Here is a 52,071-nt window from a genome sequence, read left to right as displayed (position 1 = left end):
AAGTGCCAGGCAATGTCCAACTCCTACAAGAGAGGGTCTAACCACCACCCCTTGACATCCAATCAATCAATCCGCTGTTACCAGACTCCTAAACGATCCTCTTATGGACTGACCTTATTAACACTACACCCCTGACTGCTTCACATGATGCCAGTGTTATGCAGCTACATTGTGTACCTTTTGTTACCCTATTATGTAGTTTCTTTGCTTTTCTTTTCTTTTCATATACTTAATGATCTATTGAGCTGCTCACAGAAAAATACTTTTCACTGTACCTCGGTACACGTGAGTATGAACAAAATCCAAGTCCAATCAATCTTTATTAGTGTCATAAGTAGGCTTACACTAACACTGCAATGAGGTTACTGTGAGAATCCCCCAGTCACCATATTCCGGCGCCTGTTCGGATACACAGAGAGAGAATTTAGAATTCTAATTTACCTAACAAGCACGTCTTTTGAGACTTGTGGGAGGAAATTGAAGCGCCCGGAGGAATCCCACGCAAACATGGGGAGAACGTGCAGACTCCGCACAGTGACCCAAGCTGGGAATCAAACTCGGGTCCCTGGCGCTGGGAAGCAACAGTGCTAACCACTATGTTACCGTGCCATCCATTACCATTGCTGAATCCCCCACAATCAACATCCTGGGGGTTACCATTGATCAGAAAATGAACTGGACTAGCCATATTAATAGTGTAGTTCCGGGGCAGGTCAAAGGCTAGGAATCCTATGGCGAGTAACCCATTTCCTGACTCCCCAAAGCCTGTCCACCATCTACAAGGCACAAGTCAGGAGTGTAATGGAATACTCTCCACTTGCCAGGATGAGTCCAGCTCCAACAATACTCAAGAGGCTCAACACCATCCAAGACAAAGCAGCCCGCTTGATTGCTCCTCCTTCCACAAACATTAAAACCCTCCACCACTGACGAACAGTGGCAGCCGTGTGTACCATCCACAAGATGCACTGCAGTAACTCACAAGGTTCCTCAGAAAGCAGCATATACCTGGGAAACCCACTACCTGGAGGTTCCCCACCAAGTCACTCACCACCCTGACTTGGAAATATATCGCCGTTCCCCCACTGTCGCTGGGGCAAACTCCCTTCCACCAGCACAGTGGGTGTACCTACACCTCAGGGACTGCGGCGGTTCAAGAAGGCAACTCACCACCACCTTCTGAAGGACAACTAGGGATGGGCAATAAATGTTGGCCTAACCAGCGATGCCCATATCCCGTAAATGAATTTTTAAAAAACACACCCCTCAGGTGAGGGTCAAGGTTGAGACGTTGGGAGGGCAGGATGGTGGTGCAGTGGTTAGCACTGCTGCCTCACGGCGCCGAGGTCCCAGGTCCAGTCCCGGCTCTGGGTTACTGTCCGTGTGGAGTTTGCACATTCTCCCCGTGTTTGTGTGGGTTTCACCCCCACAACCCAAAGATGTGCAGGGTAAGTGGATTGGCCACTCTAAATTGCCCCTTAATTGGAAAAAATGAATTGGGCACTCTAAATTTATGTTTAAAAAGTTTGTGACAATGGATAAATTCAGTCAATGTGGTAATTGAACCCATGCTCCAAATCACGAACCAGAGGTCCAACCAACTGATCTAACTAAATAAAAGCAAATTACTGCGGATGCTGGAATCTGAAATGAAAGAGAAAATGCTGGAAAATCTCAGCAGGTCTGGCAGCATCTGCAGGGAGAGAAAAGAGCTAACGTTTCGAGTCCGATGACTCTTTGTCAGAGCTAACAGACAGAGAAAGTGGGAAATATTTATACTGTGGAGTGAGAATGAAAGATGAGTCATAGCCACAGAAACCCAGGGAAACCGGGTGCTAATGACCACAGATACCAAGGGGAAAGAGTGCTAATGGCAGTCCCCAGAGAGGACAAAAGATGTGAAAGGTCAAACAGCAGGAAAACTAACATCAGAGGATGAACTGTAGATGTGGGGGGAGGGGAAGGGGGAAGCAAGGAGGAGAAAGGTAAAGGAAAGGTGGATAAGATTGGGGGGGGGGGGAATTAAATATATATTAAGAAAGATAGAAATGGTTATTCCTATACTGCAATTTTCAATGATACGGTGATGTTTTTCTGTGAATGTGCCACATTAGAACACACTACCATGTCAAGAATAAATGGGCAGTAAGAGGTGGAGTGGGTCCCATTAGCGACAAAAGGGATCTTTTCATAAGTTCATAAGATATAGGAGCAGAAGTAGTCCATTCAGCCCATCAAGTCTGTTCTATCATTCTATCATGGCTGATATGTTTCTCATCTGTTACCTACAATGTCACCGACCAGGAGCTGGATTGCAAAATCAGTCAGAGCATCTCCTCCCTAGAATACATGACCTAGGAGCGGGAGTCAGCAATTTAGCCTCCCCAGCCTAAACACCTTCAGTATGAACATGACTGACCCCATCCTGGCCTCAACTCCACTGTACTACCCGTTCTCCATAACTCTTCAACCCATTACCAATTGAAAATCTGTCTAACTCCTCCTTAAATTTACTTACTGTCGCTGCATCCGCCACACTCTGGAGTAGCGAATTCCACAGATTCACAACCCTCTGGGAGAAGTAGTTTCCCCTCAACTCTGTTTTCAATTTACTACCTCTTATTCTAAGATTATGACCTCTCATTAGAGGTGCAGAGCATGGATAGAACATTTAATGAGTTATTTGTATCGATGTTTATTAGGGAAGAGGAATCAGACAAAATATCTGTGGAAGTGGAGATGGTGAAAGGGACAGAACAGCTTTGCTTAGGGTAGATAGATCATTTGTTTGAAATCCAAGTTTGCTAAAGGAAGTGAGGATACAGATAGAAGGGCTGCCCTTAATTTTTCAATCTTCCCTAGATTTCAACCTCATAACAGAGCATTTGCACCACAGCACGGCTGGTTGCACCATTTTCAATTAATGTTAAGTGAGTGGGAATAACGAGTGCAGAGTGTTTGCCCAGAGCGCCAGCTCCACTTCAGCCTTATGCTCCTGGGGGCGAGCAGCCTGACGCATGCGCAGGGCGGGCACGCTTGCCGGCGCATGCGCCGTGAGGTCTCAGACGTGATTCGCGTGATGCATGACGGGCTTGGAGCATCCCTCGACCGCTAGGATGGAGGGGGGGGTCGGAAGAGTAACTGGGACAGAAAACCCAAAAGATTTATTCCACTGTTGTCCAGCTCATTGTAATAAAACGAATATAAGCCAAAAAATTGGAATGAGGTGTCAGGAAGAATCAGCATATTCAATAGGGTGGGGTGAGCATGCCCCCCCCGGATCAATGGTACAGACTGATCAGGCGCATGCGCTGTTGGTTGTTGGGTGGGGGAAGGGAGCGCGACTGCGCTTGCGCAGTCTTTCTGGCACCAGGTGGCGGCGGTGGAGGAGCGAGTGAGTGAGAGAGTGAGGAGAGTAAGTAAGTAAGTATAGAGAGGGCAAAAAAACATCGCCAAACACCACGGAGAGGCCCAGACACACACATCTGCGGGGTTAGATTACGGTTGAGCCATTTAAATCAAGACTCTTGTGCGTGTGGGATGGGTGGGGGAGGGGAGTGACGCCCACGGGAGGTACCGGTGCTGAACTGCACCCTCACCTGCACACGTGGAGGACAGGAATCTCCCAGTGTAAAATGTCCTATAGGTGTATCTGCACTTGAGGGCCTCACGGTAGCATGGTGGTTAGCATCAATGCTTCACAGCTCCAGGGTCCCAGGTTCGATTCCCGGCTGGGTCACTGTCTGTCTGTGTGAGTCTGCACGTCCTCCCCGTGTGTGCGTGGGTTTCCTCCGGGTGCTCCGGTTTCCTCCCACAGTCCAAAGATGTGCGAGTTAGGTGGATTGGCCATGCTAAATTGCCCATAGTGTAAGGTTAATGGGGGGATTGTTGGGTTACGGGTATACGGGTTACGTGGGTTTAAGTAGGGTGATCATTGCTCGGCACAACATCGAGGGCCGAAGGGCCTGTGCTGTACTGTTCTATGTTCCTGTAGGTGTATCCGCACTGGGATTCAAATGCCCTGTAGGTGTATCCGCACTGAGATTCAAATGTCCTGTAGGTGTATCCGCACTGAGATTCAAATGTCCTGTAGGTGTATCCGCACTGAGATTCAAATGTCCTGTAGGTGTATCCGCACTGAGATTCAAATGCCCTGTATGTGTATCCGCACTGAGATTCAAATGTCCTGTAGGTGTATCCACACTGAGATTCAAATGTCCTGTAGGTGTATCCACACTGAGATTCAAATGTCCTGTAGGTGCATCCACACTGAGATTCAAATGCCCTGTAGGTGTATCCACACTGAGATTCAAATGTCCTGTAGGTGTATCCGCACTGAGATTCAAATGCCCTGTAGGTGTATCTCCGCTGAGATTCAAATGTCCTGTAGGTGTATCTGCACTGAGATTCAAATGTCCTGTAGGTGCCCCTGCGGTGAGATTCAAATGTCCTGTAGTGTATCTGCGCTGAGATTCAAATGTCCTGTAGGTGTATCCGCACTGAGATGCAAATGCCCTGTAGGTGTATCTGTGCTGAGATTCAAATGTCCTGTAGGTGCCCCTGCACTGAGATTCAAATGTCCTGTAGGTGTATCTGTGCTGAGATTCAAATGTCCTGTAGGTGCCCCTGCACTGAGATTCAAATGTCCTGTAGGTGTATCTGCGCTGAGATTCAAATGTCCTGTAGGTGTATCTGCGCTGAGATTCAAATGTCCTGTAGGTGTATCCGCACTGAGATTCAAATGTCCTGTAGGTGTATCCGCACTGAGATTCAAATGTCCTGTAGGTGTATCTGCACTGAGATTCAAATGTCCTGTAGGTGCCCCTGCGCTGAGATTCAAATGTCCTGTAGGTGCCCCTGCGCTGAGATTCAAATGTCTTGTAGTGTATCTGCGCTGAGATTCAAATGTCCTGTAGGTGTATCCACACTGAGATTCAAATGTCCTGTAGTGTATCTGCGCTGAGATTCAAATATCCTGTAGGTGCCCCTGCGCTGAGATTCAAATGTCCTGTAGGTGTATCCACGCTGAGATTCAAATGTCTTGTAGTGTATCTGCGCTGAGATTCAAATGCCCTGTAGGTGCCCCTGCGCTGAGATTCAAATGTCCTGTAGGTGTATCTGCGCTGAGATTCAAATGTCCTGTAGGTGTATCCACACTGAGATTCAAATATCCTGTAGGTACCCCTACACTGAGATTGACATTTTTTTTTTTACTGGGATAGGGGCAGTGAGGTGACCTGACTCAAGACAGAAGGAACCGCAGGTGCAGTGGCTAACTGCTGGGGTGGACGGGGGGAACGACACAGAAATAGGAAAGTAGGTTGTGAAGAGGATATAAGGAGTCTGTGAAGGGTTGTAGGTCGATTAAGTGGCAGGTGGAGGAGGAAAAGGTGAATTTAGCCACTGTGGCATGCAGAATAGAAAAGCAGGATATTATTTAAATGGGGAGGAACAGTAGACCACTGAGATGCAACGTGATCTAGTTGTTCGCGTACATGAGTCGCAAGAAGTTAGCATACAGAATCATAGAATCTACAGTGCAGAAGGAGGCCACCTGGCCCACCGAGTCTGCACCGGCTCCTGGAGAGAGCACTCCCCCCCCCCCCCCCCCCCCCCCCATCCCCAGTAACCCCACCTAACCCTTTGGATACTTAAGGGGAAATTTAGCATGGCCAATCCACCTAATCTGCACATGTTTGGATGGTGGGAGGAAACCGGAGCACCCGGAGGAGACCCAAGCAGACACGCGGAGGAAGTGCAAACTCCACACGTTCATCACCTGAGGCCAGAGGCTGAACCTGGGTTCCTGGAGCTATGAGGCAGCAGTGCCGCCTCACCGTTGTGGTTAAGTTGTACAGAGACATGATCAGATCCCATCTGGAGGATTCTGCCCTGATAAAAGATCCTAAGCCTTTTAACTTTTTCCCCTCTCCAGATGCTGTCAGACCTGCTGATTATTTCCAGTAATTTTATGTTTTGTTTTCGATTTGCAGTGTATTGTGCCTGCAGCGTGCTGTGCTGAGTCAGGTCATCTCATTGTCGCTTGTCCCAATCCATTGACCCTCTGCTGCAAGATCAGCACTTAAAGACCGTGACGGCTTTGAAGCTCTCAACCCACCCCAGTACACCAAATCAGTTTCTGATTTAAACTTTGCAACTGATAAGATTTTTGGCATTTGTTTAACTTATAAAATGGTCTTTAATTATTTTTCGGGAAGAGGATTGGAAATTCATCTGAAGGGAAAGCATTTACAGCGAAAAGGCAGGGTGCGGGATCAGCTGGGGTGCTCTGGGAGAGTCGACGTTGACTCGACAGGCCGATGGCTTCCTCATAGAGGCATTAAGGCACTCCGAGGCCGTTCAGCCCATGCCATTTCTCCAGAACACAAAGTTGGGCCCGTCCCCCCCACACTATCCCAGTAGCCCTGCAAGTTTATTTCCCTCAAGCGACCATCCGGTTTCCTGAGCGGTCTCCGCTTGTACCGCCATCCTAGGTAGCGAGTTCCAAGTTAATTGCCATGCCCGGTGGGGGGGAAATAAAAGGTCTTTCCTCCCCTGCATCTCTTGCCCATATTCTTAAATCTGTGTCTCCTAGTCCTTGTACCATTAACTAATAGGAACATCTTTCTGTAACCGTTCTATGAATCCAGGTTTGTAGGGATTATGGGGCTAAGACAGGCATATGGAGTTGGGTCACAGACTTAACGGTATGGTAGCACAGTGGTTAGCACTGTTGCTTCACAGCGCCAGGGTCCCAGGTTCGATTCCCGGCTTGGGTCACTGTCTGTGTCAAGTCTGCATGTTCTCTCTGTATCTGCGCGGATTTCCTCCCGCAGGTCCGGGCTGCTGAATGTGCTTTTCATTGTGCATTACATCTGTGGTAGTGACCATCTTTCACTTGGCATGCCCGGTATTGGTGACTGTATCATTCCCCTGCGGTTCTACTCCTATGTCTGCCCAGAGATGTGTTTGACACTGCCCAGGAAATGCTCTCCCAAGTGGGAGACTGGGCGAGTGGGTTATAAACGCTGGCATAGCTGCAGGGCTGAACGGCCTGTTCCTGTAATATACCTCCTATTTAATTCCCGGTTCAATGTTCCTGGAGTGCTGACTCCCTCCTGAAAACTTGGAGCCAGTATGGCCGCATATGCTAATAATCTTACTCAACGGCCCTGAGCCTGTTGTAAATGCTTCAGCTTACTTTACTTTTCGCCCCAGTTTGCACACAGACTGGGCTTGCTTCAAATGTGCGCTGGTTATTTATTTTTTGTTTATAGTGGGATATGAACCAGTGTTTGTTATCCAGACCCAGTTACCCCTGGAGAAGGTGGTGAACCATCGCCTTGAGCCACCAGGTGGTGCATGAACACCACAGTGCTGTTACAGAGAGAGTTCCAGGATTGGACCCATTTTTAATCTATTTCTGATTGCTGTGAGATTGTAGGGAAATTTTTAAAAGCCTGAAATCGTTGATCAGTTTGTGAGACTGAAATGTAAGTTGGAAAGAAGTGGCTCAATAACTGCATGTACTTCAGACCTGTTTTGGGTGGGGTTAAGTTAGCTCTAAATAATGCTGACAACGTCCTTGTTATGTTTCTGCTTCATCCTGGTTTGATTTATTAGTTTTATGCACGGTCATTAGTACGAGTGAAAACTCTTGTCATGGCCAAATTGCCATTTGAAGGGATGTTTTCTCAGCTCGGAACAGGTGCCGGGGGAGCTCGGGGTTTGTTTCGTGACCCTGAGGCGGGAAGGGGGAATTAGCCAGGGTTCATGCTCCCGGTTGCTGTCACCGTGGTGACCTTTACTGAGGAACCTGTGGACGTGAGATACATGGGGTGATTTTGTGATGCTTTCCGCAGTTGAATAGCTTGGCTATCACTCAGTCTCGTGAGAAAAATCAGCATAACCCCACCAGGAAGACAGAAATTGGTAAAGGGCAGTGGGGAAGGCTGGCTTCTATGTTTGATGCAAGGTTGATCTAACTGACATTTGAAGCTCCGTTGGTGACACATCAGGAATTGCAGGTCATTCTTGCCATTGCCTCTGCTATTGTTCAGTTTCTGTCTCTGTAAGAAAGGATACACTCACTCGCATTGGAGGCAGTTACAGCGAAGGCTCACCAGATTGGTCCCTGGGCTGAGGGGCTTTTCCTATGATGAGAGGCGGAGTCAATTGGGTTTATATTCCCTGGAGTTTGGAAGAATGAGAGGCGATCCCTTTGAAACATAGAAAATTGTGAAGGGGTTTGATCGGGTGGACACAGAGATTGTTTCTGCTGGTCGGGGAATCTAAAACACGGGGACTGAGTTTCAGGATAAGGAGCCAATCATTTAGGACTGAGATGAGGAGGAGTTTCTTCACTCCTCAGGGTTGTGAATCTCTGGAATTGTCTACCCCAGGGGTTCGTGGATGCTCCCATCGTTTAATATATTTAAGGCTGGGGTAGACAAATTTTTGGTCATTCAGGAAATCGAGGGAGATGCAGAGTGGGCAGGAAGGTGGAGTTGAAACCCAAGATCAGCCCTGATGGTACTGAATGGTAGGTCAGGCTTGAAGGGCCGAGTGGCTTCCTTGCTGTTTCTTGGGTTCAGAAGTGAGGGTGTCTCTTGTTGGCTGTTTATGACATTTGATTGTTCGGTTTGTGTTCAGGTTTCTCATACCCTCAACTCGGGGCACCTCTGACGTTCATCCACAAGCGGGCAGTGACTTTTGGATTCTGGTTGATTTCACAGGGTCGTCGTATGTAGGGGACACACATACGACTGTCTCACTCCTCCTCATCTCAGTCCTAAATGATTGGCTCCTTATCCTGAAACTCAGTCCCCGTGTTTTAGATTCCCCGACCAGCAGAAACAATCTCTGTGTCCACCCGATCAAACCCCTTCACAATTTTCTATGTTTCAAAGGGATCGCCTCTCATTCTTCCAAACTCCAGGGAATATAAACCCAATTGACTCCGCCTCTCATCATAGGACAAGCCCCTCAGCCCAGGGGCCAATCTGGTGAGCCTTCGCTGTAACTGCCTCCAATGCGAGTGTATCCTTTCTTACAGAGACAGAAACAGAAAATTAGCATAGGGGACACACATTTGCCTGAGTTTGCAGGGAGTGGCACGAGAAAATAGTAATTCAAGTACAGTTGCAGGCTTGGCACTGGGAGGGGGCACTGCCAGAGGATAATTGACAGCAATGGTACAATGGGTGTGTGTCTCCATCGATAGGCTGGAGGAGGGGTGGCATCAGAGTGTTCTTGCAAACTCAGAACTGTCCTATTGTTTGAATCCAGCACCCGTCATTGGTACCAGGAATCTGGGCATCACAGCTGCTGCTCCCAATGCAAACGGGTCACTGTGGACCAGTGTGTGTGCTTTTAGAATACTGTTGGTCATCGAACAAGAGGGTTGGGAAAAAGAAAGGCATGTTTTTGTACAGCACCATTCGTGATCACAGGGTCTGCCATTGTAAATGCTGCCCACTGCATCCCGGGTGCCTTGTACTCAGTGCTGGGGCTGCAGGGTGAGATGGGGGAAACCTGTATGCTTGTCACGGTCACTGCGGCCAGTGCCGTCTCTTGGTGACCTCGGAGTGGGTGGAACAAAATGAGGGCAGCAAATAGGTCTTTGCATTGCTGGGATTGTAATGGAGAAGATTTTCACCAGTATCCTGACCCCCGCTATCCGATCAGTCTGCATACAAGTGAACGTCACTGTTAGATTTTGGTGTGCCTCTGTGATTGAATTACTGACACACCCTCACTGCAAAATTGCTCGATATGAATGAACTACAGATAGCGGGTGAGAAATCACCGTGGTAAATGGAAGGTGCTGTGCTCTGCCCTTGGGATCAAGTAATTTGCTGATTGGATCCTGTACCCTGGGCAAGCTGTCTTGCCCTTCATTCCCTGCAGCCCACGGTAACTGCTTTATGATCATCGTGTAGGTGGTTAACAATATTGTTGTATGTTTGTGTTGTGCCACTGAACCACTTTAAATGTTATTCTCTCTCTTTCCCTCAATGCTGTCAGTTTTAGGATAAAGAGGTGAGTACCCATTAATACACGGTTTCTTTCGCCTCGCCCCATCTCCTCGAGTCTCTTCAGAAAGTGCAAGTGTTACAGGATTCACTTGCAAAACAGTGAAGCTCTGATCAGCCCCCGCATTGCCGTCCTCATGGTGCCTGTTTGTTTGACAAACATAACAACATAGGTTGTTACGGGGGATGGGGTGTAGTCCTGGCCCCTTCCCTCTGGCTGCCTGCCCCCACCCTCTTCCCGTTTGGCTGCCAGCACCCCCCCCCCCCCCCCCCCCCCCCCTGGCCGCCAGCCCCCCGGCCACCTGCCCCCTTCCTCTCTGGCATCCCCGCACCTGACCCCACCCCATCCCCACTCTTTCACCTGCCCCTCCCCTCTGGCCCCAGCCCTACTACATTTCAAACTACGATTTAGTGTAATTCAGTGTTTCTGTCTCAAAATGCCTTTAAATGATAATTGTTCCTGGTTGCAGTGACCACACTGCATAAATTGGGCCAAATAATCCTTTGTCTAAAATATGCCGCCTCTGTTTGTATATTTCCTTGTTCACTGTGTTGTTTCTTTCCCCTCTGCTGTGTTGTACTGGACGCTGCAGACGATGAGGATCCGGAAGCATCCCTACCTGCTGGAAACCATCTGGATGGACAAATACAAGTTCGACGAGGCAGAGAGGCTGTTTCATGAGGGCCAGCAGGCCTCAGCTGCCTCCGCCATGGCACAGGCTGCCCAGGAGACTGATTTGGCACAGCGAATCTGGCCTTTGGCCGGGGAGGAGGTGCGACAGGAGCGAGAGGTGGGGAAGAAGAGACGGCGGAAGCGGTCTCCACGTGCCCCACCCGAAGAGGTGGTACGTGCACATCGGCTAGAGATGGCAGGGCCGCCCGTGGCTCCTGGAACAGTGCTGGTGAAGGGCGCTGCTCGCCCAGCAGCTGGAACTAGGCCCCCCAGCAGGGGGGCCACACCCGGCTGTGTGACACGTCCCCTAGTCGCTTGTTGCCAGCTGGTGCACGGTGTCTGGCTCAACAAGAGCACTTTCGACGAGGCTGAAAGCCTGTTTATCGTGCGGTCGCAAGCACGCTGCGTCCCACACTCTCTCCCGATCCCAACTTCCGCGGGCACTGCTATTCCAAAGTTGTGGACCACTCCGGATGAAGGCTACATCAGTGCTACCCCTGTCACCCCCATAACCCCCGGTTTCCCCATTGGCGGAGACACCGGCCTGCCGGTCAATGGCATGTTCCCAAGTGCCAGCCAACGCCCATTGGCACTCAAGGTTTGGCTGGAAAAGCCACTGTATGATGATGCCGAGCGACTGTACCACGAGATATTGTATGGTGGCTCAGCCACTGACACACAACACACAGGCCCACCCCAGATCAAGCAACAGAGAACCCCTGCCGCCAGCCTCCCTCCTGCCCACCAAAGTGCCAAACCCCGTCTGTCGCTCGCAGTGGGTGAGGATCCTGCGGCAGCCGCTGCCCATCTTGTTGATGAGGGCAGTGAACCGGTGTGGTTCAGTAAACCCAAGTACGATGCTGCCGAGTTACGCTACCACCTGGCCAGAACCCAGAGAGCTGCCAATGAGACCCGGGAGCCAATGGTAGATTCTACACGGGCACCACCACTGAAGAGACCTGCATCTCACTGTCCAAGGCTTCAGGATAAGTAGGCTTGAATTATATCGAATACTCCTTGCCTTTTATTGTGCTCTTGTAGCATTCCCAACATTGCAGTGTCTTTTCATTTTGAGCCATCCTTCAGCATGCGTTGAATCTGATTTTGTTCTCGCTGTGCACCAAACCTTTGTGAAGCTGGTCTGCTCTATGAAGTCAACAGGTTAAAAATTTTACTCGGGTGGTGTCACTTCTGCTTTTGGTTAAAAGGCCTGCTCTACACTTCATGATCCAGTCAAATCCTGGAACCCCTTCGCCCAGTTGTGTGTGTGTGTGTGTGTGTGTGAGTGGTGGGATCCAGAAGCAGTTGCGTGCATTGGCGGTGAAGTGAAAGCTCTCTGTGGAAGGTGAGCTGACACCTTAATTAGTTTCCTATTTTTGTACGAAGAGCTGAGGTCGCCCAGAGTTCCAGTTGTTGGCTGCTGCTGCACTTTCTGTAGCCATTTCCTGGCCTGGATCCTGACAGTGCGGTGTGTTTACAAGGTGAGGATGAGGCGCAGTGGCCACCTATTGTGCCTGTCATGATTAATTGTGAAGAGAACAGTTTGATCTCTTGGGCTCGCATTGAATTGGAGGCAGTGAGAGTGAAGCATAGTTGTTGTACGTTTACCACTGGAAGGCAGTTTTATGATTCTGCAAGATTTATTTCTGTGCCATTTTGGGGGGTTCTTTGTAAGGCATTTACTCCCACTTGAGTTCTGTACGTTGATTTTATTTTCATTCTTGGTGTGTGGGGCTTATTGCCTGTCCCTGGTCGCATGGAGTGGGTTTTGATGGGTGTCTCGGGATGCCACAGTGGTTAGCACTGCTGCTTCACAGCACCATGGTCCCGGGTTCAATTCCTACCTTGGGTGACTGTGTGGAGTGTGTACGTTCTCCCCGTGTCTGCGTGGGTTTCCTCCGGGTGCTCCAGATTCCTCTCAGCCCAAAGGTGTGCAGGTTAGGTGGGGTGGATTGGCCATGATAAGTTGCACCGGAGTGTCCTGGGATGTGCAGCTTAGGTTACGGGGATGGGGTGGGCAGGGGAGTGGACCTGGGTAGGGTGCTCTTTTGGAAGGTTGGTGCAGACTTGATGGGTTGAATGGCCTTCTGCCCAAGAATTCTATGTTACCCAAGTCCCTGAATTGCTGCAGGTGGTGTGGGACCAGAGTCACATCGCAGCCATACGGAGTAAGGACGGTAGATCTCCTTCCCTAAATAAGTAAGAGCAAACCAGTTGCATTTTTACTATGACTTCAAATCTGAATTTAAAATTCTCAAACAGCCTTGGTTGGATTTGAAGTCCTGTCCTCTGGATGGTCAGTCTACATGTCTGCATTAGCGGCTCACACGACCTCTGTTGTATGTGGAATGATAGAATAATACAGCAAAGTTGGAGGCCATTCGGCCTATCCAGTCTGTGCTGGCTCCTTTGACAAGCAATCGATTTAATCTCATTCCCCAAGTCCCTCCAATTCACACATACTCTAGGCAAATCTGATTTATCTCAGTCAATTTTTTCATCACCCTATTGTGCACAGCCAAGGATTCTCAAAACCGTGACCTGCCCCTCTTGCTGTATATCCCTATTTCCTGTGGCTTCGACTTTTCCTCTTTTCTGAGCAGGCGATGCTTTTCAGCCACCCAGGCCCTTGTCTATGAATGGTATGCACACTTGTTGCTGCTCATCCCCCACCCCCAGATCACTGCTCCATGTTGACAGCCCCACTGGGCAACAGATAGTTCCATAGTTCAACCAGATAATATGCGTGTGTGGTACGAGGAGGAGAAAGGTGACATTGAAGGCAGGGGGGGAGCCCTCTGGTTCGATGTGGGCTTTCACCCCAAAATGTTACCCCAGCCCTTTTCTCTCTGACATGCCCAATCGTTTTCATCCCATTTACATTTAAACATAGAACATACAGTGCGGGGAGGCCATTCGGCCCATCGAGTCTGCACCAACCCTCTTAAGCCCTCACTTCCGCCCTATCCCCGTAACCCAATAACCCTACCTAACCTTTTCGGACACTAAGGGCAATTTAACATAGCCAGACAGTGACCCATGCCGGGAATCGAACCTGGGACCCTGGCACTGTGAAGCCACAGTACTAACCACTTGTGCTACCGTGCTGCCCCATTGTTTGAATCTTGTTTATGACACTCCTTACTATGTGTGCTACAGGAAATTTTACATGACCTCTTAGTCTTAGTATACAAACCTGTCTTGGCCTTTTCCCGCCAGTTACAACCTAGCTACTACAGCTGAAATATCTCGCTCCCAGTCGATTTAAAATGTTGATCTTGCTCTGAACGTTTACTATGTGAGTCCCACAGATAAATAGATGGATGCTGATGTCTCATTAACCGATGTAATGATACTGTAATCCAAGCAGTACTGTTAACATCACTGGCTAACTGTTCCTGCCATTCAGAGACAGAAAGGATCTTTTCATTCATCTGTCATTGTATTTGTGAGTCGGAGTAAGAGGGACGAGCAGCCGGGAGACATCAAATGGTTGGCTGCAGCTCCGTGCAGTTGCCGAGGCAAAGGAAAGTTAATCTGGTGTTTGGGGTTGGGGAGGTGAAGGGGACGGGGAGGTGAAGGGGACAGTGTGTGTGTGGGTTGACATGTTTCTGACTTCTAGATTTGATGTTTCAGGCTGTTGCGAATAGTCTAAGGGAGTTGACTGTGTGTGTCACTGGATTTGAACATCGATCATCACAGCGCGTGCACCAGCTGCATTTTGCATGACCCAGTGTTGCTTGTGGTAACAGTGATTTAGTTCTTTGCGCCTGCTTGCTGCTTTGCCAAGGGAGAGGTGGGTCCTTACTGCTCCAATCTTAATGGAGCACCCAAAGGGATGCATGGTGAGGTGCCCATTCCTGCAGAATCAGCTTGAGTTGGGAGGGTGGGTAGTGGGCATGGTGGAACCGAAGTAAAGTAACTCCCAGGTCCAAATAGGGGCTGGTTTAGCACTCTGGGCTAAATCGCTGGCTTTTAAAGCAGACCGAGCAGGCCAGCAGCACGGTTCGATTCCCGTACCAGCCTCCCCGAGCAGACGCCGGAATGTGGTGACTAGGGGCTTTTCACAGTAACTTCATCGAAGCCTACTCGTGACAATAAGCAATATTCAAATGGATTTTCCTGTACTTGGGGAGGGTTGGGTCACAGGAGGCCTTGTCAGCTATTGTTACAAGCCTCACTATGGGACGAGTGTCTGCTCCCATCTCCCCACCATTTATAATTATTTAATTCCTGCAGTGTTCCACTGCGTCGAGGAACAGTAAGTCTGTGTTAGAATGGGACAGAGTGCAAATCCCCCGATTTGTGGTGTTATTAGTGGGGTGTATTGGGCAAACGTTGCGAGTGGCATCTCTTTCTGTGAACAGCGTCTTACTGTGCCTCCCATTTATCTTCCCACCTTACAGGACCATGGCAGTTAACGTATTGACAGAGGAAAAAATCTGGTTCGATAAGTGCAAGTATGATGATGCAGAGACGCAATATTACATTCACCTCAACAACCCGGTCACTGCCAAAGAACAGAATCCACCAGCTATGCAGGTATATTACAGCGCACTGCTATTAACCCCTGTGTGTGTGACTGGTAGCATTGTTTTACATACCTAACCTGTTTAGTAAATGAGTGGAATTGTTGACCCTTCAAGTGACGAATGTCTCGGTTGCTGTCAGTAAAACACGGTTAGAATTTCTGACTTGACCGTGTGAGATCCTGATCGATGTGCCCTCTGATAGACGGTTGGAAAAACACGTGGCAGGCCGGTCAGTGACTGAAGGGAGACTTTGGCTTGTAACTCCCTTACGCAGTGTTACATTTTCTCTATCCGGTGTTGAATGCCCTGCAGTGCTTTCCCAGATTCATCATTTTGTCAAGTTTTGTTTTAATCGAAACTGTCTATTCACCCCCAGCGGGCCTGACTTTGTTAAAGTTACCCAAATGAAATCCAACAGCCTGAATGCTTTCAATGTAAAACACCAAGAAGGTGCATTCTTTTGGCACCTTTTGACCTAGTAAAGCTTTCTCCACAACTTGGATGTCAGGCAGCATTTGACACTGAGCCACATCAGGAGATATTAGGACAGGTGACCAAAAGTTTGGTCAGAGCTCGATTGTAACAGGCGAGAGAGAGAGAGGTTTAAATGGGGAAGCTAGCGTTTCTCGATCCTCCCCACCTGCAGCTGAAACCACGCCAGCCAGTGAGAGCTCCGAGGGTTGTCGGCCGATTTCTTCAGGATCAGGAATGTCTAAATCACAATCCTATCTTAGTTGCGCTTGAATTTCTCCATCACCTCATGTTGGTAACTTGAGAAACGTGGAAATGACTTTGAAAGTCAATTCAATCTTGATACATACTAATGTATTGCACAAAGATAAAGTTTGGATTCTCCATCCCCCTCCCCTTACCAGCCTTCGAGCTAATGCGGAGACAACATTGCCCTGTATAGCAAGGTGTGTTACACCCATGCCCTCAAAATTAACTTGTTCTGTTTAACCTCGCACTGCAGTGTTACATTCCTTATACATGATGAGGGCTGTCAATTTGGCTGTGCTAGCTTATTGTGCAAGAGATGGCTGACTCCTTGCCTGTACATTGTGCCCCGACTAACAATTAACACACGACTAACTCCCCGGATGCGAATGTTCACATGCGGGAGAGAAGCCTGGTTCTCTGTTCCAAACGGACTAGACCCGTACCGTTTAATATTACATGAAAATGGTTTCTAAGTACTCACTACGTGCCTGTCACTCGGGCCTAGTGAGAGTTTCAGTGCCATGCTTTTCAAACAAATGATTAGAGCTCGAATGTACTCCACAACCTTCCACAAACGGGAGGGTTCTGGTTTCCAGCCGTCAGGCTTTACTGTCCTTGGAAACCCGCTTAGCTGAAGACTCAATGTTAGGTTGACAATAAGGGAAATGAGTAGCGGACAGGATTTCCCCGTCCTGCACTCCCCTACCGTGACTTGTGGTTTGCCATGCGATTAGAGTTTTAATTTTCTTTAAACAGTGCTGGTAGGGAACAGGCATCATATCATAAGGAGTTTTGCAGCAGTGTGTGCCTGTTACTATTGATAGTGTTTGGTGTGTACCCACACTGTATAAGGGGAGGAGGTGGTTCACTGCTCGTGTGTGTGTGTGTTACCCAATGGCTTGTGCTGCCTGTCGTTCTGCCTTGAGGTAGTTCTGGTACTAGCTGCAGTTATCTAGTGGTGGTGGGGAGGAGAGGTGTTGCCGGGTCAAAGTGACTTCAAGATGGCCAGCCTCTGATGGAATACATGCAACCTGCTCAAACTCCATAGCGGCCTCTGGGATCTGGAACCTGAAGTGGTTGAGAGGGTGGTTCTGTATGAATTGTTACTGGGGCCTGGAAAGGAGACAGAGTCTGACCCCAAGAGCTGCAGATACAAGTAAAACTCAGTATAGGGTTGAGGGAGTCAGAATAAAATCTCTGACGTGGGAGTGAGTTGGAACCTGGGTCCCTGAAGTACGATTATTGCATCAAGCATTGATCTCAGTCTTCTGTTTTTGGATGTTGCTGTTTTATTCTGGTTCCTGCCCCCATCCTGGGACATTGCTCAGAGGGAGCTGACCTGCTCCCACTTAGCTGGCTGCATAACCAATCAATATGCGGTTCTACTGACAGGATATTCAACTCTGGGAGTAATCGCAGCTGATGGCAGCAAATTCACTTCCATCGGGCACCCTGGAATGAAGAGAGGGAGATCCTTGGCTGATTTATCTTCCTGTAAAAACTCTGAGCTGCTAACTCAGCACAGGTCTCTGGATGTTGAGCTTCAGACTTAACCAGCTGAGAGATTGGGCAGGGTGGGGTAGGCCTTGTTTTTAACCTTGTGCGTAAGTGTCCTTTATTCTTTTTGGGATTGCAGCATTAAGGAGAGATAGGGAGGGAGTGGGGATACACTCTTGATTAGAAATGCACCTAGATTCGGGTCAGCTTGTCCGAAGCTCATCTCTCGAAAGTCTGTGAGGGTCAGGAGATTTGTGAACAAGTTTGTGTTTACCTGGAGTTGGGGCACTCTGGCAGTGAAATTGCTGCCCTGTGGATCGGGCCTGGGTCTGTGTCCGTCCTTTTTGGTCGACTGGGTCCACCGTGTTTACCCCTTGGTTTTACTGGTTTGCGTTTTCCCCTGAGCCAGTGATTGTAACCCACGGACTTTTTTTATTTCTGCGATCGTTTGACCAGAGATCAAGCTTTTGACTAAATTCTTTCTGCACTACCTAGGAGAACGGAGCAAGTAACATCCTTCGAGACATTGCCAGAGCCAGGGAGAATATCCAGAAGTCACTGGCCGGAGTGAGTACCTGCTCCTCGTACCTGGCCGCAGACTTGAGATGCCCACTTAGTTGTACATAAAGACTTTCCAAAAATTACCCCAACTCCTTTAACTGTCAGGAAGCTAGGCAATGATTCAAATTGTGTTCACATCGTGTTTTGTTTTTAAAATGTCTGCATAAGTTGGTAACTCTTCACATCTGGCTAAGAGTGGAATTGGGTTTTCTAACAAATAAATTCCCTTCAAATAGGCGATGAGACAGAATCCTCTAAATAATAAAGAACATTAAATACCAACATCAACTGAAATGAGACTCTGGGTTTAACCTTGACTTTGTAGCCAATGTCACAGTCAACTTAACCCATTAATGGTTTCCTATTTTCCAATATACGAGTGTGAGAAACCCATATGTGTCCTCCAGCTTTGTGGCTATAGTAGCCACTCACTACTGCTGGAATGCACGCCATTGTATTATCATCCATGACTCCCAAAACAAACTGGGCAGCAGTATAAAACGGGCTCTATACTTGCGACTGTGTTCTCTGTAATGAGGATAATTCCTATTGCATCTGGGTGGAGGGAGGGAGGGGAGTGATGCACTTCTGTCAACATCACAACATAGGTCATTCTGTATCCAAACAGGAGGAGGCCATTTAACCCCCTGTACTACCATTTAATGAGTGCAGCCTAACTCCATTTACCCAATTTAACCGCATATCCCGTAGTATTTTATTAACCCAAGGTACTAATTTCAGTTTTAAACGGAGGATCTAGCATCAATTGCTGTTTGCAAGAGAGTGTTCCAAATATCTGGCACGCTTTGTGTAGAAGTGTTTCCTAATTTCACTCCTGGAAGGTCTGACTATAGGGAATCTAGGAATAAGAAACAAACAAACATTAGTTGTAATTTCTCTTGGAACTATCATCTGTTACCTTAATCCAGTAAGATCGCTGTTATCCAGCAAGCTTGGGGAATCAAAAATGCCGGTTAACGGGGAGTTAAATTGCCCTGTGCATGAGGCAGGGTTCTGCTCTGCCCTTGAGGGGAGTGGAGAAGCAGATGGGTAGGAAGGGTCCCAGCAGAGTTTCGCAGTAAAACTACCACAACCATCAGGCCAGCTTTTTACAGAAAGGGTCAGCTAAGCATTATATCTTTGTTCAGGTTCCGTAACCAATACTGACCCAGTAATTTTCATAATTTCAATGTAAAGCTTCGAAACAGCTTCAGATTTGTAATCTGTTATTAGTTTTTTATTTTGAAGAATGCATTATCCGAACACTTTATTTCAAAAAACAACGAATCGAACCATCAGAGATTCCAGTTACTAGACGATTCTGGTTGGTAGAGTGCTGGGTAACACAAACATTCACTGTTCTTGTAAACTATATGATTAAATTGCCCGTAATTTGTCTGATCGCTGCAAGGGTCCAAGTCACATTTTGGTAAATCTAAGCTACATAAGAGCATGAGCACGGTAAGAAGTCTTACAACACCAGGTTAAAGTGCAACAGGTTTGTTTCAAACACGAGCTTTCGGAGCACTGCTCCTTCCTCAGGTGAATGAAGAGGTATGTTCCAGAAACATATATATAGACAAAGTCAAAGATGCCAGACAATGCTTGGAATGCGAGCATTTGCGGGTAATCAAATCTTTACAGATCCAGAGATAGGGGCTGGTTTAGCACACTCGGCTAAATCGCTGGCTTTGAAAGCAGGCCAGCAGCACGGTTCGATTCCCGTACCAGCCTCCCCGGACAGGCGCCGGAATGTGGCGACGAGGGGCTTTTCACAGTAACTTAATTGAAGCCTACTCGTGACAATAAGCGATTTTCATTTTCATTTTTGTTCATAGGGGTAATCCCAGGTTAAAGAGGTGTGAATTGTCTCAAGCCAGGAGAGTTGGTAGGATTTTGCAAGTCCAGGCCAGATGGTGGGGGGCGAATGTAATGCGACATGAATCCAAGATCCCGGTTGAAACAAACCTGTTGCACTTTAACCTGGTGTTGTAAGACTTCTTACTGTGCTCACCCCAGTCCAACGCCGGCATCTCCACAACATAAGAGCACGAGGAAAGGGGTGGGAGTATGCCATTTGGCCCCTCGAGCCAGCTCTGCCATTCAATAAGTGATGTGATTGTGCCCTCAACTCCACAATCCTGCCTGCCCCACATAATATTGACTCCCTTCCAGATCAAAAATCCGTCCTAACTCAGCCTCGAATATATTCAGTGATCCAGGCTCCACTGCTGCCCAGGATAGAGAATTCAAACGGTATAACAACTCTGAGAAGTAATCTCGCCTCATCTTTGTGTGAAATGGGAGATCCCTTATTTGGACTTCAGCTGCCGCTATCATTTAGAAAGTGCCCGGCCAAAATGGATGACCTCGCATTTGCAACAAAGTCTCTTTGGAATTTTGTGCCTCTGTCAGCACGACCTTAGTGTTGCCTGTTTTTGTTGCGTCATGATAACCTAGCCTCACTCCAGGTCCACGTCAGTGTGGTTGGCTCTTAAATGCTCTCTGAAATGGCCTAACAAACCACTTAAGTTGTATGTAAATGCTAAGAAAAAGGCCTAAAGGGAATAAAACAAGATGGACCACCCGGCATTGAAGATGGCAAACTCAACCTGGTGAACCCTGCAGAGTCCTCTTTATTGACATCTGGTTCGATCCCGGTTCTGGGTCACTGTCTGTGTGGAGTTTGCACATTCTCCCCGTGTTTGCATGAGTTTCGCCCCCACAGCCCAAAGATGTGCAGGGTAGGTGGATTGGCCACGCTAAATTGCCCCTTAATTGGAAAAGGAAAAAATGAAAATTTTAAGTGTTAATGTTAAATGCTGGCATGGGCTGGTTGGGTTAAATGGTCTTTTTCTTATATGTCCCAAGTAAGGAGATCATCCCACCATCATTCTACCTTTTCATTTGATCTACAGTTAGAGCAGAATAAAAAAAAGTGTTCATCGTCCTGCTTTATTCCTGACCATTTTGTCAGAAGGGGATTAAAAACTGGCCAACACAACACGCAGAATTTTTTAATTATGGAAGCAATCCATTAGATGGCTTAAAATTTTCAGTCAGTGAGGAAACAATGTGAAGACATGGCTCATTAGCATCTTAAAGGATACATTGAGTGAAAAACATTGCATGTTTTCAAGAAGCAGTTAAATATAGCACTTGGGGCGAAGGGGATCAAAGGATCTGGGGGGAAAGCGGGGTTAGGCTATTGAGTTAGATGATCACCCATGATCACAATGAATTGGGGAGCAGATTCGAATGGCCTCCTATTTTTCGTTTCTTAATAACTTTCACCTCAGATACTCGCTCTTTTGTTATGCTTTTGGAATATGACATTTAAAAGTTTTTGGTAATAAAAGATTTTATCTCCCTCGGTCATCATTTCCCTGGAAATCTCTGAAAGGTGGCTGTCGATTGGGATTTTTGTGTTGGATTTTGTTTTGAGAGGGGATTTCACTCAATTGACTGCTGTGGGTTCATGCACATCGGAGGGATTCTACATATTCGGGATGAGTCCTTCCCCACCCTCCCCAGACAGATTTGCTGATGTTGACTGGGTCATTGTCTCTGTGCTGTAGTTGACCTCCACACCTCTGGGTTAGAAAGAGAGAAATTGTCCAATATTCTTCCATGGGAACCCTTTGGAGCGTATGTCCGCATGTAAGTGTGCGCCAACTGTGTAAAGAATGCTGCAGGAGAGCACCTTGAAGCCATGGGACTGTAAGCCTAGCACGAGCCAGTCTCTTCAGAGGGTAACAGAAGGGAGAATTAATAAGAAATGGATCATGTATTAAAGATTCACTGAGTGCTAATTGTTTTGCCTTGGCTTTGTATTGAGGTTTGAGGGATGCCATAATCAGCTGTGTCCATTGGGAATGAACAGACCTGACGTTCATCAGAATTCCAGGAGTTAAAACTGACTGGAAAACATTAATATACTTGGAATAGTTATCCTCTTTTAACTTTGTCCCCTTCTGCCACCTCATGATCTGACTTCTCTTCATTAATACGTTGTCCAATATGGACGCCACATTCTCAGTTGGTCAAACGGGGTTGGGGGGGGGGGGGGGGGGGGGGGGTTTGGCAGGGGGAGAACCTAATAGAGGTTTTGAAAATTAGGAAGAGCAGTTTGTATGAAGGGGATAGTCACGGGGGAAAGTATTCCACTTTTGGGAGTCCAAAACTCAGGTGATAAATACAAGATGATCAAAAATAAATCGAATAGGGGATTCAGGAGAAACCTCGTCACCTACACAGTGCTTAAAATATGCACCTTGCGGTGGCACAGTGGTTAGCACTGCTGCCTCACGGCACCGAGGACCTGGGTTCGATCTCAGCCACGGGTCACTGTCCGTGTGGGGTTTGCATATTTTCCCTGTGTCTGCGTGGGTTTCACCCCCACAGCCCAAAGATGTGCAGGGTAAGTGAATTGGCCACTCTAAATTGCCCCTTAATTGGATTTTTTTTTTAATGTGGACCTCACTTTTAAAACAGGTTAATGGGGCTGGTTTAGCGCACTGGGCTAAATAGCTGGCTTTTAAAGCGGACCAAGGCAGGCCAACAGCACGGTTCAATTCCTGTACCGGCCTCCCCGAACAGGCGCCGGAATGTGGCGACTAGGGGCTTTTCACAGTAACGTCATTGAAGCCTACTTGTGACAATAAGCAATTTTCATTTCATTTCGAGTCCAACAGGTTTGTTTCAAACACTAGCTTTCGGAGCACTGCTCCTTCCTCAGGTGAATGAAGAGGTATGTTTGAACAGAGGTATGTCAAACCTACCTCTTCATTCACCCGAGGAAGGAGCAGTGCTCCGAAAGCTAGTGTTTGAAACAAACCTGTTGGACTTTAACCTGGTGTTGTAAGACTTCTTACTGTGCTCACCCCAGTCCAACGCCGGCATCTCCACATCCTCACTTTTAAACGAATAGCATAAATGTATTTTGGGGAAAGTTAGGTTCCCAAGTTAGGTCATGAAAGAGAGAAAGGTTTATGCTGACTGGATAATGAGCGGCTCAAATGGCAGGTTCAGTACTGTTGGGCCAAGTGGCTTGTTCCCCTGCTGCATTTTAATAATTAAAAACACAAGTGCAGAATCCGTGACATTCAGACTCTCTGATTGTAGAAGTCGCTGAGAAGCTGCCAACAAGCCCACACAACTCCCACGTGCTTTATCCGTCACTCATTTTCCATTCAGACAACATTCAGGGCCGTTACTGTCCTTTTGAGAAAGAATTAAATCAGCAACGTGAAGGTGATCATTTTGAAAGGACCACCAGTTAATCAGAAAATATAGATTAAACCATGTGAAAATAACTGCTTCAACTTTGCGTCGCGTTTTAAAACATTTAAAGCGGCGGGAACAGCGTTGCCTAATTCCGATCCGGTAGAAACTCTGATGCCAGTTTGAGGAGGCTCTTCTTTTTTTTTCAAACAAAAAAATGACCAATCTTTTTAAAGCTAATAGGGAATCAACACCAATTTAAAAAGAGTAAATGAACCCCACCCCCAGGACTAGAGTTTTTAAAAAGTCACTGAATTGACACCACGGTTTATGTCGCAATTAACTGGGCATCACACTTTTAAGATGGGCTGTATCGTTTGAGCAAATCTGTGAAGACCGATTAAAGTAGCAGGCGATGAACAATGAAACTGACTCGGGTTCCTGGTCTCTGTGTTTAACATGCTGCTGCTTTGGTGTTGGTTGAATCGGTGCCTTTTAGTTTGATCTGGAGACAGTCGGTGCTTGTGTGAGTGTTGTGAGACTATCACAGTACAGTATGTGAATGTATTTCCACGATCAGATCCAATCCGTTTGGGAAGCCAACAGTAATCCCAAAGAAACGGTCCAGGATAACGTCGACCCCGTCTCGAGCCACGTGAGATTCCATGGCAATGCAAGCCGAAGAATTTAGGTGGCATGCTCCCCTCTCCCTGTCACCCAGCACATCACTAACCTCACCATTAACACTTACTGCTTGTATTGCCATTGTAGGCTATCAAAAATATATATGGTTGCATTTTGATGTGAATGGTGTTGACCTGTGCATTGTTTTCTTTTTCATTTTTGCATACCATGCCTCACCGTGAAGAAAGACTATTTGTCTGTCACCTCTCCAGTATTGTCAGTATCCATCCTCTTCGTATTTGTCCTTTATGGTGTTGATCTCTTCGACATTTGTCTTATAGTTAATGTTCGAGTGTTACTGTACTGACCACTGGATCATTGCACCCTTTTCATCTCCGTTAGCCTCCAAATTACCAACCCCATGGACCCTCATATTGTTACTCGGCAGAGAGGGTCATGAAAGTGTGATTGTCCCTGAGTTGTGCTTCTAGTTTCTGTAACCGCATGAGAATTGAAGCAAAGGGTTTTAAATCATGTCTGCTCACAAGGTACTAAAGCTCTGTTGTTTGTTTTTATTCCCTGAAAAGAATGTCTTGCTTGTAAATCATCAGACAGTAAGTACGTTGCTGCTGCAGCTTTTGTCCGCTTTCAGGGTTGGTTGGTTGTGAGATTCTCTTGCCTCCCATCTTCTACATGGTTCTTCACATTGTGCCTTTCCTTTACTAATATGAAATGTGGCTTCCTCACGCCGGCTGCTTGCAGAGCTGAGCCATCCATTCCTCATGTCAGCTGCATGCCCCCCGCTAAGGGGAAGCATTTAAATGCCCATCGCAGCCAGATCCAATTCTTTGCTCCCATTAGGCTCACGGGTAAAGATGCTGCCCGGTGTCATGGTATTGCCGTGGTAGAGCGACTGCCATCTGATTTGATCCGAGGCTGCTTTGCCATTGTTGCCCACCAGTTCCTGGCTGGAGAGTGGACAGCCTAGTGTCCAGAGTGGCACTGCCGACTCCTGCGAGACTGTATTCCATAAAGGGAAGTGGGAGGCGGGAGGGGGAAATCCATCATCTCCTGAACAGAGCACTGCGAACGTGTCTCAGTAACAGACTATTAGGGCACTGGCTGGGCAGCCAACTTGGAAGCATATTCCTCTATTCAGGTACAGCATTTTGTGATTTTAGTTTATATTCTCACCATTCCCATCACTTGTACCTCTTGTCGCCATGGGGTTTGGGGCTGTCCATGTTGTGCCCTATAACTGAGTGATACCAGCCAGGAACAGCCCGGCTCGCTCCTGAACCATCTCGGCTGAGACTGCGATGCTCTCGGGGCTGGTGGGGCAAGAAAAATCCTCACCCTTCTACTGGAAAGAAAGGAACTCCTCTGAGGGGTTACATTGGAAAGGCAAAGCAATCACTGCTGGATCTTTATATTCAAGGGAATGCAAGCCCACTTTTGTAATTTAACCCTTTTAGTTCTGAAGCATTCTGGTGAAGCAGTGCTGTGCCTGCTCAGAAGGCCAGTGCATCCTTTGTGAGGGTACGGTGCCCAGAACTGAATGTAGTTTCCCCAGATGGAGTCTGGCTAAGGTTCCGTACCATTCGCTCTTCTTTTATTACAGCCGACTTTAGATGGGGAGCTCTCACACGGGGGAATCACTGTCCTGCGACCCTGTCAGACATTGCGCTGGCTTAGATAGTCTCTGGCGGTGATCCTTTTTAAAGCTATTATTTCTCCCTTTGATTCCTCACCATGAGGCTTTTTTAAATTAAAGCAGAGTGTAAACTGGACACTCTGTCTACCGCCACGCCATGAGGTCATTTGGATGTCACAGAAACAGCTGGGTTGTAGGCGGTGCCAAGGCTGCATGGATCTCCACACTGAGGCTGTGCTCACCCCCTCCCCACTTTGGCAACTTTCCCAATCATTCCCCTCTCCCAGTAACAGGATAGCAGCTATACATGTCATCCACTGTTCCATCGTGCCATTGGGAGAACAGCCTGCACTAACCCAAACATTGGTGCAAAAGTCAGTTCGTCCGTTTTGTTTGTTATCAAAGGGCTCGAGGAGCCTTATAGACCTGTAAGGACAGAATGATGTTAAGAGGAGCATCAGGGCTCCTTCTGGAATCCTGCACATAACATCCAGCTGGCTTTCTGTTCTCTGTTGAAAAATGTTTACCAGCTGTCTCTTAGAAGAACTGTAATCATCACATGCAGCAATCAAATGTGCGTGCATTTCTGGGTTCCCTACCTTTGCCTGCCCTTTGTGTGTGAGTGCTTCCTGCTCGCTTCCAGGATATTCCCACCCTCTTTCTGTATCTGTTTCGCACCATTGATAAGAGTTCATTATTGCAGTTTAAATTGGCCTCGTTATCCAGAGGGGAAACAGATTCAACAATGTGCACCTACTGCCTCTTGAACTCTTACTAATGGGGAGGAGGGAGATTGGGGAAATGAGGGCTAACTCTCTGCCGTCTAGGGTCATTCTCTCTCTCTCTGTCTGCTTTCACTAAGGCTAATTCCTGCATGTTCTATTTTCAGAGCGCAGTGCAAGGTTCAGATGTTGAGCTGTGTACCCGGGTAACCAGTCTAGAGAAGGAGAATCAGAGTTTACATCAGGGTAAGTGGGAGTTTCTTTCACCACAGTCGCTTTGTCAATGTGTTGTGACTGAAAAGGAGGGAGTGGTGATGTGGAGGACTGGTAAATGGGAACAGGGTGATGTGGAGACTGGTAAATGGGAACAGGGTGATGTGGAGACTGGTAAATGGGAACAGGGTGATGTTGAAACTGGTAAAGGGGAACAGGGTGATGTTGAAACTGGTAAAGGGGAACAGGGTGATGTGGAGACTGGTAAAGGGGAACCGGGTGATGTGGAGACTCGTAAAGGGGAACAGGGTGATGTTGAAACTGGTAAAGGGGAACCGGGTGATGAGGTGACTGGTAAAGGGGAACAGGGTGAAGTGGAGACTGGTAAAGGGGAACAGGGTGATGTGGAGACTGGTAAAGGGGAACCGGGTGATGTGGAGACTGGTAAAGGGGAACAGGGTGATGTGGAGACTGGTAAAGGGGAACAGGGTGATGAGGTGACTGGTAAAGGGGAACTGGGTGATGAGGTGACTGGGTGATGTGGAGACTGGTAAAGGGGAACCGGGTGATGTGGAGACTGGTAAAGGGGAACAGGGTGATGTGGAGACTGGTAAAGGGGAACTGGGTGATGAGGTGACTGGTAAAGGGGAACAGGGTGAAGTGGAGACTGGTAAAGGGGAACAGGGTGAAGTGGAGACTGGTAAAGGGGAACAGGGTGATGTGGAGACTGGTAAAGGGGAACAGGGTGATGTGGAGACTGGTAAAGGGGAACCGGGTGATGTGGAGACTGGTAAAGGGGAACAGGGTGATGTGGAGACTGGTAAAGGGGAACAGGGTGATGTGGAGACTGGTAAAGGGGAACAGGGTGATGTGGAGACTGGTAAAGGGGGACCGGGTGATGTGGAGACTAGTAAAGGGGAACTGGGTGATGTGGAGACTGGTAAAGGGGAACAGGGTGATGTGGAGACTGGTAAAGGGGAACAGGGCGATGTGGAGACTGGTAAAGGGGAACAGGGCGATGTGGAGACTGGTAAAGGGGAACAGGGTGATGTGGAGACTGGTAAAGGGGAACAGGGCGATGTGGAGACTGGTAAAGGGGAACAGGGCGAAATGGAGACTGGTAAAGGGGAACAGGGTGATGTGGAGACTGGTAAAGGGGAACCGGGTGATGTGGAGACTGGTAAAGGGGAACAGGGTGATGAGGTGACTGGTAAAGGGGAACAGGGTGATGAGGTGACTGGTAAAGGGGAACTGGGTGATGAGGTGACTGGTAAAGGGGAACTGGGTGATGAGGTGACTGGTAAAGGGGAACAGGGTGATGTGGAGACTGGTAAAGGGGAACTGGGTGATGTGGAGACTGGTAAAGGGGAACAGGGTGATGTGGAGACTGGTAAAGGGGAACAGGGTGATGTGGAGACTGGTAAAGGGGAACAGGGTTATGTGGAGACTGGTAATGGGGAACAGGGTGATGTGGAGACTGGTAAAGGGGAACAGGGTGATGTGGAGACTGGTAAAGGGGAACAGGGTGAAGTGGAGACTGGTAAAGGGGAACAGGGTGATGTGGAGACTGGTAAAGGGGGACCGGGTGATGTGGAGACTGGTAAAGGGAAACAGGGTGATGAGAGACTAGTAAAGGGGAACTGGGTGATGAGGTGATTGGTAAAGGGGAACTGGGTGATGAGGTGACTGGTAAAGGGGAACTGGGTGATGATGTGACTGGTAAAGGGGAACTGGGTGATGAGGCGACTGGTAAAGGGGAACAGGGTGATGTGGAGACTGGTAAAGGGGAACTGGGTGATGTGGAGACTGGTAAAGGGGAACAGGGTGATGTGGAGACTGGTAAAGGGGAACCGGGTGATGTGGAGACTGGTAAAGGGGAACAGGGTGATGAGGTGACTGGTAAAGGGGAACAGGGTGATGAGGTGACTGGTAAAGGGGAACTGGGTGATGAGGTGACTGGGTGATGAGGTGACTGGTAAAGGGGAACAGGGTGATGTGGAGACTGGTAAAGGGGAACAGGGTGATGTGGAGACTGGTAAAGGGGAACAGGGTGATGTGGAGACTGGTAAAGGGGAACCGGGTGATGTGGAGACTGGTAAAGGGGAACCGGATGATGAGGTGACTGGTAAAGGGGAACAGGGTGATGAGGTGACTGGTAAAGGGGAACAGGGTGATGTGGAGACTGGTAAAGGGGAACCGGGTGATGAGGTGACTGGTAAAGGGGAACAGGGTGATGAGGTGACTGGTAAAGGGGAACAGGGTGATGTGGAGACTGGTAAAGGGGAACCGGGTGATGAGGTGACTGGTAAAGGGGAACAGGGCGATGTGGAGACTGGTAAAGGGGAACCGGGTGATGAGGTGACTGGTAAAGGGGAACTGGGTGATGTGGAGACTGGTAAAGGGGAACTGGGTGATGAGGTGACTGGTAAAGGGGAACAGGGTGATGAGGTGACTGGTAAAGGGGAACAGGGTGATGAGGTGACTGGTAAAGGGGAACAGGGTGATGAGACTGGTAAAGGGGAACAGGGTGATGTGGAGACTGGTAAAGGGGAACAGGGTGATGAGGAGACTGGTAAAGGGGAACAGGATGATGAGGTGACTGGTAAAGGGGAACAGGGTGATGTGGAGACTGGTAAAGGGGAACAGGGTGATGTGGAGACTGGTAAAGGGGAACAGGGTGATGTGGAGACTGGTAAAGGGGAACAGGGTGATGAGGAGACTGGTAAAGGGGAACTGGGTGATGAGGTGACTGGTAAAGGGGAACAGGATGATGAGGAGCAATTTAAATTCAATTAGTAAAATCTGATGACTATGAAACCATTGTTGATTGTTGTAAAAGCCCATTGGGTACATTAATGTCCTTTAGTAAATCTGCCATCCTTACCTGGTCTGACCTACATCTGACTCCAGACCCTCAGCAATGTGGTTGACTCTAAAATGCCCTCCGAAATGGCCCAGCCAGCCACTCAGTTGTATTCAACGATTAGAAAAAGGAATGAAACTGAACGGACCGCCCGGCATCGACCTAGGCACAGGAAACGACAACTGCGAACCCAGACCTGTCAACTCTGCAAAGTCCTCCTTACGAACAGGGGCCTTGTGCCAAAGCTGGGAGAGCTGTCTCACTGGCCAGTCAAGCAGCAGCCTGACATAGTCACACTCACAGAATCATACCTCACAGACAATATCCTAGACACCACTATCACCATTCCTGGGCCCTGTCTCACCGGCAGGACAGACAGAGGTGGCGACACAGTGGTATACAGTCGGGAGAGAGTTGTTGCCCTGGGAGTCCTCAACATCGACTCTGGACCCCATGAAGTCTCATGGCTTCAGGGTAAACGTTGGCAAGGAAACTTCTTGCTGATTACCACATACTGTCGACATCAGCTGATGAATCCGTACTCCTCTATGTTGAACACCACTTGGAGGAAGCACTGAGGGTGGCAAGGGCGCAGAATATACTCTGGAGGGGGAATATGGGGCATGGGGGGATATGGGGGAGGGGGGATATGGGGCAGGCAGTGGGGGGGGTCTCACTTGGCGCTGTGCGGCGGGAGGCCATTTTGCCGGTTCTCTGGAGGGGGGGGGGGGGGGGCGCCTGTTGTGCAGTGATGCCACGCAGCGTTACTGATGGCACGCCCGCCCGTGACGGGCGTCACACCACTACTAGCCCATTCCCGGCCAGAGAATTCGCGACCTTTTTGGCTCGAGGTTTGGGCCATCGCGCTGGTTCACGGAGAATCCCGTCCAGTGTGATCAAATGCAGCAAAACCTGGACAATATCCAGGCTTAAGTGGCAAGTTACATTCGCGCCACACAATTGGCAATCAATGACCATCTCCTACAATAGAGGATCTAGCCATCGCCCCTTGACAATTCAATGGCATTGCCATCGTTGAATCCCCCACAATCAACTTCCTGGGGGTAACCATTGATCAGAAACTGAACTGGACTAGTAATCAAATGTCTGGCTTAGATTGTGAAACAAGTGAGCATTAAGCTCCATTGTTGAAACATTAACTTCCATATGTGTTGCTACGAGCCACACAACGAAAGAAGAAAAAACATTACGATGATGATCACAGTGTTTGTCCACCCTGCAAAAACAAAAATGGGATAAATCAACAGAGGTCAAAGGCTAAGAATCCGACAGCGAGTAACTCACCTCCTGGCCCCTCCTGTCCGTGGGGGGGGGCATCATGCCAATCTTCAGAGGGCCACATTTACAGCACAGAAACAGGCCATTCGACCCAACTGGTTCAATCCTGTGTTTCGGCTTCACTTAATCACCTCTTCATTTCACTCCATCAATATATATCCTCCTATTCCTTTCTCTCCTAATGCTTGCTTAGTTTTCCCTTCACTGCGTCCACACTATTTGCCTTAGCAAGTTCCACATACTCGCCAATCTCTGGGTAAGTAAATTTCTCCTGAATTCCCCTTTGGGTTTAAAAGTGACTACTTTATATTCACAGCCATGACGCAAATGACTGTTTCATCTGTCCACCCCATCAGAACCTTTCATAATCTGTCGGGCCACCTTCAACCTGTTTTGTTATGTGCAGATTCAAAGGAAGAGTTGCTCTGTGCCCGCCCTTTCCATTCTCTGCAATAATATTAACACCTCTTAGCTATGGTTCTATGGCAATCGTTGTTTTATTGAAACACTCAGAAGATTGTATCCTGGCTCCCTGCTTTGTAAATGTACTCGCTGCGAAGGACATTGGAAAACTGAATATATAAAGCTCCGAAATCCAGCAACAACCTCCACTTTAACCTTGGTTCTACTTATTACATTTCTTATTCAGTATAACCAAATGTACCTTCATTGTTATTGCTTTTACTAACTGTCTTGAGTCCTCACCCATGTCCCTGTCTACTAACTGCAGTCACCGCCTGACAGGCATCCACTTCGTGGCCCTCGGCCGAGAGAATCAAGTTTGTTTTATACTTGGCCTCCACTGCTGTGTCCATAATACAATACTCTGGTGTGTGTGTGGGTTGTACTTTCATGCTACTCCTTTTTACTCCTTGTTAGTGGTGGAGGACCTGCGGTTGGCACTGTCAAAGCTGGAGACTCGCCTGTCGACGTTAGAGAAATCCTCGACCAGCCCCAAGCCTGTAGTCTGCCCCCCAGCCCCAGATAACAAGGTAAGATCCCATTATCATTTACCCCGACCTCCTTTTCCTGGGATTGATCCTGTGCAGAACAGTGGATTGATAGGCATCCTCCAGTACCTCAGCACGACAGCATGTTTGTTATTCCTCCATGAGAGGGTAGCAAATGAGACTGACCCTGTGCTTGTCTAAAGTGCATGCCATTGGATAAAGTTAATGTGGTGGGGCAGCACGGCGGGGCAGTGGTTAGCACTGCTGCCTCACGGCACTGAGGTCCCAGGTTCGATCCCGGCTCTGGATCACTATCCGTGTGGAGTTTGCACATTCCCCCCGTGTCTGCGTGGGTTTTGTCCCCACAACCCAAAGATATGCAGGGTAGGTGGATTGGCCACGCTAAAAAAAAATTGCCCCTTAATTGGGAAAAAATGAATTGGGTATCTAAATCTTTTTTAAAAAAAATTTTTTTTTAACTTCACGTGGTGAGCTTGCATGCAGAAGTATTGGGAGAACTGGGACAAATTCTGCCTCACTTCCCCAAAGCCTCGTTTGCCCCGGTAGGACCAGATTCCAGAATTCTGCAGGGCTTATGGTTGAATTAAGAGAGGGCCTCATTAAATGGGGGCAATTTCGCAGAGGGAACCGGTCAATGAGAGTGGGAGGCAGAACATGGAAACATAGAAAATAGGTGCAGGAATAGGCCCTTCGGCAGCCATGCAGCCTCCACTTCTGTAAATGGGTGAATGTGTTCTGCTTGGGTTGATGGAAGGGTAACTGTTGACCAGTAATGGGTGCACTTTCTGTCTCAAAGGCTCTGAGCTGCCTGTTTACTGGTGGTGTATGAGTGTTGAAAGGGGTGTGACGGTAGTTTCATTCACACTGTCCTTTTCTCCATGAGATTTTCTCCTGTAAACGTGTTGCTCTTCCTTTTATACAAAGCCCAGCACAAAGCAGCCTGAGGCAGCGGAGGATGAAGACGATGACATTGATCTATTTGGAAGCAGTGATGAAGAAGAGAGTGCAGAGAAGGAGAGGATTCGCGAGGAACGGTTACGTGAATACGCAGCAAAGAAATCCAAGAAACCAGCCCTCATCGCCAAGTCCTCTATTCTTCTGGACGTGAAACCAGTAAGCCATTCCCCCTTTACCCAACCACACCAAACTCCACCACTACCCACGGTGATTGGAGTGAAGCGGTTTATTCACTGGGCAGTGATTGGGATGGAGGGGGATTGTTCACTGGGCAGTGATTGGGATGGAGGGGGATTGGTCACTGGGCAGTGATTGGGATGGAGGGGGATTGTTCACTGGGCAGTGATTGGGATGGAGGGGGATTGTTCACTGGACAGTGATTGGGATGGAGGGGGATTGGTCACTGGGCAGTGATTGGGATGGAGGGGGATTGGTCACTGGGCAGTGATTGGGATGGAGGGGGATTGTTCACTGGGCAGTGATTGGGATGGAGGGGGATTGTTCACTGGGCAGTGATTGGAGTCGGGTATTTGGTGACAGGAATTCTGTTCAATCTGATTTTTCCAAGGTTTTTCTCAAGGTACGTTCTCAAGTCTGTGTAATGCCCGCCACCAGCAAGTAATAGCTAATACTGTGGATGCTGGAAACTGGGAAAAACACAGTAAATGCTGAAAACACTCAGCATGTGTCTAAAGAAACAGGACCTATAAAGAGTAGGAATTAAAGAGTTTTTTTCAAATTGGCAGGCAGTGACTAGTGGGGTACCACTGCGGAGCTGGGTTCCCAGCTATTCACAATATAGATTAATGATTTAGAAGAGGAAACAAAATGTAATATCTCCAAATTTGCCGATGACCCCAAGTTGGGTGGGAGGGTGAGCTGTGAGGAGGATGCAAAGATCCTTCAGTGTGATTTGGACAAGTTGAGCGAGTGGGCAAATGAATGGCAGATGCAGTATAATTTGGAGAAATGCAAGGTTATCCACTTTGGTTGCAAAAATAGGAAGGCCGATTATTATTTGAATGGATGTAAATTGAAAGATATGGATGCTCAGCGAGATCTTTGTGTCCGCGTGCATCCGTCTCTGAAAGTAAGCATGCAGGTACAGCAGGCGTTAAAGACGGCTAATGGTGGCAGGGCGCGGGGCCCGGACCTCTCCCGGGTGTCGGCCGGTTCCAGGGGGCGGGGCCTGTCCAGCGGTCTGGCCTCCGGCCGGCGGGGGGCGGGGCTGCAGTGTTGCCTCCGGCCGGCAGGGGGCGGGGCTGCAGTCAGGCCTCCGGCCGGCAGGGGACGGGGCGGCAGTGTTGCCTCCGGCCGCCAGGGGGAGCCGCCGAGCTGCAGCCGCGGATTGGATTGTGGGAGTTTCTGGAAGCTTCCGGAGGTGTTGGTGCTTCAGGCTCCGAACGATGGGTCGGAGCAGGAGCCGCTCACCCCGCAGAGAGCGTCGCCGCTCGAGGTCGACATCCAGGGAGCGGGAGAGAGCCAGGCGGCGCGAGCGCTCCAGGTCACGTGAGCGAGACCGGGAACGCCGGAGGAGCCGCTCCAGGTCTCCTCACCGAAGACGGTCAAGGTCCCCACGCCGAAACAAGTCAAATTCAATATCGCCTTCGAGACCGAAAGATCAGGAGAAAGAACACGAGATCTCAGAGGCCGACATGGAGGGGAAGACGGAGGAAGAAATCGAACTGTTGAAGGTGATGGGATTTGATGCATTTGACACAACGAAGGGCAAGAAACTGGACGGCTCTGTCAATGCTTACGCTGTTAATGTGCAACAGAAAAGGAAATATCGGCAATACATGAACAGAAAAGGTGGATTTAACAGACCTCTGGATTTCATTGCGTAACTCCTCCTTGCCTTGTAGTGGCACGGTGATAGCATGTGATCTTCTTTACACATGTGGCCCAGGCGACAGCAGCCACCCTCGCCTCCCGTCATTTCCCAGGCAGAGCCCTGCGTTGTTTTTTTTTTAAAGTTTGTGTTCCAGTGTAAGGCCCTCGTGTTCCAGTGTAAGGCACACTTCCCCCAAGCCTGGCAGCGAAGGTTTGGGCTGCATCTGTGATTTTGCGTCTGTATATTGTTTTCAGATTACTGTACTATTAGCAAGGAATAAAAATTACAAAATGATGGAAAAAAAAAAAAAAAAAAAAAAAAAAAAAAAAAAAAAAAAAAAAAAAAAAAAAAAAAAGACGGCTAATGGTATGCTGCCCTTCATTACAAGAGGATTCGAGTACAGGAGCAGTGGTGTCTTGCTGCAATTATACAGGGCCTTGGTGAGGCCACACCTGGAATATTATGTGCAGTTTTGGTTTCCTTATCTGAGGAAGGATGTTCTTGCTACAGGGAGAGTGCAGTGAAGATTCCTGGGATGGCGGGACTGACATAAGAGGAAAGATAGAATTGGTTAGGATTGTATTCGCAAGAGTTCAGAAGAATATGGGGGGAATCTCATAGAAACCTAGAAAATCCTGACAGGACTGGACAGGGTAGATACAGGAAGGATGTTCCTGGTGATGTGGGTGCCCAGAACCAGGAGTCACGGCCTAAAGATGCGAAGTAGACCATTTAGGACAGAAATTGGGAGCGATTTCACCGCCCAGAGAGCATGTTGAATTTGTTACCACAGGAAGTAGTTGAGGCCAAAACACTTATCTTTTCAAGAAGCAGTTAGATATCGCACTTGGAGCGAAGAGGATCAAACGATATTCGGGGAAAGTGGGACTAGGCTATTGAGTTGGATCGGCCATGATAATGGCGGAGCGGGCTTGAAGGGCCAAATGGCCTCCTCCTGGTGGCTATGTTCACCATGATTGGAAATGGTTAACATTTCTGTTAAACATTTCTCTCCTCATGGTGAAGCTTGCCAACAATAAGCATTCTCTTTTCATGCAGTGTCAATCGTTTTCCCCGTTACAGTTTGGGAATTTCGACTGAGCTATTCTGATGAATCAAAGGCCAAACAATGTGACAGGCCATGTCTCATTTTTTTGCAGCAATACTCCATGACTGAATAAATGCTTAAAAAACAAAATGAAGTAAATGAAAAGGGGCTGTTTTCTACAGAGGCAGGAGGGTATCAGTATTCAGAGGATGGATGAGAATGTATTTTTTTTTGCAGTGTTTGTTGTGTTCTGGAATGCACTGAATGAAAGGATAGTGGTGTTTGAATAATAATGTTCAAACCAGAACTGGGCAAACACACACCCAGGAGCAAAGTGCAGGAGAACAGGACTAATTGGGTAAAGCTCTTGGGAAGTTGGCATGCCGCCTGCTACACAGCAAGGTTCTGTGCATTCAACAGTTGAAGAAGTGAAACAATTTTGCAAAGAAGGTGCATACAGCAAGTGCAGCACGGTAGCACAGTGGTTATCACAGTTGCTTCACAGCTCCAGGGTCCCAGGTTCGATTTGTGACTTGGGCCGCTATCTGTGCAGAGCCTGCACGTTCTCCCCGTGACTGCGTGGGTTTCCTCCGGGTGCTCCGGTTTCCTCCCACAAGTCCAAGAATGTGCAGGTTAGGTGGATTGGCCATGCTAAATTGTCCCCTAGTGTCCAAACGGTTAGCTGGGGTGACGGGAATAGGGTGGAGGTGTGGGCTTGGGTAGGGTGCTCTTTCCAAGGGCCGGTGCAGACTCGATGGGCCAAATGGCCGCCTCCTGCACTGTAAATTCTATGATTCTAAGGTCCTGTACATTTCTCCTCTCCCACCCGCTATGAATGTAATTGCTTGTGTGACAGGTTAGCGTTATGTATGATGATAAGAACAGTGGGTATTGGGCAGTGACATGCTTTGCACATCCTGGAGAAGGCTGAGGAGAACACTTCAGATGATTCTGTATTTGTTTCTGTTCCATCTTGAGCAGTACATTGCAACATACCGTTTAAGGCTTTCACGTCCATGTTTTTGTTGCCCAGAGATGTGTGTAATCGGGACATGAGTCAACTACAAATGTAAATGAGAGCAGAAACCCATGACGCCGCACCCAAATTTTGTCGTTGATTGGATCTCTGCCCCAGCCCCCCCCCCCCGGCTTCCCTGAATACAGAGTTATACACATGGTGTTTTAAGCAAGTTGGCTCGCTAAAACATATAATTCCAGAAATTAATGAATGAAAATCGCTTATTGTCGCGAGTAGGCTTCAATGAAGTTACTGTGAAAAGCCCCTAGTCGCCACATTCCAGCGCCTGTTCGGGGAGGCTGTTACAGGAATCGAACCGTGCTGCTGGCCTGCCTTGGTCTGCTTTAACAGCCAGCGATTTAGCCCCGTGTAACTAAACCAACAGCAGCCAGAAACAGTCATTTCCTGATTTTTAGTGCTAAGATTTTTAAATTTTTTTTTTTAGTTTTTATTAATCCTTGCTGCGACCTGCTCAGTTGCTTTGAAGGCATTTTTCCAGGCCGCTATTTTTGAAGCTTTGAAGCTTCCCCGGTTGCATGGTCCACGATGCTGCGTCTGGGCGTAGATGCTTTGAAATTTATTAAAGGAGCGATTATGTGGTTCAAACCCAGCACTGTCCCTGTACCCTGATAGTTTACTCTGAATTGTGGTGTACATTCATGGAATGGGCGGGAAATTTGGGGGCACCAACGAGTGTAACTTCGCGTTTGCAGCCCCACCAGGAAATTGCATCTTTTCCGACTGTTGAGGTTTAGTTTTTCTCGGCAGATCGAGATTCATTCAAAGCAGTTTGCACTGACAAAACGGACAGGTAACTCCCTAGGTGGGTGGGGGGGGGGAGCAGACCAGTTATACTGAGGAGCTCTGACAGGTGACTGTGATGTAGACACTTCAGTTGAGTTGGGTGATCATACTGAATGGTGGAGCAGGCTCGAAGGGCAGAATGGCCTCCTGCTTCTATTTTCCGTGTTTCATTGAGTGGACGGGGCATAGGTTTTGGCCAGTCCGAGCTGGCTGTGGAAAGCGGGGTTGACTGCGACTATGCTGAGATGAGTGCCTGTTCTCCGCAGTGGGACGACGAGACAGACATGGTGGAGCTGGAGGAGAGCGTGCGCACAGTACAGCTGGACGGCTTGGTGTGGGGAGGCTCCAAGCTGGTACCGGTCGGGTACGGGATCAGGAAACTCCAGATCCAGTGTGTGGTGGAAGATGATAAGGTTGGCACAGACCTGCTGGAGGAAGAAATCACCAAGTTTGAGGATTACGTGAGTATTGAACAGTAAAGCTGGCAATCAGGGGTTGGATGGTGGAGCTCAGCATTACTGGGGCTGGGTTTATTTGGAATACACCACCTTGGCCGGTTAGAAATGCAAAATCAGGAAATGAGTAGTAACACCATCCCCTCCCTCGCACATTAACCCGACCTCGCCATAAATCATCCATTCCGTCATCATTCCTGGGTTAAGTTCCTGATTTCTCTGCATTATAACACTGCGAGCGGGCCTTTGTTACACGGGCTGCAGTGGTTCAAGAAAGCGGCTCACCAACACCACCATGCTGAGGACACCAGAGATGGGGAATTCATGCAGCGTTGCCAGTGATGTCACAAATGTTCCAGCTCCGATCCCTATCCCTCTGGGGGAAGTGTGGATGTCTCCAGGAGTTGTCTCGGGGCCAGAGCTGATCAGCATGAGTTATACCTGCGATCACGCTGCACTGCCAATCCTGTTGGGAGGTGTATCCGGTTATGTCTTGTCCTCTGACATGCTCCTTTATGCCAGTGCTTTTCAAACTTTTTTTCCGGGGGCTCATTTTTACCAGCCGGCCGACCCACGCGACCCACCATTTTCTCTTGTGTTGTTTGTTGCTGACAAAAATGGAGGAAATGGTTTTTATAGATTATAGAGAAATACAGCACAGAACAGGCCGTTCGGCCCACGATGTTGCGCCGAACTTTTGTCCTAGGTTAATCATAGAATTTTGGACAATTTTTCATGGCCAATCCACCCAACCTGCACATCTTTGGACTGTGGGAGGAAACCGGAGCACCCGGAGGAAACCCATGCAGTCACGGGGAGGATGTGCAGACTCCACACAGACAGTGACCCAAGTCGAAATCGAACTTGGGACCCTGGAGCTGTGAAGCAATTGTGCTATCCACAATGCTACCGTGCTGCCCTTAAGAAGTTAACCTACACTCCATTATTCTACCCTAATCCAAGTACCTATCCAATAGCCGCTTGAAGGTCCCTAACTTTTCCGACTCAACTACTACCACAGGCAGTGCATTCCATCCCCCCACTACTCTCTGGGTAAAGAACCTACCTCTGACATCCCCTCTATATCTTCCACCATTTATCTTAAATTTAACCAACAACCATTTCTGCCCCTCTTCTATCCAAGTTTCCGTGATGGCCACCACATCATAGTACCAAGTACAGATCCATGCCTTAAGTTCACCCTGATGCTTCTTGCATTAAAGTATACACACTTCAACCCATCTCCTTGCCTGCAAGTACTCTCCTTTGTCATTGTTACCTTCCCCATTGCATCACTACATGCTTTGGCGTCCTGACTATCGTCTACCTTAGTTGCTGGACTACAGATCCGGTTCCCATTCCCCTGACAAATTAGTTTAAACCCTCCCGAAGAGTACTAGAAAACCTCCCCCCCCCAGGATATTGGTGCCCCTCTGGTTCAGATGCAACCCATCCTGCTTGTACAGGTCCCACCTTCCCCAGAATGCGCTCCAATTATCCAAATACCTGAAGCCCTCCCTCCTACACCATTCCTGCAGCCACGTGTTTAACTGCACTCTCTCCCTATTCCTAGCCTCGCTATCACGTGGCACTGGCAACAAACCAGAGATGACAACTCTGTCTGTCCTGGCCTTTAACTTCCAGCCTAACTCCCTAAACTTGTTTATTACCTCTACACCCTTTTTCCTACCTACATTGTTGGTACCAATGTGCACCACGACTTCTGGCTGCTCACCCTCCCCCTTCAGGATCCTGAAGACGCGATCAGAGACATCCCTGGCACCCGGGAGGCAACATACCTTTCGGGAGTCTCGCTCGCGACCACAGAGTCTCCTGTCTATTCCCCTAACCATTGAATCTCCTATTACTATTGCTTTTCTATGCTCCCCCCTTCCCTTCTGAGCCCCAGAGCCAGACTCAGTGCCAGAGACCTGGCCGCTGGGGCCTTCCCCCGGTAGGTCATCCCCCCCCCAACAGCATCCAAAACGGTATACTTGTTTTGAAGGGGAACGGCCACGAGGGATCCCTGCACTGTCTGCCTGTTAGTTTTCTTTCCCCTGACTGTAACCCAGCTACTCTTGTCCAGTACCTTTGGTGTGGCTACCTCCCTGTAACTCTTCTCTATGACCCCCTCTGCCTCCCGGATGATCCGAAGTTCATCCAGCTCCAGTACCTTAACACGGTCTCTGAGGAGCTGGAGTTGGATGCACTTCCCGCAGGTATAGTCAGCGGGGACACCAGTGGTTTCCCTCACCACCCACACCCTACAGGAGGAGCATGCAACTGCCCTAGCCTCCATCCCCTCTTACTTTACAGAATTAGCTGCCCCTTGGACCAACTGGACCTCCGCCCTCCGACTCTACTTCCAGTCAGCTGTACTCTAAACTCCTGGCTCCCTTCACGCTCTTTGATAAATATAGGAAATGAAATGTAAGGAGCACCTTGCTCCCTCCTCACCTAATTCCCTCAGTCACCAAACTCTCACTGTAGCAGTCAAATGCCACAAGCTCAGCACTCCCTCAGTCACCAAACTCTCACTGTAGCACTCAAATGCAACAAGCTCAGCACTCCCTCAGTCACCAAACTCTCACTGTAGCACTCAAATGCCACAAGTTCAGCACTCCCTCAGTCACCAAACTCTCACTGTAGCACTCAAATGCCACAAGCTCAGCACTCCCTCAGTCACCAAACTCTCACTGTAGCACTCAAATGCCACAAGCTCAGCACTCCCTCAGTCACCAAACTCTCACTGTGGCACTCAAATGCCACAAGCTCAGCACTCCAGTGCAAACAAAGTCTGCACTGTAACTAGCTCCTATTTATACTGTGACTCTAGCTTCTGAAAACTGGCCTAATCCAATTAACTAATTAACAAGCTCCAGCTGCAAGTAAGTCCAAGTAGAACCTTGTTTAAAGCTGATTCAAAATTCACCTTCTTATCGACCAAACAGCAACTTTTAAGTTAATTAACTAAATAAAAGAAATACTAGACTTTAAATAAAAATGAACCCTTATACTCCCTCAGTCACCAAACTCTCACTGTAGCACTCAAATGCCACAAGCTCAGCACTCCAGTGCCTTTGGCCCCCTGAACTTGGGGAAAAAAAGGCTGCGACTATATTTTTAAAAATACGCCCCCGCACTGCGCATGCGCACCGATGATCGCGCATGCGCAGTGCGACCAAATTTTTTTTATCCGTTCCTGGCCATTTTGAAGGCCGCTCGCAGCCGACATAGTTAAAAGCCGGCTTTTGCGCAATCGGGAGCGCCGCGACGGACGGCTCCATGACCCTCCCAACACCTCCGAGTTTGACAATGCCTGCTCAATGCCCACAGAACGCACTTGTTCCCTGTTGCCATATTCCTCAGTTGCACAATTTGCATCATGAACCCATTCTGAGGGTTCTGCAGGTTTTAGCCCCTGGTGTTGTGTGTTGTCACGATAACCTGGTGGTGAAATCTTTAACTTTGTGGTTAATAGTCACCGGCTTCTCTTCTAATTGACATCTTTCTTTTCTTTGTTCATTTTCAGGTGCAAAGCGTAGATGTTGCTGCCTTTAACAAGATCTAAAGACTGCTGAATCTTTCCCAGAGTTAGATGAATAAAGAAGGGATTGAATTATCTTTCCCGTCTAGTCCTTTATTGAACTCACCAGGAGATATAACGCCCCTTTTACTTCCTCCCTTCTCTCTCTACCTGGCCCCAAGCGACACCTCCCGGGCGAAGCTGCGGTTGTGTCTCCTGCTTTCAATTTAGTTGTCACTCACCGTGCAGTGGTCTCTACACTGGGGAGGCGAAACGCAGACTGGATGACCACTTTGTGGGGTGCTACCATTCAGCTCGCAAGCAGGACCCTGACCATCCAGTCACTTGATCTGCCCTGTGGTCACTCTTGCTCTCTGCCCTCAGTCCTCTGCACTATTCCAGTGAGGCTCAAAGCAAGTTCGAGGAGCAGCAACCCCATCTTTTGTTAAGGCATTTTACAGCCTTCCGGACTCAACATTGAGTTCAACAATAGAACATTTGTGGAGAGAGAAACTGAATTAACATTTTGAGGCTAATATGACTCTTCAGAAATGAAGATGGGTAGAAATGTGATGGTGTTGATGCGGTTTAATAAGGCATGAACAGTGGGGGGGGGAGGGGGTGGGGGGTGCAGATCAGGTAGAACAAAAGGGAGGTGGCCAGGGGGTGCCTGAGAGGGCAGGAGAGTGACTGGTCCGCTCTGTAATTTACAACAGCTTGTCCCCTTCCCCACTGCACCTTACCATGCAATTGCAAGCGGTGTCACAGCTGCCCCTTTCACCCCTCTCCTCAACATCCAGGTGAAAGTGATTTGTTTGTACTCCATGTAGCCTACTGTGTTAGCTGCTCACGGTACCGTTTCCTCTACGCTGGGGAAACCAAACCCAAACTGAGCTCCGCTTTGTGGAGCACCTCCTCTCGGCGACCCTTTGTTTGCCAATTCGCAGGTTACTCTCACACACACATTTGTCCTTGGTCTGTTGCACTGTCCCAATGGATCCCAACACAGGCTTGGGGCACAGCACCTCCTCTTCCAGTTAGGCACTTCACAGCCTTGTGGACTCAACGTCAGTTCCACAACGTCAGGCTGTGAATTCTGTCCTCCATTTTGAATTTTTACCCGACCAAGTGCATCTTGCTTTCATGACTTTGTTTTTAGAGGGAGCTGTCTTGATTCTGCCATTAAACTTACTCTGGGCACATAATTTAAATTTTTTGCCGCAGGGGTTACCAAACTAGGCCTCAGTGAAGAGTGCCCAAGGGGTCTACGGAACAGGTGGCTGCCACGTGACCAACAAATGCCTGTTCGAAAGGAGCAACCAACCAATTTCAAAAATAACTACTGTAATCAATACTGTAATCTTGGAGCACTAGATGCTGACAGACTGACTGGTTTGGCGCAGTGGGCTAAACAGCTGGCTTGTAATGCAGAACCAGGCCAGCAGCGCGGGTTCAATTCCTGTACCAGCCTCCCCGAACAGGCGCCGGAATGTGGCGACCAGGGATTTTTCACAGTAACTTCATTGAAGCCTACTTGTGACAATAAGCGATTAGGGCAGCGCAGTAGCATAGTGGTTAGCACAATTGCTTCACAGCTCCAGGGTCCCAGGTTCGATTCCTGGCTTGGGTCACTGTCTGTGCGGAGTCTGCACGTTCTACCCGTGTGTGCATGGGTCTCCTCCGAGTGCTTCCGGTTTCATCCCACAGTCCAAAGATGTGCAGGTTAGGTGGATTGGCCTTGATAAATTAACCTTGGTGTCCAAAATTGCCCTTAGTGTTGGGTGGGGTTACTGGGTTATGGAGATAGGGTGGAGGTGTGGGCTTGGGTAGGGTGCTCTTTCCAAGAGCCGGTGCAGACTCGATGGGCTGAATGGCCTCCTGCGCTGTAAATTCTATGATCTTTCAAGACCTCTGGTTTTTCTAAAGCACTTTATAGCCAATTAAATTCTTTTGAAGTGTAGTCACTGTTGTAATGTAGGAAATGAGAGCCAATTAGTGCACAGTAAGATCCCTCGGACTGCAATGTAATGATGACCTGGTATTGCGGCTTTTATGGGTGGAGAGTTGACCCCAGGGATGTGGCCACCCCACTGGCTGTGTACCTCGAGGGTCCTCGTGTGTCACACCCGCACTCTCACACACGCAACACCATCACCTGGAGGTTCCCTTCCATGTCACTCACCAGCCTGGCTTAGAAATATATCAGCCGTTCCTTCACTGTCGCTGAGTCAAAATACTGTAACACCCTCCCTAACAGCACTGTGGTTGTACCTACACCTCGGACTGCAGTGGTTCAGAGGGCAGCCCACTACCACCACAAGGGCAATAAGACATGGGCAATAAATGTTGGCCAGTGACGTCCACATTCTGTTTCAAAATAAATGAATCAAATTTGAAGCTAGACCATGATGTAATTTAGGAAATGCAGCAATATTGAAGGGGTGCTGCACTGCCGGAGGGACTATATTTCATATTCGATGTTAAAATGAGGTCGCTATTGCTGATTCCTGATTGCTAATATTGCTGATTGCTAATATTTCGATAAAATATTAAAGCATGCCGCTGTTCAGAGAGACTTGGGTGTGCTAGTGCATGAGTCACAGAAGGTTGGTTTACAAGTGCAACAGGTGATTAAGAAGGCAAATGGAATTTTGTCCTTCACTGCTAGAGGGATGGAGTTTAAGACTAGGGAGGTTATGTTGCAATTGTATAAGGTGTTAGTGCGGCCACACCTGGAGTATTGTGTTCAGTTTTGGTCTCCTTACTTGAGAAAGGACGTACTGGCGCTGGAGGGTGTGCAGAGGAGATTCACTAGGTTAATCCCAGAGCTGAAGGGGTTGGATTATGAGGAGAGGTTGAGTAGACTGGGACTGTACTCGTTGGAATTTAGAAGGATGAGGGGGGATCTTATAGAAACATTTAAAATTATGAAGGGAATAGATAGGATAGATGCGGGCAGGTTGTTTCCACTGGCGGGTGACAGCAGAACTAGGGGGCATAGCCTCAAAATAAGGGGAAGTAGATTTAGAACTGAGTTTAGGAGGAACTTCTTCACCCAAAGGGTTGTGAATCTATGGAATTCCTTGCCCAGTGAAGCAGTTGAGGCTCCTTCATTACATGTTTTTAAGGTAAAGATAGATAGTTTTTTGAAGAATAAAGGGATTAAGGGTTATGGTGTTCGGGCCGGAAAGTGGAGCTGAGTCCACAAAAGATCAGCCATGATCTCATTGAATGGCGGAGCAGGCTCGAGGGGCCAGATGGCCTACTCCTGCTCCTAGTTCTTATGACTTATTCCAGTGGGTGTAAAGATCTCGTGACACAATTACAAAGTGGCGTTATCCCTGGCCTATATCTCTTAAATCAGCATCACAGAATCTAACCATGTTGCTGTTTGTGGGAGATTGGTGTGCGACTTGGCTGCTGCGTCTCCTGCATTGGAATCGAACCCTCCACGATACTCAATTGGCTGTAAAGTGCTTTGGGTCATCCTGGGGAAAAAAGATTGGATTTGTGTTGCTCAGACCCAGTCAACATTCACACACTTAAGATGAGAAATCCTTCAAATGAGCAAAGTCAAAGCTTGCTTTCAAAGAGGGAGCAAGGAGGAGGGTAGAATCCTTACACTACAGAAGGAGGCCATTTGGCCCATCGTGCCTACACGCCCTCTGAAAGAACACCCTCCCCAGACCTATCCCCGTAACCCCACCTATCCTGCACATCTTAGGACTGGGAGGAAACCCACACAGACACGGGGAGAACGTGCAGACTTCCCAGACAACAGTCACTCAGAATTGGGCCAATTTACTGGGTGCTCTTGAGATAGCAGTGCTAACCACTGACACCGTGCTGCCCAAACAAGCATTAAACAAGCCAGATTGAAATTTTATGAGACCTGGTGTGCTGAGTGTCTCTGGGCTGTAACTTTCAATGATTCTGTACAAGCACACAAAATAACTTGTATTTATATTAGCACCTTCAATGTAGTAAAACGTCCAATGGGAGGCTACATGGTGCCACAGTGGTTAGCATTGCTGCCTGCGGCGCTGAGGACCCGGGTTCGAATCCCGGCCCTGTGTGGAGTTTGCACATTCTCCCTGTGTCTGCGTTGGTCTCACCCCCACAACCCAAAGATGTGCCGGATTGGCCACACTAAATTGTCCCTTAATTGGAAAAAAATAATCGGGTACTCTAAATTTAAAAAAAAATGTCCCATGGTGGTTTACAGGAACATTTTCAAACAACATGAGCGGTGTAGAGGAAGCGAGACACCCTGGAGTGAGTCTCCACAGATCCCTGAAGGTGTCAGGAAAGGATGATAAGGTGGTTAAGAAGGCATATGCACTCCTTCCATCCATCAGCCAACGTATAGACTAGAAGAGCAGGGAGGTTATGCTGGTACCTTATAAAACATTAGGCCATAACTTGGGCACTGTGTGCAGTTCTGGTCTCATAACCGGATTACATTGCAGGAGAGAGGGTCAGGAGGAGATTTACGCGGATGTTGCCAGGAGAGTGTGGGGTTGTTCTCCTTGGAACAGGAGGCTGAAGGGAGATGTACAAATTTGTGTGGGGCCTGCATCGAGTGGATGGAAGGGGCCTATTTACTCCAGCAGAAAGGTCAGTGACTATGGACATATAAAGATGACAAAAATCGTTCCACCCAGAGGGTTGTGGGAGTCAAACTCACTACCTGAACCCAGGTTCGATCCCGGTTCTGGGTCACTGTGTGGAGTTTGCACATTCTCCCCGTGGGTTTCGCCCCCACAACCCAAAAGATGTGCAGGATAGGTGGATTGGCCATGCTAAATTGCCCCTTAATTGGAGAAAATGAAATGGATGCTCTAAATTTGAAAAAAAACTCACTGCCTGAAGGGGTAGCGGAGGCAGAAACCCAGAACTTGTTTAAACATTGTCTGGATTTGCACCTCGAGTGCAGGGATATGGACCAAATGCCAGAAAGTGGGAATAGGCTGGCTGTCTCGTTTTTCATCTGGTCGCCCTTTTCTGTGCTGCAAGCATTCACTGACATTTGACATTGAGCCACATTAAATCAAACAATAAGCTTTCGTCATCTTGTATAAAAATACAACAGTAACTAAACCTAAAAAGAAACTAATCTACACAATCCCCCTCCCTCTAGAATCCCCCCAGCCTACCCCCCTCTAGCAGCTAACAGTGTCCAATTCCCTGAAACATAGTATGGTTGCAATTTGTGGTGGATCCCTTCGATTGTCCCCCCTCGCGATGTATTTGCCCTCCTCGTGGTGCAAAAATTCCATTAGTGCCCTAGCCACGCTGAGCATCAGGTGGCACCGCCAACCTCCAACTCAGCAGGACGTGCCTCCGAACAATCAAGGACATCGTCCCCTGCACCATCCGCAGTTCCGGCACATCCAAAACCCCAAATATAGCCACTTAAGGACAGGATCGCTGACAAGAAGACCTACAAGCCTGGACCTCCTTGAACAGCACTCGCACCTTCCTCAACCCCTGCAAAGAACCAACTCACTCTGGCTATAGTAAGGTGCGTCCTCAACACTACCTTGAGCTGGATCATTGAGGGGCTGGTTTAGCACAGTGGGCTAAACAGCTGGCTTGCAATGCAGAACAAGACCAGCAGCACGGGTTCAATTCCTGTACCGGCCTCCCCGGACAGGCGCCGGAATGTGGCGACTAGGGGCTTTTCACAGTAACTGCACTGAAGCCTACTTGTGACAATAAGCGATTATTGTTATTATCAGGCTCGGCGTTCACCCTACGAAGGGCCTGACTCCACACCTCTTCCTCCACTATAGGCCCCTGCTCCTCCTCCCATCTGGCCTTCACCCGCTCTGCCGAGTCTGAATCCTGCCCCCCCAACCCAGCCGTACATGCCGGCCGTACTGACCTCGAACTGGAAAAGACCTCCTCCAATAAGTAAGATGGTGGCCGCACTAGGAACATTGGTCTTAACAAAATTTTGTGTCTGCAGATACCTAAAGAGCCTGAATTTCTCTTTCAATTCCTCCAGGCTGGCAAACCGGCCCTCCAGGAATAGATCGCACACTCTCTCCAGCCTATTCCGTACCCCAAACGTGGCATCTAATCTTGCCTGCTCGAACAGGTGGTTACCAAAAATAGGGGCCAGCCTTGGCACCGATCCCAGCTTGAAATGCTGACGGAGTTAGTTGCCTCCATATTTTTAAAGTGGAGACAACAGCCGGCTGTGACGAGTACTTTGCCGGAGCAAATGGAAGTGAAGGCGTCACCAGTGCTCCCAAACTGGGCCCCGGTAGATCCTGGGCCCTCACACCTGCGTTCACAGCCCAGTAATAAAATGTCAGAGCGGGGCCCCCCTGATTGTCTATCTCTCTGGAGGATACCCGTCCGAATCCTCAGAGTTTTTCCTGTCCATGTGAAGCCTGATCTGAGCTGCTCCACCACCCCAGAAAAATTATTTGGTGGGAAAGTCGGAAGACGCTGAAGTAGGAACAGGAATCTTGGATTGAGCCACAGTAATGGGACAAATGGACAAAAATGCTGAGTCAGAAGTGGTAGTTTTAAGAAGTTGCTCAGATTTTAATAATTTTTATTGTCACAAGTAGGCTTACATTAACACTGCAATGAAGTTACTGTGAAAAGCCCCTAGTCGCCACATTCCGGCACCTGTTCGGGTACACAGAGGGAGAATTCAGAATGTCTAATTCACCTAACATATCTTTCGAGTCTTGTGGGAGGAAACCGGAGCACCCGGAGGAACATAGAACATACAGTGCAGAAGGAGGCTATTCGGCCCATCGGGTCTGCACCGACCCACTTAAGCCATCACTTCCACCATAACCCAATAACCCCATCTAACCCTTTGGACACTAAGGGCAATTTAGCATGGCCAATCCACCTAACCTGCACGTGTTTGGACTGTGGGAGGAAACCGGAGCACCGGGAGGAAACCCACACACACACACGGGGAGAACATGTAGACTCCGCACAGACAGTGACCCAGCGGGGAATCGAACCTGGGACCCTGGAGCTGTGAAGCCACAATGCTATTCGCTGTGCTACCGTGCTGCCCATGCAGGAACCTGGGACCCTGGAGCTGTGAAGCAACAGTGCTTCCCACTGTGCTGCCCTAATGAGTGGCATTGCTGCCTCTCAGCGCCAGGGATCCAGGTTCAATTCCAGCCTTGGGTGGCTGTGTGGAGTTTGCACGTTCTCGCCGTGTCTGCGTGGGTTTCCTCCGGGTGCCCCGGTTTCCTCCCACAGTCCAAAGATGTGCAGGTTAGGTGGATTGGCCATGATCAATGCACGGGGTCATGGAAGTGGGGGGGTGGGCCTCGGTAGAGTGATTTTCTGGAGGGTCTGTGCAAAATTGATGGGATTCCATGGAGAGTTTTGGATAGCTGAAGGATGGAAAGATTAAAATCGTGGGAATGCACAAGAAGCCAGAGTGGGATGACTGTAGATAGCTGGGGGAGTTATCAAGCTGGAGGAGGTTATAAAGATGAGGAGGGACAAACCATGGACGCATTTGAAAACAAAGATGAGAATTTTAAAACCACAAGTGTTGCCAAATCAGGAATGTAGGTCAAAAGGAGGAAGCTGGGTGAATGGTGAGACAGGAAATGGGTGACCTCATATCAATGGAAGATGGGAAGTTGACCAGGAGTGCTTTGGAATACTCCGGTCTGGAGTGGGTGGAGGTTTCCGCAGCAGATGAGCTCAGATAGAGGTGGGGGGTCAGGCGATGTCGCAGTATTGGAAATAGACGGCCTTCGTGATGGCGCAGATCAGTGGTCGGAAGTTCATCTCAGGGTCAAATAGGACAGCAAAAGTTAAGAATGGTCTGGTTCAGCTACACAGAATGGCCAAGGAGAGGGATAGAGTCAGTGGTGAGGGAACGAGGTTGAAGGCCTGTGCTGGGAAGGCAATAGCTTCCAATATATTTAGCTGGAGGAAATTTCTGTTGATCTAGGCCGGTGGACTGGGTGGTCAATTGGAAGACGAAATGCAATGCAGGAAATCATGGGAGGCAGGCAGAATTAGTTAGGAGAGATATTGGAAGTGAAATGCTGCGATTGTCGTATAAAGGACTCGAGAGTTTACGTACAAATCTTTGAAAGTGGCTTGACAGGTTAACAAACAACAGTTAGTAAAGTAGATAGATACATGCAGGTAAGGGTGTTTGTTAGGCGGCAGGTGGTGGAGTTTCCACTGTTGCCGCCAAGGGGGGTTCAGGAAAGATGCTCTCGGGGACGTGGGTTGGTGAGGGGGGGAGGATCTCGGCAATCTACCTCGTGATGCAGGAGGGGGAGGAGGCCTCGGTGGAGGAGCTGAAGGATAAGTGGGAGGAGGAGCTGGGAGAGGAGATTGATGAGGGGACGTGGGCGGATACCCTGGGGAGGGTGAATTCCTCCTCCTCCTGCGCGAGGCTTAATTTGATTCAACTAAAGGTGCTGCATAGGGCGCACATGACTGGGACAAGGCTAAACCGGTTCTTTGGGGGAGAGGACAGGTGGGTTAGGTGCTCGGGGAGCCCAGCAAATCACACCCACATGTTTTGGGTGTGCCCTGCGTAGGAGGGCTTTTGGAGGGGCGTCGCGGAGACCCTGTCAAGGGTGGTTGGCTCCAGGGTTGAGCCGGGTTGGGGGCTCGCAATTTTTGGGGTGGCAGCGAAGTCGGGAGGGCAGGAGGCGAGAGAGGCTGGTGTCCTAGCCTTTGCGTCCCTAGTAGCCCAGCAAAGGATCTAGGGGAGTGGAGGGATGCGAGGCCCCCGAGCGCGGAATCCTGGATCAGCGACATGGCCGGGTTCATTAAACTGGAGAGGGTCAAGTCTGCCCTGAGGGGGGTCGGTGCACGGGTTCTTCCGGCGGTGGCAGCCTTTTCTAGACTTCCTGGCGGAGCATGAGGGGGCGGTCAACTTCAGCAGCAACCCGGGGGGGTGATGGGCAGGGGGGGTTCTTTACTGGGTATGGGCATTTGTTTCCATGTTATTTAATTATTATTGTTAATTTATTGCTTCTGTATTGGGGGTGGGGTTTGCTGTTTTTTTCTCTTTTCTTCCGTTTTGTTGGTTAAAATTTGTTGCAAATTTGAATAAAAATTATTTTGTTTAAAAAGTAAAGTAGATAGAGTCCTTCATTTTATAAACAGAAATGTGGCGTACAAAATAATTAAAGTCAGAGGTCCCGTGGTGGGATAAAGCTGGCGTAGGTCTGGTGAAGTCAGCATGGAGCATCGACAGACTGATGTCCAGGGTTGGGGATAAAGTATGGAGGGCGGCTGAGCTCAGAAGATATTTGAAGCCATGATTTGGAGATGCCGGCGTTGGACAGGGGTGAGCACAGTAAGAAGTCTTACAACACCAGGTTAAAGTCCAACATGTTTGTTTCAAATCACTAGCTTTCGGAGCTCCTTCATCAGGTGAATGAGACAGAAAGCAGGAAACTATAGACCAGTTAGCTTAACATCTGTCATAGGGAAACTGTTAGAAGCTATTATTAAAGATGTTATAGCAGGGCACTTGGAAATATTCAAGGTAATCAGGCAGAGTCTACATGGTTTTGTGAAAGGGAAATCATGTTTGACCAGTTTATCTCACTGAAGGAGTCACATGTGCTGTGGATTAAGGGGAACTGGTGGATGTACTGTACTTAGATTTCCAGAAGGCATTTGATAACGTGCCGCGTCAAAGGTTATGGCGGAAAATAAAAGCTCACGGTGTAGGGGTTAACATATTGGTATGGATAGACGATTGACTAGTTCACAGGAAATTGAGAGTAGCCATAAATGGGACTTTTTCTGGCTGACAGGATGTAACAAGTGGTGTGCCAGAGGGATTAGTGCCGGGGCCTCAACTTTTTACAACTTATGGGTGGCGGCGATGACATAGGAAGCCGCACATTTGGGGGCTCCCGATTCAAACGGACTTTTCGGCTCTTTTTAGAGCACAAAACGGAATTTTTTCGACGTCTCCCGGGGGGAGAAGGTGTGGTGATCAACTTTCTCCACATTTCATGACTCGAACTCGGAGTGGAAAGGGGGAAAAAACGGCAGCAGCTCCCCAGAAAAAACGGGGGAAGGATTCCAAGATGGCGGCCGGCGGAGCACCAGAGGAGTGGAAGCTGTGGGCGCAGAAGCAGCAAGCTGCTCTCCTGCGCTGTTTTGCAGATTTCAAGGCTGAGGTGCTGAGCTCTCTGCAGAAAACGAATAAAAAGCTTTCGGAGATTCAGACGACCCAGGGTGCTGCCATCCAGGCGTTGCAGGCGCAGGCCACTGAACGAGAGGAGGAGGCCGTGGTCCTCGTGAGTAAGGTGGAGGGGCACGAGGCACTTCACAAGAAGTGGCAAGACCGCTTCGAGGAGCTTGATCAGCGCATGAGGCGGTAGAATCTGAGGATCTTGGGCCTTGCGGAGGGGCTGGAGGGGTCGGATCTGACAACCTACGTGGCCACGATGCTGAACTCGCTAGTGGGGGCAGGATCTTTCCATCTGCCCCTGGAGCTGGAGGGAGTCCACAAGGTACTGGCCAGGAGGCCTAAGGAGAATGAACCCCCGCGTGCGGTGCTGGTGAGATTCCACCGGTTCAGTGATCGGGAGTGTGTGCTGCGCTGGGCCAAGAAGGTGAAGAGCAGCAATTGGGAGAATGGGGTAGTATGGATCTACCAGGATTGGAGTGCGGAGGTGGCTAAGCGGCGGTCCGGATTTAATAGGGCGAAGGAGGTGCTCTATAAGAAGAAAATAAAGTTTGGAATGTGGCAGCCTGCACGCTTGTGGGTAACTTATTTGGACCGGCATTATTATTTTGATTCCCCGGAGGAGGCGTGGGCCTTCGTGCGGACGGAGAAGCTGGACTCGAACTAGGGGTT

At 48.7% G+C, this 52,071-nt stretch overlaps 3 protein-coding genes across 14 annotated transcripts; all 3 read left to right on the top strand.

The window, feature by feature from the left end:
- Positions 1-3,325: 3,325 nt before the first annotated feature.
- Positions 3,326-41,326, top strand: eef1db (eukaryotic translation elongation factor 1 delta b (guanine nucleotide exchange protein)). Of its 10 annotated transcripts, XM_038798581.1 has the most exons (12): positions 3,339-3,423; positions 10,027-10,041; positions 10,628-11,697; positions 15,114-15,249; positions 17,952-18,023; positions 23,821-23,895; positions 24,452-24,478; positions 26,408-26,486; positions 31,495-31,607; positions 32,511-32,699; positions 37,514-37,708; positions 41,235-41,326. In XM_038798581.1, the coding sequence occupies exons 3-12, from the start codon at positions 10,631-10,633 to the stop codon at positions 41,271-41,273; spliced, it is 1,992 nt and encodes a 663-aa protein (XP_038654509.1). In that variant the 5' UTR covers positions 3,339-3,423; positions 10,027-10,041; positions 10,628-10,630; the 3' UTR covers positions 41,274-41,326. The 10 variants fall into 10 exon arrangements, with proteins under 10 accessions (XP_038654511.1, XP_038654517.1, XP_038654512.1 ...); XM_038798583.1 differs by lacking the exon at positions 23,821-23,895 and having other exon boundaries at positions 3,326-3,423; XM_038798582.1 differs by lacking the exon at positions 24,452-24,478 and having other exon boundaries at positions 3,346-3,423.
- Positions 26,495-28,923, top strand: LOC119966610 (spore wall protein 2-like). 3 transcript variants are annotated; one of them, XR_005460803.1, is made up of 3 exons: positions 26,495-26,980; positions 27,087-28,405; positions 28,572-28,923. XR_005460803.1 is itself a non-coding variant. In XM_038798592.1 (2 exons), exons 1-2 carry the CDS (start codon positions 26,555-26,557, stop codon positions 28,107-28,109), a joined length of 1,449 nt encoding a protein of 482 aa, XP_038654520.1. In that variant the 5' UTR covers positions 26,495-26,554; the 3' UTR covers positions 28,110-28,923. The 3 variants fall into 3 exon arrangements, 1 of the variants encoding a protein (XP_038654520.1); XR_005460804.1 differs by having other exon boundaries at positions 28,812-28,839; XM_038798592.1 differs by having other exon boundaries at positions 27,087-28,923.
- Positions 33,875-34,673, top strand: LOC119966611 (U4/U6.U5 small nuclear ribonucleoprotein 27 kDa protein-like). The gene has a single exon (XM_038798593.1). It carries the CDS (start codon positions 33,950-33,952, stop codon positions 34,388-34,390), a length of 441 nt encoding a protein of 146 aa, XP_038654521.1. The 5' UTR covers positions 33,875-33,949; the 3' UTR covers positions 34,391-34,673.
- Positions 41,327-52,071: the final 10,745 nt, after the last annotated feature.

Source organism: Scyliorhinus canicula, chromosome 5 (genome assembly GCF_902713615.1).
Source record: "Scyliorhinus canicula chromosome 5, sScyCan1.1, whole genome shotgun sequence".
NCBI classification, from domain to species: Eukaryota; Metazoa; Chordata; class Chondrichthyes; order Carcharhiniformes; family Scyliorhinidae; genus Scyliorhinus; species Scyliorhinus canicula.
The sequence above is the reverse complement of the archived record's forward strand: the minus strand, read 5'-3'. Positions and strand labels throughout refer to the sequence as shown.

Excerpts from the sequence above, each read along its gene's own strand:
- eef1db (XM_038798581.1), top strand. The coding sequence starts at position 10,631 with ATGAGGATCCGGAAGCATCCCTACCTGCTGGAAACCATCTGGATGGAC. Across the intron at positions 18,024-23,820 it reads TCCAGAAGTCACTGGCCGGA|ATCCAATCCGTTTGGGAAGC; the intron begins GTGAGTACCTGC and ends TTCCACGATCAG. Across the intron at positions 23,896-24,451 it reads TCGACCCCGTCTCGAGCCAC|AATGTCTTGCTTGTAAATCA; the intron begins GTGAGATTCCAT and ends TTCCCTGAAAAG.
- LOC119966610 (XM_038798592.1), top strand. The coding sequence starts at position 26,555 with ATGTGGAGGACTGGTAAATGGGAACAGGGTGATGTGGAGACTGGTAAA. Across the intron at positions 26,981-27,086 it reads AAGGGGAACTGGGTGATGAG|GTGACTGGTAAAGGGGAACA; the intron begins GTGACTGGGTGA and ends CTGGGTGATGAG.
- LOC119966611 (XM_038798593.1), top strand. The coding sequence starts at position 33,950 with ATGGGTCGGAGCAGGAGCCGCTCACCCCGCAGAGAGCGTCGCCGCTCG.